Raw genomic sequence first — 72,089 nt, forward strand, 5'->3', positions numbered from 1 at the left:
TTACTTCGGTTGTGAGTAAAATCTTGGAAAAGGTTAGAAGAGACAGGATTTATCATCATCTTGAAAAGAATAAGTTCATTAGCGATAGTCAGCACGGTTTTGTGACGGGTAGGTCGTGCCTCACAATTCTTATTGAGTTTTTCGAGAAGGTGACCAAACAGGTGGATGAGGGTAAAGCAGTGGATGTGGTGTATATGGATTTCAGTAAGGCGTTTGATAAGGTTCCCCATGGTAGGCTATTGCAGAAAATACAGAAGTATGGGGTTGAAGGTGATTTAGAGCTTTGGATCAGAAATTGGCTAGCTGAAAGAAGACAGAGGGTGGTGGTTGATGGCAAATGTTCATCCTGGAGTTCAGTTACTAGTGGTGTACCGCAAGGATCTGTTTTGGGGATACTGCTGTTTGTCATTTTTATAAATGACCTGGAAGAGGGTGTAGAAGGGTGAGTTAGTAAATTTGCGGAAGACACGAAGGTCGGTGGAGTTGTGGATAGTGCCGAAGGATGTTGTAGGGTACAGTGGGACACAGATAGGCTGCAGAGCTGGGCTGAGAGATGGCAAATGGAGTTTAATGCGGAAAAGTGCGAGGTGATTCACTTTGGAAGGAGTAACAGGAATGCAGAGTACTGGGCTAATGGGAAGATTCTTGGTAGTGTCGATGAACAGAGAGATCTTGGTGTCCAGGTGCATAAATCCCTGAAAGTTGCCACCCAGGTTAATAGGGCAGTTAAGAAGGCATATGGTGTGTTAGCTTTTATTAGTAGGGGGATCGAGTTTCGGAGCCACGATGTCATGCTGCAGCTGTACAAAACTCTGGTGAGACCGCACCTGGAGTATTGTGTGCAGTTCTGGTCACCGCATTATAGGAAGGATGTGGAAGTTATGGAAAGGGTGCAGAGGCGATTTACTAGGATGTTGCCTGATATGGAGGGAAGGTCTTACGAGGAAAGGCTGAGGGACTTGAGGTTGTTTTCGTTGGAGAGAAGGAGGAGGAGGGGTGACTTAATAGAGACATATAAGATAATCAGAGGGTTCGATAGGGTGGATAGTGAGAGTCTTTTTCCTCAGATGGTGATGGCAAACACGAGGGGACATAGCTTTAAGTTGAGGGGTGATAGATATAGGACAGATGTTGGAGGTAGTTTCTTTACTCAGAGAGTAGTAGGGGCGTGGAACGCCCTGCCTGCAACAGTAGTAGACTCGCCAACTTTCAGGGCATTTAATTGGTCATTTGATAGACATATGGATGAAAATGGAATAGTGTAGGTCAGATGGTTTCACAGGTCGGCGCAACATCGAGGGCCGAAGGGCCTGCACTGCGCTGAAATGTTCTAATTCTAATTCTAAAGTATGTTTATATCCCTTTATATGCAAGTAGACTTCCTTTAGAGTGCTTGGAATAGCAACACATATTAGTTTATTTATTATTGATTCAAATGTCATAAACAATTATTTCCATGTTTCATGGTTTCAGATGAATTGATCAGAGACATTAATGTCGACAGTTGTTATGCAAGCTGGCTACAAACAATTACAAAGACTTTCTCTAGAAATATAACAAATAGAAACAGATGTATGAATGAATTAATGCCAATTCCTGACTTTTTGAAAAAGAAGGCCAAGACTTCAGATCAATAATTTACATGCTGTCATAAATGTTGCTGAATTCTTAAGCTGCTTGAGTTGATTGATCTCTGTGACCATATGGTCCACTTATTTAGAGAAACAAAGAACACAAGGTCCATTCGGCTTGGAGCCAGATGAGTTCCTTCTGTCCAGATATATGTGGTAATTTAGAAACAGTAATGATCACAAAATCCTCGGTGGATACAAAATTGACTTTGTGGCAGGAAACAAAGGGTAATTGTTGTTGGGTGTCTGAATGACAGGAGGGCTATTTCCGGTGGTATTCTGGTGAGCTCAGAACTGGGTCCCCTGCTTTTTGTGGTATAACAATGATTTGGACGTAAAGGTAGGGGGCATGATCAAGAAGTTTGCAGACCAGACGAAGATTGGCTTTTTTGGTAGATAGCAAGGGGGATAGCTGTAGGCTGCAAGAAGATATTGATGGTCTGCTCGATGGGCACAAAAGTGACAAATGGTATTCCAGCCAGAGAAATGCGAGGTGGTGCATTTTAGGAGGTCAAACAAGACAAAGGAGGACACGATAAATGAGAAAATACTGAGAAGTGAGGGACCTTGGAGTCAATGTCCACAGACCCCTGAAGGTAGCAGGTGAGGTCAATAAGGTGGTTCAGAAGGCATATGGAATCCTTTATTTTATTTGCTGCAGTATAGAATATAAGAGCAGGGGGGTTCCGCTGGAACTGTATAACTCATTGGTTCGGTCACAACTTGAGTACTGTGTGCAGTTCTGGTCACCTCATTACATAAAGGATGTAATTGCACGATAGAGGGTACAGAGGAGATTTACGAGGATGTTGCCAGGACTGGAAAAATGCAGGCACGAGGAAAGATTGCACAGGTGTGATTATTCTCCTTGGAACAGAGAAGGCTGAGAGGAGATCTGATTGAAATGTACTAAATCTGAGGAGCCTGGATAGAGTGGATGTGAAGGATTTATTCGCCTTATCAGAGAGGTCAGTGATGAGGGGGGCACAGCTTTAAACTGATTGCTGGAAAAATAGAGGGGAGATGAGGACAACATTTTTTCACCCAGAGGATGGGAGGGATCTGAACCTCACTGCCTGAAAGGGTAGCTGAGGCAGAGACTCTCTGCTCATTGAAAAGGAGTCTCGATATGCACCTCAGCTCCCATAATCTGAAGGGTTATGAACCAAATGCTAGAAGGTGGGAGTGGAATAGGTGGATCCTTTTTCGGCTTGCTCAGCCAGAATGGGTCAAAGTGGCCTCTTTCTGTGCCTTCGACATTTTATGCTTCTATGATTCTATGGTTCTTGGATGCTTCAAATACTAAATTATTCCTCTTCTCCATTGATATTCGTTCTATGCTTTTGACCAATATTTAATATGGTAATTCCAATGGCATCTTATTCACAGGTCTTGCGGATCTAGGTCTGGTTTTTCCCCTTCTGTATTCCTTTTCTTGAATGGAAACAGCTGGTCAGACTAATCAGAGCAAGATGCCACTCAACTTCACAACCAGTCATTTCGTTTTAGCCTTTTTCAACGTCTGGCCCCAAGTTGCAACATTGTATGTTTTGGGGTTTTGAGGCTTTGACACTTTCAGTTAAAAATTCTCAGTTCTGAATTTTCAATTGATTACAATGGGGTTCTCAGTTGTGCCTGACCTAGCATGTTACAAATAATGGCTAGTTATGAACCCAGTATAATTTATTAAGCTAGATGTTATAAATACTTAACCAAAAGGCACTGACGACAACATGGACGTGTCTTATCCTTCAAGACCAGGATTCCTTGAATGTTGCCGGCACAGGCGATGCCTTTCTTCTCCTGTCACTGAATTGACATTACGTTGACCTGTGTTTCAGAATAATTACACAACAGACACCATTATAAACTGTACCAGCAAATACTCTGAGTTTCCATCTTTTGGGTTTCCGATTCCTTATTATGATATCCTTTGAATCAACTCTTCCATTAGTTTACCGTGTAGTTCAAATGCCGTCACTGCACTTCTGTAATTCGAGAGGAGTCCGCTAAAAGCATGTCCATCTCTTATTTACTAGCCTCCTAGAGTTAACATTTCATTGTGTGAACAAATAACACATCCTTGCAGATACAAAGCAGTTGGACAATCAATGTTTCATCTTCTTATCAACAATGTCAACGATCATAAACAATTCACCTCAACATTCCCAAGATGCCAAAGCAATTAAGAATAAATGTGCCTCGTGGAATATCAGGAAGCAATGTTGTTTTTAAATATAAATGTTTTCTTCGACAGATATATTTAATTGATCAAGTTAGTTTAACATACTTATTAAACAGCATGGTTCTTGTTTAATGACAGGTGTCATAACCAGGTCAAGCTTCTTTCACATCAGTTCCTTTAGGGAGCGCAATCACTCTCCTCCTGACCCCTTTACGAAGGTCATCTCTTTCCCTTTGCTCACTGCTCGTTATCTTTTTTGATTCCTGCTAATTTACTTCCCACTCTCTTGCTCTCGACCCCCTCTTCCCGTCACTAACAGCTCGAGTGTTTGTCTTTACTCCTGAAAGCCATTTTCTTCTGGACGTCCAGCAGTCACCTCTTGTCCATTAACCACTGGATCCTTAAGGTGGTGTCAGTTGCTTTGTTTATTAATTAATTTAATAATTGATGTAACTGGATATTTCACCGCGCTCTTTAACTGCTCTCTGAACTCGGACTGAATGGCCACATATATAAATGTGTTTGTGCAGCAACTTAAATTCCGCAGCATGTATGTGACATTTTCAAAGATATAATAAGAATCATCATCTGAGAAATGACCAATGCCAAAAATATATAACACATACACCAACCACAGAAATATGAAGCTGCCAGATATGGTGAAGAGTGAAATCATAGACTTCCTTCTTCTCTCCATTTCAGAGTCATTGTGATTATCTTTCTTGCTTTGAACCCTCAGTCTCTGACGAAATCGACTGGCCACTAAAATGTGTCTGAACGTCAGAGCGTTCAGCAACAGAATTAAAATGAATAGCAATAATGGTGTTAAAGCTTTTTCAAACATTCTAAATCCAATCCATCGAGGGTCAGTAAAATAGCTTCGCTTATTAAAGCAACGCCATTCGACATTGTCGATTACCTGTATAGGTTTAAATCTAAAGTAGACGGGAATATTTTTTAGACAGAGCAGAATGCCGGTTGTTGCATCGAACCACAGTTGCAGTTTTCCTGGTGCAATATTTCGATTTCAGCTTCTGGCAACAAATGGCGACAAATCGATCAAATGTGAAAGCAATGGTTAACCAAACCGAACAGTCGATGGCTGCACGCATCAAGACATGGAGAGGGCGACACACAAAGGTTAGATCCAGGAAATTTAATGGGAAATAATAATCATTGATTCTCCAGAGTATGATCTCAGTGATAATGACCAGCAGATCCGCCATTGACATGGCCACCAGGTAACGGGTGGTGCAGCTGGAAAGTCCGCAATTTCCCTTGGACAGGATCACAATTGAGACTCAATTAACTGTGAAGGAGAGAAGGGAAAAGTGGCTGGAAATTACAGAAAAACATTCTCCGCTCCTCAACCCTGGCAGGAAGGATTTTAGCACCAAAACCGTGTGGATTGGGATCAGGTCAGATCGGGTCCATGACCCCAACCTGCCTCTAACCCCAGCACTTCCAGATTTAACAAATCCTGGACGGGCAGGTACAGCACACCGCTCATTGGACGCTGGTAAACTAGTTAAATATAACAACGTGGAGCCCAAGAATGGGTAGACTGGAGAACTGCACCCGGTCTCCAACCACTCCCAGTGTAGGAACCCATCCTGGACTCGAATCACTCCCTGTGTTCGAAGAAATTCCTCCCTGATTCGAACCAGTCCCTCGGATAGGAGACACTCATACGTCTTGGACCACTCCCTCTGATGTATAAATGAGTTAAATTGAAAAGGGAATTTACTGAGTCAATGCAAGTGTGATCACAGCACAGGCTTTCATTTCTACAGGAATATCGTCAGAAGAAAAGTGTTATAATAACATATTAGAATGGTGGTGATTGAACACGTGAATAATGTGTACTCCTCTGGAATACACATGATAAAAATATCCAGGGTAACCAGCAGGTGCACGTATTCTTCACAAAAATAATAACATAGCGGAGAGATTATAGTTATTGGGATATGTGTTGTGGCTCCTTTATGTCGATAAGAGAAGGATGATTGTTGAACTAATAGAGGCCTTTAAAATTTTTAAAAAAAGGTTTAGAGAGGGAAAACGTGGACCTGATATTCCCACTTTGCTGGTGACCAGTTCTGTATTTCCTCAAAATAAGATGGTCATCAATAAATACGCGATGGAATTCAAGAGAGACCTATTTACTTGTTTTGCTGAGAAGGTGGAATTGAGACCTCTTGGAGAAGTTGCAATGGAAGAAAAAATAAGAAGAAGTGAGGTTAGTACATGATGGAGACAGGATTGGACGGATATGCTGATAGGATTAGATGAGCTGGAATGAAGAGAGGCTCGTGCAGAGCAGGAAGACTGTCCTAATCCAGTTGTACCGAATGCCCAGATTCTGTGTTGTAAAATCAACAAGTTGTCTATTAACATGTCATAGTCATCAGTGTTTTTCGTAATATTGAAGAGGATTATTTATTATTGCATTGCACTTGTGAGCAAACGCTTCTCAGGACTGTGCTCGGGAAGGCTATTAATGATCACCTGATGGTGCTGTCAACAAATCTAATTAGAATTAGAATAAAATGGGGACCCGCACTGAATACAATGACAGATACTCCAGGAAATACATGTTCCCTGGAGTTACATTGTCCACACCACTTAGTCAGCCACAATCAGTACAATTCTAGAGTGTCAGAGACTCCCAGTTATACATGATCGCTGAGGTCAGGTGCTCCACTCCAGTTAGTGCACACACACAGTATAATTCTACACTAACAGATAATTCCAGTAATCCTTCCACTCTGAGATTTTCCTGCTTTGAGCTGTGATTCTACAGAACACAACATTCCACATAATTCAATAACTTTACAATACAGAGTGTCTTAACCAGAAACAGTTGAGACAACAGATTAAAACTGCACAGCTAATTCAGGAAATTAATGCAATTATATTATTGAGTGTGTGTCTGTGTAACTGTAACCATTCAATCGCATGTAATATTATTATTGCCATGGTAATGGAAGAAACCAGCTCAGACACAGATTTACAAAACTTCATTGGTTAGAGATACTTACCAGGAACGCCAATTACAACAAGGATCACATAGCATATTTTCCTGACCCATTGAATTGGTCCGTACATTTTCTGCTTGGAGTGATCGGTCTTTTCGTGCTGCAGGTAATATCTCTGAAATAAATTCTGAGGTGACACATTCCCAGTGCATTAACTTTATACCCTCCCGGATCTCTATGGGGATACACAGGTTGCAAAATTGTTCAAACAGTTTTTCTTAATCTTTGAACAAACAGATTACGACAGCTGTGCTTATTCCCTGTTGATGGAATATATTTTCCACTAAAATTGAATTGGACCCATCCCCATCCCCACCCCCAAGTCTGGACAAATCTGATCACAATAAGCAACTAATCATAACTGGAAGCTGTGTTAAACAGAAATAAAGGAAGTCCGAGAAAAATCATGAGTCCCATCTGTGGATGTCATGTTGTTTTAGTGATGGCCTGCACTCTGCATGACTATTCAGAAATTAAATTCCGAACGTCGGAGAAGCCTGTAACGGATGTTCGTCTATACTTTGGATGCTCTCTTTCTCTGTGCAATTCCGTTCAACAATTCATATATTCAAACAAAAAGGAGTATGGAATGGTTGCAACACAGCAGTTGGCCATTCGTCTGTCTTGACCATGTCAGCTCTCTGCACGGGCAGCTCAGCTAATCTCACTCCTACATCTCCTCCTCACTGACCTGCATTGTTTTTTTCTTCAGTTGTTCATTCAGTTCGCTTCTGATTGATTCTGTCTTCACCACTCTCTCAGGCGTTCATTTCATACCCTCAACACGTGCTTTGGAAACATACATTTTCCCTCATGTCGCCATTGATTCTTTTGTCACTCCCTTAAACCTGCGGCCTTTACTTTTCGCCAGGTTTGCCAATGCGAGCAGTTTCTCTCTATCTACTCTGTTTAAACAACCCATGGTTTGGAACAACTCTGTCAAACTCTCTCTCAATTTCCTCTTTAAGGAGAAAAACCTCGATTCTCTAATCTGTCGGCATAAAACATCTGTCACCCCTGAAATTTTCACTTGAACATTTTCTACACCTGCTGTAAAGCCTCAAAGTGTGGTGCCTCGAACTTGACACAATGGCAGGATTTTCTATATTGTTCTCTCCCTCACACGGTCCGAGCTACTCCGTTTCCCTTTTCAACCTCTTAACCCGATACATCGATAATTGTGGCTGTGTCAAACCCTTGTTCACATCGAGCTCTAAAATTAAATCAAATTTGCATTGCAATATCTGTCCCTCTCTCGCCTGAAAACGGTCCATCTGTGACCCCTTACTTCTCTTCCACGAATTTCCTCCCTCAATATAAGTGTACCGACTCTGCATCAATATTTACTGTGATCCACCAACTTTCACATTTATCTTGACAACACTTCCTCAAACTCCACTTTGCATAAATAATAACTTCCATTCTCTTAGTTTCCTCATCGCCTTTTGTTTGTTTAAACGATTACATTTTCCATACCAGTGCTTCTGTAGTCTTTTCATTTCACATTAACCATGCATTCCTCACATTAGTTTTTCAGATGCCTCAGCTTTATCTGTTTCATCACCCGAGTGACTGTCCTCAACTCCTTCCCTACCTTCCAGAACCATGTTATTAATTCACTTATTCTCACTTTCCACTCCAACCGCCTCCACCTTCAACACATCATCCTCCTCCATTTCCACCATGTCCAACTAAAATCGCGAACAAAATATATTTATTCACTCTTCCATCACATCAAAGATGAGGTTTGCCTGCCCGCAGCTCCTTTCTTTGCAAGTACAAGAGATGCAACAGATTTCCTCTCATCTAAGGTCATTAGAAATAAAAGAGGGAGTAGGCCATTCAGCCCATAGATCATGTTCTTCCATTCTATACCATAATGGCTTATCTGACCATGGCCGTAATTCCAATTTCCTGCCAGACAACAGTAAGTCTTCAGTCCCTCGTAAATGAAAAGTCAGGCTTAACCAGCCTTGAATATATTCAATGACCCAGACTCCACTGACTTCTGCATAAGTGAATTCTAAATGTGATGGAACTTCAAGGGAAGAAATTCCTCCTCATCACCATTTTAACTGGGAGACCGCCTGTTCGTAAACGGTAGAGAATGTGCTGAGCTCGGAACGGGGCAGGGCATCAATGTAACACACATCTGGGCTTAGCCTGAGGCAGCAAGGTGAAGGCTTCTTGCTCCTTGGATGTGGGCATTGCTGGCGAGGCTGCGATTTGTTATCCACCTTTAGTTTCTCTTGGGGACGTGGTGGAGAGCCACCTTCTTGAAACGCTGGACTCCATCTGCTTTAGGTACATCCGCAGTACAATGAGAAAGGAGGTTCCAGGATTTTGACCCAGCAATTGTGAAGAAATGACGATGTCGTTCCAACTCAGGATGTCTGTGGTTGGAGGGAACTTTCAGGTGTTCATGTTTCCATGCGTCTGCCACCCTTATCCTTTTAGGTGTTAGCGGTCTCGTGCTTGAAATGAGCTGTCGAAATAAATTTAGTAACTTCCTGCAGTGTGATGTTATATGTGGTGCACACGGCAGCCACTGTGTGCTGGTGGTGGAATGAATTAAGTGTTAGTATGGTGCATCGCAGGGACATCAACCAAGTCCATTTGCTTGGATCCTGCTGAGGCGATGAGTTTTGTTGGCGGCGGCACAGATCCAGGAAAGTGGAGTATATTCCATTATTCCAGACTTATGCCTTGTAGATTGTGGATGCAAAAGTCAGTGAGTTATTTATTGCATAAATCCCAGCGTCTGATCTTCTCTGGAGCAACAACATTTATTTGGCTGGCCCAGTTAAAATTCTGATGAAAGGTAACGCCTATGATATTGATAATGTGGTAATTGGGGACTGACCACGACGATTAATATCAAGGGGAGGTGGTTAGATTCTCTCCTGTTGGACAAGGCCATTTCATGGCAAATGTGTGATGTGATTTTTAGTTGCCTATTAGCTGCCCAAATCTGATGCAAACAATGCAAAAATTCCGTGTTTTTTGTGGGAGTGAAAGAAGACAGTTTCAGTTTGTCCGTCATTCATCCAGAGTAAAAGTCTTCTCATCTTGGCCTCAATCTTTGACCGAATGATTGAAAGAGGCAAATCACAGGGTAGTTGGGGGATGTATAAAATGTCGTTGGTCTATTTGTTGAAACAAGCCATGAGCTTCATGATTGGCTGTGATAATTTCGAAAAGGTGAACATGGAAAATACGCAGGTTTGTGTCATATATGGACAAGAGGAGGGGTCATTGGATCTGATACAGGCTCTTGAATTCCCCTTCAATGTTTAGTTACATGTTTAAAATGGGAGGGCACAATATGGATAGTTAAGATGCTGAGTATCGAACTTTGGGGCATTCAAGGCTTAATCTTGGGAATTATATGAACCATCACTTCCCAAAACATGGCGGGCCATCGTAGTAACAGGGGGGATTGCAGAATGGGTGTGCGAGGGTTCGGGCTAATGGGAGGGCCAACCTTGCCTTCTTGTTGATGGAACTGTAGCACGAGTGTCCAGTTGGTAGGTGATGGAGGAAGCTGTTAGCAGCACAGCTCTGACTCAGAGTTCTGGAAGTGATTGACAACAGATTGCAGAGTTCCACGGAAAGTAAGTAATACAATTCCGGCCCCCAGGATATCATTTTATCTTCTGGGTTACCTAAACACAGCAGCAAGAAGCCTTTAACCCTGAGGACTATGTCAGTTGGCTGTAAAGGCAAAGCCGCCACAGGTTTCACATTTGTAACAATAAGAATCCAAAGACGTGGATTCACTGCTGAATCAGATTCAATCCTTTGTCAGTTCAAAAATCTTCCTAGTTCAATAATTTCGTTTCCTTTCTCAAGTATGTCTATTTTCCCTCATAATTTTACATGTTGTTCCAAATATTTATGTGATTTTATGTTCGATTTCGCACAATATCAGGATGGATCAGTTTTACACTTACTAACTTGGCATTCAACAAACCCCCTGAAAATTCTTCAAGGCAAACCTCCCAGCAAAAGCATGCCCACGTCCTTCTGCGTCTCCCACACATGAATTACAATTATTGCAGATGTTTTACTTTGTGGTGAGTTGGTTCCTTGTTGTTTTGATTTACCCTGAGGGAGGGACTCAGAGCCTCATAGAATATTTAGTTCACATGCCCTGCACGGCCTGAAGTCAGGCAAATCCCACGCCCTGACAGAGATCAACAAAGGAACATAAAACATCCCAATTACAAGATCTGATCCTGGGAAGGCGCAAAATGTAAATTTCTTAAACATGTATCTGTCAAAGGATAAAGCAGGAGCCAGTCTTACTTCCACATAGGTTTATTCACAATAATACATACAGCATAAGTGCCGGCAGCATTTCTCTTCTCCAGACCGTACCCCTCCCCAGGTGGAAACTGGTTATTCCATATACACCCTGATCTTTCCACAATTAGTATCAGCCGCGCTTAGTCACAATTGGAGCATGCAGCGATACATACTCAATTGATAAATTATTTGCAACATTGGTTCATTAGCAGCATTTTGTTATCAGTCCATGAATGTGTCCATTGTACATTATCATTTTTCTTGTGATTCCTGTTCGAATATACAAGCTACATGTGAGTATTTCAGATCCTGTTTGAAGACCAGAACTGCTCTTCACATGTCCTGCATTTCATGAATTCACACCCTCTAGACTGTTCATTCAACACTCCCCACGAAATATAACACTATCTCACTCACTCACACAGCGACATACACAAACACACTTAAGGAAAGTTCAGTTGAAAAGAATAGTGCACTTTTACAGCTTATAATCAAAATAATAGTTCATAATTCACATGGCTCGCAGTCGAAAAGACAGGTTGCAGACCATATGAGAAAGACACCTTCACTCCTGAAGTGTAGCTTAGCTAAGTTCAACAGCCAGAGTCACGTTCTGAATAGCTTTCAGGATTCTCTTGACTGGATAGAATTTCTGCAGGCCACCAACTTGGTTGCTTTCAGTCTCGTTACCACGAGGCCACTTTGCAGTATTGGTGGGTTCGAAATGGAACAGGCTTGGAGACCTCACCATGCTGCAGTCTCCAATTATTTAGGCATAGATTTTTCTGCCCTTTTTGCTGTTGCTGTTGTGACTTTCTTCAGATAGCAGTTAAAGAATAAAACTAAACCAACATGGTTAACTGACCATGTGCATTATCACATTTCCCTTTCTCAAATATGGTGTTGGAATTAGGGTGATTATTCATTATCTGGCTTATTGCTTGATTACTGCCTTTGTTTCAGAAAGCCCCATTCAGTTCAGGATTGCCTCTTGGATTGTCTCAGGATACGTGCAGTTGCAACTTCTTAGTCTGGAATGTATCATTTTGTCCTTGCGAGACAGTATGGCTGTTTAGAAATTCACTGATCAGGTCAGATAACCTTTGGTGGCCATTATTTGCGGCTCGTATGGTCCATTTTGAAAGAAAAGTCAGTTACAAAATCTTACACACTCAGTGAAAATCTGTGTTAAAAGATATGAGTTTGAAATGGCTCTACTGGGCATGGCAATAATATTAAATTAATTGTGTCAAATGATATTAGTGCTAAAATATCTTCTTTGGCCTCCTTATCTGGAGCGACAATGGGTGAGCGTCTGGAGGTGGTCAGTGGTGTGTGGAGCAGCGCCTGGAGTGGCTATACAGGCCAATTCTATTTATTTATTTATATTTATTTATTTAGAGATACAGCACTGAAACAGGTCCTTCGGCCTACCGAGTCTGTGCCGACCAACAACCACCCATTTATACTAATCCTACAGTAATCCCATATCCCCTACCACCTACCTACACCAGGGGCAATTTACAATGGCCAATTTACACATCACCTGCGACTGCTGGATAGGTTTGTCCCGATGAGGCAAGGAAGGGATAGGAGGGTGAAGGAACCTTGGATGACAAGAGATGCGGAACAGCGAGTCAAGAGGAAGAAGGAAGCTTACTTAATTATTTTTTTTTTAAATTTAGAGATACAGCACTGAAACAGGACCTTCGGCCCACCGAGTCTGTGCCGACCATCAACCACCCATTTGTACAAATCCTACACCAATTTCATATTCCTACCATATCTCCACATTTCCCTACCATCTACCTATACTGGGGGCAATTTATAATGGCCAATTTACCTATCAACCTGCAAGTCTTTTGGCGTGTGGGACGAAACCGGAGCACCCGGAGAAAACCCATGCAGACACAGGCAGAACTTGCAAACTCCACACAGGTAGTACCCAGAATTGAACCCGGGTCGCTGGAGCTGTGAGGCTGCGGTGCTTACCACTGCGCTACTGTGCCGCCCCAATGTGATTTTATGTTCGATTTCGCACAATGTCAGGATGGATCAGTTCTACACATACTAACTTGCCATTCAACAAACCCCCTAAAAAATCTTCAAGGCAAACCTGCCAGCAAAAGCATGCCCACGTCCTTCTGCGTCTCCCACACATGAATTACAATTATTGCAGATGTTTTACTTTGTGGTGAGTTGGTTCCTTGTTGTTTTGAATTACCCTGAGGGAGGGCCTCATAGCCTCATAGAATATTTAGCTCACCTGTTCTGCACGGCCTGAAGTCCGGCAAATCCCACGCCCTGACAGAGATCAACAAAGGAACATGAAACATCCCAATTACAAGATCTGATCCTCGGAAGGCGCAAAATGTAAATTTCTTAAACATGTATCCGTCAAAGCATAAAGCAGGAGCCAGTCTTACTTCCACATAGTTTTATTCACAATAATCCAAACAGCATAAGTGCCAACAGCATTTCTCTTCTCCAGACCAGCTCCCCCGTACCCCTCCCCAGGTGGAAACTGGTTATTCCATATGCACCCTGATCTTTCCACAATTAGTATCAGCTGCTCTTAATCAGAATTAGAACATGCAGCTTTACATACTCAATTGACAAATTATTTGCAACATTGGTTCATTAGCAGCATTTTGTTATCAGTCCATGAATGTGTCCATTGTACATTATTATTTTTCTTGTGATTCCTGTTCGAATATACAAGCTACATGTGAGAATTTCTGCTCCTGTTTGAAGACCAGAACTGCTCTTCACATGTCCTGCATTGCATGAATTCACACGCTCTAGACTGTTCATTCAACACCCCCCACGAAATCTAACACTATCTCACTCACTCACACAGCGACATACACAAACACACTTTAGGAAAGTACAGTTGAAAAGAATAGTGCACTTTTAAAGCTATAATCAAAATAATAGTTCATAATTCACATGGCTCGCAGTCGAAAAGACAGGTTGCAGACCTTATGAAAAAGACACCTTCACTCCTGAAGTGTAGCTTAGCTAAGTTCAACAGCCAGAGTCACGTTCTGAAGTGGCTTTCAGGACGGGATAGAATTTCTGCAGGCCACAAACCTGGTTGCTTTTAGTCTCGTTCCCACGAGGCCACTTTGCAGTATTGGTGGGTTCAAAATGGAACAGGCTTGGAGACGTCACCATGCAGCAGTCTCCAATTATTTAGGCATAGATTGTTCTGCCCTTTTTGCTTTTGCTGTTGTGACTTTCTTCAGATAGCAATTAAAGAATAAAACTAAACAAACATGGTTTGCTGACCATGTGCATTATCACATTTCCCTTTCTCAAATATGGTGTTGGAATTAATGTGATTATTCATTATCTGGCTTATTGCTTGATTACTGTCTTTGTTTCAGAAAGACTCATTCAGTTCAGGATTGCCTCTTGGATTGTCTCAGGATACGTGGATTTGCCACTTCTTCGTCTGGAATGTATAGTTTTGTCCTTGCGAGACAGTATGGCTGTTTTGAAATTCACTGATCAGGTCAGATAACCTTTGGTGGCCATTATTTGCGGCTCGTATGGTCCATTTTAAAAGAAAAGTCAGTTACAAAATCTGTGTTAAAAGATATGAATTTGAAATGGCTCCACTGGGCATGGCAATAATAATTAATTAATTGTTTCAAATGTGTGAGGAAACCGGAGCACCCGGAGGAAACCCACGCAGACACAGGGAGAACCTGCTAACTCCACACAGGCAGTACCCAGAAATGAACCCGGGTCGCTGGAGCTGCGAAGTTGCGGTGCTAACCACTGGGCCAGTGTGCCGCCCGACGCTCAGGTTGAGAAAGGAAGGATCAGACAGGGCTCTGGAGGGTTACAAGTTCGCCAGGAAGGAACTGATTAATGGACTTTGGAGAGCTAGAAGGGGACATGAAAATGTCCTGGCGGGTAGGATTAAGGAAAATCCCAAGGCGTTCTACACTTATGTGAGGAACAAGAGGATGGCCAGAGTGAGGGTAGGGCCTATCAGGGATAGTGGAGGGAACTTGTGCCTGGAGTCGGAGGAGGCAGGGGAGGTCCTAAATGAATACTTTGCTTCAGTATTCACTAGTGAGAGGGACCTGGTCGTTTGTGAGTTCAACGTGAAACAGGCTGATATGCTCGAACAGGTTGATTTTAAGAGGGAAGATGTGCTGGAAATTTTGAATGATTTGAGGATGGATAGGTCAACGGGGCCAGACGGGATATAACCAAGGATATTATGGGAAGCGAGGGAATAGATTGCCGCGCCTTTGGCAATGATCTTTGCGTCCTCACTATCCACTGGAGTAGTAACAGATGATTGGAGGGTGGCAAGTGTTATTCCCTTGTTCAAGAAAGGGAATAGGGATAACCCTGGGAATTATAGACCAGCCAGTCTTACGTCGGTAGTGGACATATTATTGGAGAGGATTCTGAGAGATAGGATTTATGATTATTTGGAAAAGCATTATTTGATTAGAGACAGTCAGCATGGCTTTGTGAGGGGCAGGTCATGCCTCACAAGCCTTGTTGAATTCTTTGAAGATGTGACAAAACACATGGCCGAAGGAAGAGCAGTGGATGTGGTGCATATGGATTTTAGCAAGGCGTTTGATAAGGTTCCCCATGGTAGGCTCATTCAGAAAGTAAGGAGGCATGGGATACAGGGAAAGTTGGCTGTCTGGATACAAAATTGGCTGGCCCATTAAAGACAGAGGGTGGTAATAGATAGAAAGTATTCAGCATGGAGCTCGGTGACCAGTGGTGTTCCGCAGGGATCTGTTCTGAGAGCTCTGCTCTTTGTGATTTATATAGATGACTTGGATGAGGAAGTGGAAGGCTGGGTTAGCAAGTTTGCCCATGCCACGAAGATTTCTGGAGTTGTGGATAGTGTGGAAGGCTGTTGTAGGTTGCAACGGGATATTGACAGGATGCAGAGCTGGGCTGAGAAGTGGCAGATGGAGTTCAACCTGGAAAAGTGTGAAGTGATTCATTTTGGAAGGTCGAATTTGAATGCAGAATACAGGCTTAAAGACAGGATTCGTGGTAGTGTGGAGGAACAGAGGGACCTTGGGGTCCATGTCCATAGATCGCTCAAAGTTGCCACTCAAGTTGATAGGCTTGTTAAGAAGGCGGATGGTGTGTTGGCTTTCATTAAGAGGGGGATTGAGTTTAAGAGCCGTGAGGTTATGCTGCAGCTCTAGAAAGCCCTGGTTAGACCACACTTGGAATATTGTGTTCAGTTCTGGTCGCTCATTATAGGAAGGATGTGGAAGCTTTCGAGAGGGTGCAGAGGAGATTTACCAGGATGCTGCCTGGACTGCAGGGCATGTCTTCCGAAGAAAGCTTAGGGGAGCTGGGGCGTTTCTCATTGGAGCGAAGAAGGATGAGAGGTAACTTGACAGAGGGGTACAAGATGATGAGAGGCATAGATAGAGTGGATAGCCAGAGACGTTTTCCCAGGGCGTTAAGGGCTATCACCAGGGGGCATAATTTTAAGGTGATTGGAGGAAGGTTTCGGGGAGATGTCAGAGGTCGGTTCTTTACACAGAGAGTGGTGGGTGCGTGGAATGCGCTGCCAGCGGTGATAGTAGAAGCTGATACATTTGGGGCAATTAAGCGACCCTTGGATAGGGACATGGATGATTATAGAATGAAGGGTATGGAGGTAGTTTGATCTTAGAGTAGGTTAAAGGTTCGGCACCACATCGTGGGCCGAAGGGCCTGTACTGTGCTGCACTGTTCAATGTCGATGGACTATGGCTGTGGGAGAAAATCGGAGCACCCGGCAAAAACCCACGCGCTCACAAGGAGAATTTGCAAACTCCGCACATGCAGTACCCAGAATCACACTCGGGTCACTCGATTTGTGAGGCTGCAGTGCTAACCACTGTGCCAAAAATTCCAGAGAGACAGGCTCTTCCACAGGTGCTGCAGAAAAAAATGTTTGTCGGGGCTGTTACACAGTTGGCTCTCCCCTTTCGCTTCAGTCTTTTTTCCTGCCAACTGCTGAGTCTCTTCGACTCGCCACAATTTAGCCCCGCCTTTATGGCTGCCCGCCAGCTCTGGCGAATGCTGGCAACAGACTCCCACGACTTGTGATCAATGTCGCAGGACTTCATGTCACGTTTTCAGACGCCTTTATAGCGGAGACATGGACGGCCAGTGGATCTGATACCAGTGGCGAGCTCGCTGTACAATGTGTCTTTGGGGATCCTGCCATCTTCCATGCGGCTCACAAGGCCAAGCCATCTCAAGTGACGCTGACTCAGTAAGGTGTGTATAGGCAGGGGATGTTGGCCGCCTCGAGGACTTCTGTGTTGGAGATACGGTCCTGCCACCTGATGCCAAGTATTGTCCTGAGGCAGCGAAGATGGAATGAATTGAGACGTCGCTCTTATCTGACATACGTTGTCGAGGCCTCGCTGCCATGGAGCAAGGTACTGAAGACACAGGCTTGATACACTCGGACTTTTGTGTTCCGTGTCAGCGTGCCATTGTCCCACACTCACTTGGCCAGTCTCGACATAACAGTGGAAGCCTTTCCCATGCGCTTGTTGATTTCTGCATCCAGAGACAGGTTACTGGTGATAGTTGAGCCTAGGTAGGTGAACTCTTGAACCCCTTCCAGAGCGTGGTCGCCGATATTGATGGATGAAGCATTTCTGACATCCTGCCCCATGATGCCCGTTTTCTTGAGGTTGATGGTTAGGCCAAATTCGTTGCAGGCATTCGCAAACCTGTCAATGAGACTCTGCAGACACTCTTCAGTGTGAGATGTTAATGCAGCATCGTCAGCAAAGTTGAGTTCCCTGATGAGGACTTTCCGTAATTTGGACTTCGCTCTTAGACGGGCAAGGTTGAACAACCTACCCCCTGATCTTGTGCGGAGGAAAATTCCTTCTTCTGAAGACTTGAACGCATGTGAGAGCAGTAGGGAGAAGAAAATCCCAAAAAGTGTGGGTGCGAGAACACAGCCCTGTTTCACGCCTCTCAGGATAGGAAAGGGGTCTGATGAGGTGCCGCAATGTTGAATTGTGCCTTGAATATTGTCATGGAATGAGGTGACGATACGTAGTAGCTTTGGAGAACACCCTATCTTTTCTAGTAGTCTGAAGAGACCATGTCTGCTGACGAGGTCAAAGGCTTTGGTGAGATCAATGAATGCAATGTAGAGGGGCATCTGTTGTTCACGGCATTTCTCCTGTATCTGACGAAGGGGGAACAGCATGTCAATGGTCGGTCTCTCTGCACGAAAGCCACACTGCCTCAGGGCAGACGTGCTCGGCCAGCTTCTGGAGTCTGTTTGAAGCGACTCGAGCAAAGACTTTCGCCACGATGCTGAGCAAGGAGATTCCACGGTAGTTGTTGCGGTCACCTTTGTTTTTATAGAGGGTGATGATATTGGCATCGTGCATGTCCTGAGGGACTGCTCCCTCGTCCCAGCACAGGCAAAGCAGTTCATGTAGTGCCGAGAGTATAGCAGGCTTGGCACTCTTGATTATTTCAGGGGTAATGCCGTCCTTTCCAGGGGCTTTTCCGCTGGCTAGAGAATCAATGGCATCACTGACTTCCGATTTTGTTGGCTGTACGTCCAGACTTCCATGACTGGTAGAGGCTGCGTTCCATTGAGGGCAGTCTCACTGAAAACAATCTCCCTGGAGTACAGTTCTAGGTAGTGCTCAACCCAGCGGTCCATTTGCTTTCGTTGGCCAGTGATGATATCCCCTCATTTATATTTGAGGGTTGCGAGCTTCTTGATGGTTGTCCCAAAAGCTCTCTAAATGCCATCATACATTCCTCTGATGTTTCCGGTGTCTGAGGCCAGCTGAATATGACTGCATAGGTGTTGCCAGTCGTCATTTGCGCAGCACCTGGCTGTTCTTTGTGTAGTGCATCTGGCTGCTTTAAGTGCTCCGAATGTTAACTCGCTGGGAGCTTTCTTGTCGTTCAACAGTGCATTGCGCTTAGCAGCTATGACAGGTTCCAGCTCTTAAATATGAGATTGAAACCAGTCTGCATTCCTCTTTGCACGCCTCCCCGCGAGTGGATCTCAAGCCATCAGAAACTCCTTGCTCAGCATGATAGAGCCTATCTCAAATGGCTCGGAACGCATACCGTCCATCCGACTGCTCAGCACCTCTGGTCCAGTGCACCTACTCAGCATCTATGCTCCAACACTCTATTCCCCACTTGAAGCTAAAGACCAGTTCGACGAGGAACTCCATAATATCATTAGTAGCATCCCCAAGAGCGAACACCTGTTCCTGCTGGGGGACTTTCATGCCAGGGTTGGGGCCGACCATGACTCATGGCCCTCCTGCCTTGGGCACTATGATGTTGGAAGGATGAATGACAATGGGCAGAGACTGCTTGAGTTGTGCACCTATCATAACCTCTGCATCACCAACTCGTTCTTTCATACTGAACCCTGTCATCAGGTTTCATGGAGGCGCCCAAGATCGCGTCGTTGGCACCAGCTGGACCTCATCATCACAAGGTGAGCCTCCTTAAACAGTGTTCAAATCACATGCAGCTTCCACAGTGCGGACTGCGACACCGACCACTCCCTGGTGTGCAGCAAGGTTAGTCTCAGATCAAAGAAGTTGCATAATTCCAAGCAGAAGGGCCACACGTGCAACAACACGAGCATAATTTCTCATCCACAGTTGTTCCAAAAATTTCTAAATTCACTTGCAACAGCCCTTCAAAACATTCCCGCAGGAGATGCTGAGACCAAGTGGGCCCACATCAGAGATGTCATCTATGAGCCAGCTTTGACTGCCTACGGTAAACGTGCGAAGAGGAATGCAGACTGGTTTCAATCTCATTTTGAAGTGCGAAAATATATTGAAAAAATATGACTCAAATCGCATTGCACAGGTTCTCCAATCTAAGCAGGCTCCAGCAGTTATAGGAAAGCTGCCCAGTATCACTCGACTTCTGATGGTTCCTCTCTTCCTTTGGGTATTCACTGTGCCAACATACTTTCCACTGCAATGGGGAAAGAAGCAGGTTAAGCCAGACTGTAGAGTATGGGGTGGCAAGAAACTGGTGACCATGACAACTGGCATGAACAAAGCGCTGCACACATCCAAATAGACATCTCAGAAGAAATAATAGAGCAGGTTAAAACAGCGTGACATCACACATGAGTGGAAAAGCAAAGAGAGTGCGAGATTGATGAGCACGTAGTGAGAAATATCGAATTCCAGATGGGGTTGGAAGGCAAGAAGAGAGTTGAAATGGTATAGTGCTGGAATTTACGATGCCCTGCGTACAGTTTATTGGGGAGAAACCTGCTGACGGAGCAGCAGAATCAATGGTGCAAAACAAATACTGTTCGACAACAGATGATATGGGAGGAGCGGAGTGAAGTAAGTTCACAGCGATTTATAGCTTGGCACATTGTTGTGATTGACATGGTATCATTTGCAACAGGATTGATATGTTCGTCCACGCTTCTTCAAATTATTACAGTGGAGCAATGAGGACAAGGGGAATTTGGTGGAACGGAACTGGACAGGGATTGGGGAAGTATTCCTGGTCAGGATTTGAGCTGTGGCATTCGGCATACCTGCCGTTTAGGCTGTGCTCCTGATTTGGTCGTGGGTGGACAAAAAGTGGAGTCGGAGACAGGAGCAGAGCCTGGTCATGTGACCCTATCTGACTGGAAGTTGGGGTAATTTGTGCTGACTGCTGTTTGATTGGCTCCATGATTTCTGATCAGTTTTCCTCCCTGGTTATCATTCATGAGCTTCAGTAAACGTGGGCAGCAGCTGGTTCTGACAGCGGACACACAGAGTATGATTCCTCCATAAACATAGAATAAAAAATACGAGTGTAGAATGTGGGAGGTCGGCCAGGAGTGTGTTTGAACATTCAAATCTGGAGCTAGCAAAGACACGGATCAGATTTCAGCAGCATCTGAGGTGAAACTGGGAAGAGGAATGGGTCATTGAGATAAACAAACAGAACAAATAACAGTACAGCACAGGAACAGGCCATTTGGCCCTCCAAGCCTATGCCAATCTTGATGCCTGCCTAAACTAAAACCTTCTGCACTTCGGGGGTCCATACCCCTCTATTCCCATCCTATTCATGTATTTTCAAGATGCCTCTTAAACGTTGCAATCGTACCTGCTTCCACCATCTCCCCCGGCAGCAATTTCCAGGCACTCACCACCCTCTGTGTAAAGAACTTGCCTCGCACAACCCCTCTAATCTTTACGCCTCTCACCTTAAACCTATGTCCCCTAGTTACTGACTCTTCCACCCTGGGAAAAAGCTTCTGACTATCCATTCTGTCCATGCAGCTCATAGCTTTGTAAACCTCTATCATGTCGCCCCTCCATCTCCGTCGTTCCAACGAAAACAATCCGAGTTTTTCCAATCACTCCTCATAGCTAATGCCCTTCAGACCAGGCAACATCCTGGTAAACCTCGTCTGTACCCTCTCCAAAGCCTCCATGTCCTTCTGGTAGTGTGGCGACCGGAATTCCACACAATATTCTAAGTGTGGCCTAACTAAAGTTCTGTACAGCTGCAGCATGACTTGCCAATTTTTATACTCTAGGCCCGGAACGATGAAGGCAAGCATGCCATACGCCTTCTCGACCAACCTATCCACCTGCGCTGCCACTTTCAGTGACATGTGGACCTGTATGCCCAGATCTCTCTGCCTGTCAATACTCCTAAGGATTCTGCCATTTACTGCATACTTGCCACATGCATTAGACCTTCCAAAATGCATTACCTCACATTGGTCCGGATTAAACTCCATTTGCCATTTCTCCGCCAAAGTCTCCAACCGATCCATATCCTGCTGTATCCTTTGGCAATCCTCATCACTATCCGCAACTCCACCCACCTTTGTGTTGTCCACAAACTTACTCATCAGACCAGCTACATTTTCCTCCAAATCAATTATATATACTACAAACAGCAAAGGTCCCAGCACTGATCTCTGCAAACTACCACTAGTCACATCCCTCCATTCATAAAAGCACCCTTCCACTGCTCCTCTCTGTTTTCTATGATGCAGCCAGTTGCCCGTGAGACTTCAACTTTTAGACCAGTCTGCCATGAGGGAGCTTGTCAAAGGTGCAGGCTTGTGGTTGTAAGCTCATCCCGATGTCAATGATCTGACCAAGTTTGCAAAAAATATGGTTCAGTTTCAGCTAGTTTCCAGGAAAAGGAATTCTGGCTGGAGAGTAAAGATTGTGGCAAGGAACAAAGTAAATAGCTTCAGCCTTTCCAATATTTAATTGAAGGACATTGCTGTTCACCCAGTACCAGATTTCTGACAAGCTGTGTGACAATCCAGAGACAACAGAGAAACGAGAAATGTCAGGGTGAGGTAGAGTTTGGTGTCTTCAGCATCAATATTGAAACTGGCATTCTGTTTTTGGATGATGTCACTGGCAGACAGAATGTAAGTGAGAAATAGACCTTTCGAGATAAATAGAGACGTTGCTGCAGAAATTGAAATATAATCTACTGATGTCAATATTCTGGCGATGATTATAAAGATAAGAATGGAAGCAGATGATTGCAGTTCCAGACTCGGGGACGATGGTGGAGAGATTTGGAGGATTAACTGATCAACTCAGTCAATTGCTGCAGACAGGTCGAGAACTCGAGGAGGAAAAGGTAATGTTTATTTCAGTCACACAGGATGTTATTTGTGATTTGGGAAGAGCGGATATGGTACTGTGACAGTGACAGATTTCTGACTGGAGGACTTCAATCCTGGAGTTCTGGAAAAGATAGGCTCACATTAAGGAGACCACAAGTAAAGGCAAGGAATAAAAACAAGAAATGCTGGAACCACTCAGCAGGTCTGGCAGCATCTGCGAAAAGAGAAGCAGAGTTAACGTTGCTGTTCTCCAGCTTGCGTTGATGGTCACTGGAACAATGCAGCAAGCCCAGGTCAGAGATGTGGGAATGACAGCAGGGATGTGTGTTGAAATGGCAAGCGACAGGAAGATCTATTTTATGTTTCCGGGCTCAGTGGAGGTGTTCGGAAATGCGGTCACCTGATCCGCGTTTCGTCTCCCCAATGTAGAGGAGACCGCATTGTGAGCAACGAGTACAGTATACTAAATTGATAGATGTACAAGTAAGTGGCTGCTTCATCTGAAATGAGTGTTTAGGGCCATGGATAGTGAAGAGAGAAGAGGTAAAATGGCAGTTATTACACATCCTGCGATTGAATGGGAAGGTGCGGTGGGAAGGGGACGAGGTGTCGGGGTAATGGAGGAGTGGGCCAGGTTGTTGCGACGCAAATGATCCTCTCGGAATGCTGATAGGAGAGGGGAGGGGGGAGATGTGTCTTCTGTTGGCATTATGCTGGAGGTTGGAGAAATGGCCAAGGATAATCCTCTGAATGTGTAGGCTGGCGGGGTGCAAAGTGCGGACAAGAGAAAACCTGTCGTGGTTCTGAGAGGGAAAAGAAGGGGTGAGGGCACAAGTGCAGGAAATGAGCGAGACACAGTTGAGGACCCTGTCAACCACAGCGGGGCGGGTGGGGGGCGGGGACTTCTCGGTTGAGGAACAAGAAAAATATATTAGAGGCGCTGTTGTGGAAGGTTGCATCATCAGAGCAGATGTGTCGGAGAAGGAGAAACTGTGAGAATGAAATGGAGTTCTTGCAGGAAGCAGGATGTGAAAAAAGGGTCGCTGCTCCTAATCCCATTCTCTCTATTCTGTTTCAATGATTCTGGGAAATGCTTAAATCCTTGATGCAAACGAAACGGCAAGGAAATGGAGACTTGTGATCCCATGTACTTTGTTTCACCCTAATATTTTGTTTTTAGCCAAATTCGTTGCCTGATAAATTTCAGTTGTTCCAATTTCCTGGCAATGTTAATTTTCCTAAAATGAAGAGAAAAAAAGAATTAAACAAATAAGACAATAGCAGGAATCTTTGGATAACAAATATAAGAAAGTTTAGGAAATGAAAGACATAATTCATAAACTTAGGATAGTGGCATTTACAGCGTTTGCCAGTTTCATTGTGTGTTGAAATACGGGTCGCTTTCAAGCTCTCAGGTCTCTGCTCTTGATATTGAACCGGCTTGCAGGAATAAAATGTGGTGCATACTCCGGAAACGTCAGAGTCTGTCGAACACAGAAACCTGATGGAACCCTTGTTGTTATCCCTTAGATCACTATCATGCATGTCACAGTTAACGTATTGTTGCCTTAATGATTGGTACTAGCTGTTGTTTGGTAAACTTCGTTGGTTCTTAATAGCATCTTCCAGTTGATAACACCTGGTTTGAATCGGCAGCAATGTGTTATCCATGGAGAACAATATTTTCTTTACCCATCCAGTTTCAATATGATGCTGAGCAACTCGGTATTCATAAGCTAGACTCTGACTAGGTCATGGTGTACAGTAACTTGTCAGAGTTCAGAAAGATTTCAATTTCGTAAGAAAATGAACTTTACAGAAACTTTCAACTGAAACAGTTGTTATTCATTAATACTTTAAATAAGTAAATAGACTTTGTAATATATTTATCAATTGCAATAATGCACTCATTATAACTTAATCGTGTTTTATTACTTTTATAATCATGACTGGTTGTACTTTATGCAGAATTAATGCATGTAGATAACACAGAATACAAAATGCACAGTATAAAACGGCTGAAAAGAGAAATGTTAATCTTAAAATGGCTTCCTTGACCTTATTAGTTATTAAAGCGAATACAGTATCAAAATGCTAATTTTAAACTGAAATCTAACGCTCTGGTGCTGCTTACAGCCAACCCTCCAACCCTGGGATTTTCAAGGTTGAGCCAAACTGGAGAAGCCGTAGTCGACGGTGGACATGGGAGGGGGTACATAAACATGCAAACACTCAATCATAGAAAATAAAATTACACTTGCCACGGAAAATACCATTTAAGACAACCACAGCAAATATTTCTCACATTAGATACAACAGATGTCACTTGAGCTAATAGCAGAGTATATTAATTCAACAGTACACAGAAAATATCACTTCAATTGGTCACAGCAAATATTACTTAAAAAGACTATAGAAAATGCCACTTAAACTGGAAACAGAAAACAACAATTAAACTAGACGCTAGAAATGTCACTTAAATTTTTCACAGCAACTTTCAGTTAACATGAACACAGCAAATATCATTTAAAAGGGATACAGCAAAAATCAAATAAATTGGAAGATCCAAATATGATTGAAACGGTCACAGCAAATAATACTGAAACTGAACACAGCAAATAGCACGTAAAATGACCACAACAACCGTCATTTAAATATCATTTAATGTGGGAACAGCAAATATTGCTTGACATGATCACAGCAAATATCAGGTAAACGGCACAAGCTGAACACAGCTAATATCACTTGAACTTGACGTCACAAACTTCACTTGCACTATCACTAATGGATGAAAACCAACCGTTAGTTCCAGTATTTTTGTGCACATGCGTATTATTGTCAGCTGACATTATACTCAGCATTGTAAGGTTTATTTGCATCTATGTTCAACATGTTTAAATTGGAGCGGAGGGGGAGTTCATTTCGCCAACAGTAAGTGCGGCAGCTGGTTGAAGAGGTCCGGTCACATGACTTAGAAGCCATCCTTTTTCAACCAGTCTGCTTTTTAAGCCTTGAAGCTGCAAATCAACATCTCCGGGGCCTGCCTACAAAAGGAAGCAAAGAGGTCACAGTCTGCAAAGCAGCAAGAAAATTTCTCTGCTCACTGCCAGTTTCTATTCATAAAAAAACAGGTAATCAGAAACTAAGCTGCCTCAGCCTATCTTCGAAATTGTAAGAAGAGGATTGTTTAAGAGAGGAGATTTCCTGCGACTCATATTTCAATTGGCATTTCCAGTACGTTAGTTGCAGCTTTGGACTTTATCTTATTTAAAAAAGGACTCTAGTTTCATTGTAACCCCCGTCAGTCAGTAATTAAGGCAATCTCCACTTTGTCATAAAGAGCAACAGCACTGAAACAGGCCCTTCGAGGCTGTGCCAACCAACAACCAGCCACTTATACGCTAATCCCATATTCCTTACCACCTACTTATAGAACAAAGAACAACAAAGAACAAAGGCCAATACAGCACAGGAACAGGCCATTCGGCCCCCCAAGCCTGCGCCGATCTTGATGCCTGCCGAAATAACACCTTCTGCACTTCCGGGGCCCATTTCCCTCTATTCCCTTCCTATTCATATATTTGTCAAGATGTCTCTTAAACATCGCTATCGTATCTGCTTCCACCACCTCCCCTGGCAGCAAGTTCCAGGCACTCACCACCCTCTGTGTAAAAAACGTGCCTCGCACACCCCCTCTAAACTTTGCACCTCGCACCTTAAACATATGTCCCCTCGTAACTGACTCTTCCACCCTGGTAAAAAGCTTCTGACTATCCACTCTGGCCATGCCGCTCCTAACTTTGTAAACCTCTATCATGCCGTCCCTCCACCTCCATTGTTCCAGTGAAAACAACCCGAGTTTTTCCAACCTCTCCTCATAGCTAATGCCCTCCAGACCAGGCAACATCCTCGTAAACCTCCTATGTACCCTCTCCAAAGCCTCCACGTCCTTCTGGTTGTGTCACGAACAGAATTGCACGCAATATTCTAAGTGTGGCCTAACTAAGGTTCTGCACAGTTTAGTTTAGAGATACAGCACTTTAACAGGCCCTTCGGCCCACCGAGTCTGTGCCGACCATCAACCACCCTTATATACTAATTCTACGCTAATCCCATATTCCTACCACATCCCCACCTGTCCCTATATTTCCCTACCACCTACTTATACCAGGGGTAATTTTATAATGGCCAATTTACCGACCAACTTGCAAGTCTTTTGGCTTGTGGGAGGAAGCCGGAGTACCCGGAGAAAATCCACGCAGACACAGGGAGAACTTGCAAACTCCACACAGGCAGTACCTAGAATTGAACCCGGGTCGCTGGAGCTGTGAGGCTGCGGTGCTAACCACTCGGTGGGCCGAAGGGCCTGTTTCAGTGCTGTATCTCTAATCTCTAATCTTCATACCAGGCAACATCCTAGTAAATCTCCTCTGCAACCTTTCCAAAGCTTCCACATCCTTCCTATAATGCGGTGACCAGAACTGCACGCAATACTCCAGGTGCGGTCTCACTAGAGTTCTGTACAGCTGCAGCATGACCTCGTGGCTCCGAAAATCGATCCCCGACTAATAAAAGTTAACACACCATATGCCTTCTTAACAGCCCTATTAACCTGGGTAGCAACCTTCAGGGATTTATGTACCTGGACACCAAGATCTCTCTGTTCATCTACACTACCAAGAATCTTCCCATTAGCCCAGTACTCTGCATTCCTGTTACTCTTTCCAAAGTGAATCACCTCACACGTTTCCGCATTAAACTCCATTTGCCATCTCTCAGCCCAGCTCTGCAGCCTATCTATGTCCCTCTGTACCCTACAACATCCTTAGGCACTATCCACAACTCCACCGACCTTCCGAAGAAGGGTCACTGACCCGAAACGTTAACTCTGCTTCTCTTTCCACAGATGCTGCCAGACCTGCTGAGTGAATCCAGCATTTCTTGTGAGTTCCGAAGAAGGGTCACTGACCCGAAACGTTAACTCTGCTTCTCTTTCCACAGATGCTGCCAGACCTGCTGAGTGAATCCAGCATTTCTTGTTTTTGTTCCACCGACTTAGTGTCATCCGCAAATTTACTAACCCACCCTTCTACACCCTCTTCCAGGTCATTTATAAAAATGACAAACAGCAGTGGCCCCAAAACAGATCCTTGCGGTAAACCACTAGTAACTAAACTCCAGGATGAACATTTGCCATCAACCACCTCCCTCTGTCTTCTTTCAGCTAGCCAATTTCTGATCCAAAGCTCTAAATCACCTTCAACCCCATACTTCCGTATTTTCTGCAATAGCCTGCCGTGGGGAACTTTATCAAACGCCTGACTGAAATCTATATACACCTCATCCACTGCTTTACCCTCATCCACCTGTTTGGTCACCTTCTCGAAAAACTCAATAAGGTTTGTGAGGCACGACCTACCCTTCACAAAACCGTGCTGACTATCGCTAATGAACTTATTCTTTTCAAGATGATATTAATATGATTTAATATTACACTGGTCACAGTTTGGGTGACAGGGATCCTGCATCAGAAAATGCTGAAGGGAACGCCTCCACTATTCAGGGTGGGTATATTTTTACTTAATACCATCACTTTTTTAATTCATCACACTGTCTGCTATCTAAAATCAGCAACTAAATATATCAGAACTTAATCGCTGTGAAATGATGCTGCTGAAAACATGGAGATTTTCGGAGTGATTTTTGCTTTTAAAAATGGAGAAATAATTAGGATTTCTAAAAAATCATCCTGTTTGCACCTAGTACTATAACGGAATGAAACATTCAAATATCATGTTTTCTGACACTGTTGTCTGGGCGGTGAAATGTGAAATTTGTGTGCATGTTGGATGGGTGATTCAATGGGATCAATGTGACTTTAAAACGGGGGGCAGAATTTTGTCACACCGTGGCGACAGTCTGGGAGGCAAAATGCTGGTGGATAGCAGTGTGAAGGAATCCCAACGTTTTTAGCTGCTGGGTGATATTCCCAGAGTCGCGCGAGCTGGTGGGTCAAGGCCGCACTTTAAGACGATGGGCTGGTAACTGAGCCTATCGAACAGGAAATGCAAGGTATATTTCCAAGCTATTCACAATTTAGTGAAATTGGCGCGAATAAAATGGCGTTTCAGAGCCTGGTCATCTGTAAGGAGGGGAAAGCTCAGTGGTAGGTCAGTTTTCGATGCAAGAATCATCGTGGCAGTATAGTGAGGGTGAGAGATACTGAATCGCGGTATGGACTATCTGGAGGCTGACCAATCTTGGCGGGCACATCGTAGATATTCAGGTTGAGTTTCCACTCCGGCTTGCAACTTAAGTATAAAGAGTAAAAAGAATGGAGGACTTGAGAAATGAGGGCAACAATTTACAATAGGTCTCATCGACTCCAGTTTTGAGGCCTTCCATTGTGGAGGAAGATCCGAGATGGAGAGAGCTGCCGTCCCCAGGAATTCGGCTGCAGCAACCAGAGAGGGAAAAGGATCTTGTGGCTGGAAGAGTGTGTGGATGACCAGGGCGCATATAGCACACAGCCAGTGTCTTGAGTGACGAAGATGCTACCGACCAGAGAGGGTTTACCATTAGAGGTTCTGCTTCCTGCACATGTCAGAGCAGCAGTGTCAGTGAATGTTGTGCCTCTCCAGAGAGGCGGCCACTGAGGTGTGTCCTATGCTGGACGAGGATCTGAAACCAATGAGAAGTGGTAGGCACCCATTTCCTGCGACACTGATACTCACAGTGGCACTGAATTATTACACCTCAGGATCATCACAGAGATCCTCGAGAAACATTTGCGGGATTTCCCTGTCTGTGGCACGTCAGTGCATCAAGATGGCCACAAATGCCATGTTCAAGAAGACGAGCCAATACATGCACTTTCACACTAATCTGGACAGCCAGAGTGAAATTGTTGTGGTATTTGGGGAAATCGTTACATGCAGGGTGCCATCGACTTCATGCATGTGGCCATCAAGACTTCCATAGTCCAGGCAGCAATAGGATGAGCTTCTACTATCTGTGCGCATGGTTTGGGAACATTGTAAGTTATTCTTATGTGTCTGTGTAAAGTTCCCTGGAAGCTGTCACGATGCATTCATTCTAAGGCAGTCTGAGGTGCACGAGAATTTCAGCCCTCCCATGAGAATTCAAGGTTGGTTAATGGGTGTGAAGGGCTACCCACTGAAGACATGCCTCATATGCCTGCGCAAAGTCCCAGCGCAAATGCAAAGGAGAGTTGCAACAGCTGTCATGCAACAATTCCAATGATATTTGAGCAGTCCATAAGGCTGCCTCTGCTTCGATTTGATCTGTGAGAGAGAGAGGGCGAGAGGAATGGTGAGAGGGTGCTGCATACATTATTTGACTACTCATTCTCTGGAGCTGCTGGAGGCCAATGATGACCACATCAACGCTATGCTTATTGCTCACCAGCATTTGTTTTTTCCCTCATCCATTAGGGCACACACTACCTGGTGCTTCCGCATGTAGCTCAACATCTGTGCCATAGGCTGCTCTGCCTCCAGGCCTCCTCGCTCCACAGCCTCTTCCTCCATTGGCATCAGGACTATGAGGTATGGAACGCCACCTCCAGTCCTTCTTCTTTCGTGCACATTACGAACTCAGTTCCCCTACAAGCACACAGATTAACATTGGCATTTACTCGTCAGAGACATACATCATTCCTTTGTTAGTGGAAGCCTCACTGTCCATCATGGCACCTCAACGATGCCTGCTGCATGCAGCCATTCAGTGTTGGAGGTGCAGGGCTCAGCTGTGACTGCCCAGTGTCCTGCACATAGAGGTTAATATACCTCTGGCAGCCAATGCTGCTGCCTGGTCATTGTTGCAGACTCAGTAAGGAAAACCCCTTCTCCAGTTTCATTTTCATTTTTCTTTGGCATTTAAGGCTGCCAGCTAATGTTCAGTATCTCACTCACCGTGCCTAAGTACATCATGGCATTGATCCTGTTCCTGCACTGCAGCCTCTTACATGGGACCACCTCACGTCTGCTCACCTCCTGCTCAATCTCCTGCCATGCCCTCCCTGCCTGCCTAGCTGGTCTCCTCCACCTGTCCCAAGCGTAAAGTGCTTCCCTCCTTGCCTTTGCTGCCTGGATGAGCAGTTGCAGCGTGGCAGGAGAAAACCTGGGCACCACCCTTGATCTGGTTGCTGCCATCTACCCAATACACCAGTTGTCAATCCTCCCACCCAATATCCTTCAGAGCCCCTGCCTTTCAATCGATTGCTGGCTGTCTTTTAAATACGACACTGGCCCAGGAAGACTCATCTCCCGCCACATGACATGGTCCTACCATTCGCCCTCCTCTAATCTTGCTACAGCTGAAGGTCACAATCTACCCTGGCCGGCCCTGGTAGATTAACATTTAATAATATTATTCTAAGTATTCAGTGTTACCATTTGATATCTGTGAGAATCATTATTTCCTCTCAGATTTGGTTACGGGTGATTATGATGATATTGAGACTGGAGCCATTGACACTCAGGATGGTCACTTGTTGCTGGACAGTGATCCTGATGATCTCTTCACACTGACAAGTGCCGGCGGAGATCTCTCCACTCTCGGTGAGTTGAATTCCCACAGTCACCAGCTTTCTGGCACTACTTTGAATTTCATTCCAATCGGCGATCTCACAGACCGCTGGCTGAATTAAATTCGTGTTGTGATTGAAGGAAATTAGATTAAACAAAGCTTGACTTATTTTAGAAAATACATCCTGATGCTATTCTGTGTGTGATATTTCTCTTATTAACACTCCCACAGCAAATCCTTCAAGTGCTCAATCTGAACACCCTGATTCAAGCAAAGCAGATCCACTTCATCTGCTATCACCCAGCGGAAATATAACAACACGGTGAATGGAGCTTGAAAACATTCAAAGGCCAACAAATTCCAGTCCCCTTTACGTTACTGACACATAGATCGATGACCCGCGCTGAACCCGCTTTCAGTCCAATCATTAATCCATATTTTATTCTCTTCACAGTACACAGCTCTCAGACACGCAACTAATCCGCTTTCAGTCCAATCATTAATCCGTATTTTTGTTCTCTCCACAGTATACAGCTCTCAGACCCGCACTGAACCCACTTTCAGTACAATCATTAATCCATAATCTTTCTCTCCACATTATACAGCTCTCAGACCCGCACTGAACCCCCTTTCAGACCATTCATTAATCCATAATCTTTCTCTCCACAGTATACAGCTCTCAGACCCGCACTGATCCCGGTAAACACTGGTTCCCTCCATTCCTGAAAACAATCACTGTGACACGTTCACAACAGCAGACATTCCACCAACGATGGACAGTGACTGTGTAGGTCAATATCTTACATCTCCATCACCCCGGTAAGACCAATGCTTCATTATTTGTTACATGTATTTGTGCTGACAATGTGCAGTCCCGGCTGTTTCCGATATTAGTATGATAGTTAATGGTGTTTTCAACGGTCATTGATTCCCCAATATCAGAGAGAACATTTGCTGTATTTACTGAGGAAATAGGAGGCTTATTGAAGCAGGAATATTCTGAGGAAATCATACACTGCATTTGATGTGTTTGTTTGATGGTTAGCATTGCTCTAAAACTTTCAAGTAATTTTCTTTTTCTTTTAAGGTAAAATTCAGCCTCAAATCCTGCATGTGATGTTTGCAGGCGGTGGATCGCAGACTGGTTGAAAATATTCCGTGTTGAACCTGAGAGAATGGCATGAACTTTCCCAACAGTGTGAACATGATGAATGTGCTTTGCTTTACGAAATAAACATCACTTTGTTTTAATCAACCGTCATTTTACTTTGTGTTGAAATAACTAGATTTGTTTTTTCTCTATATTTTGTCTGACAGTGTGTGTTTTCTGATTAATTAAAATTCCAAACAGAATTGATTTCGGACCATTTCTCTGTCGATACAAATACTGAGATATATTACTCCACATGCAATTACCAACACTGTTACAGAGATTAAAACCATTGTTTATTAATGAAGAGTTTATGCAAAGGTCCTTTTGTAACGCCTCACATTTTCATCTCCTATTAAAGAAGGTTTAGAATACATCGGGTGACCAATAACAAATCTGTCTCTTTAATCTGCATTTCTTGTAACTGCTTCCGCCACTGCCATATAGTTAACGTGGACAAATTGCTGCAGTTTATAATGTATGTGTTGATGTACAATGGAAATAACGTAAAATAATAATAACACATTTATTCAATGTTTTAGCTGGAATTTGTGCCTTTGTCAATATTAATGCCTATATTGCATTTCAAGAACTAAATATACACCAATTCCTCGATACAATATATTGTTGTTTTACTGTGCCACACTATCCCTGTGGATTCCGGAGTATTTTGGGAGAGCAGGAGAATCTGAACAGAAATTAAAGTGTTTTTGCACTTTAATTCTAAATATTTCAGTTATTCATCAGCAGAGCATAATCGTTACTCAGTCGGGAGAACGACCTGGAGAGCGGACCTGCGTGAGAAGGGCAGCGGCGGTGGGAGATAAAAAGCGGCGGCAGAGAATCCCTTCTACCTCTCTCCACCTGTCAGAGCCGAGGTGTGACATCTCAGGAAAACAGGTAGGTGATTGGTGGGTATCTTGACGGTGTCTCTTTTGATTAGTCAAGTGGTTTAAATCAAGAAATTATTACAGCTGAAGAGTACAGGTAAGAAATTCACTTTTATAATATTTAACATCCAAATTAATTAACAAAATAGAATATAAATGGCTGGGAAGGCAATGTGTTGCTGTTGCAGCTGTAGTATGTGGGAGTTGGTGGACGCTGGTGCGATCCACGGTGACCACATCTGCAGCAAGTGTTAGCTGCTCGAGGTACTTCCGACTCAGATTTGATGAACTGGAGTCCGAGCTGCGGACTGTGCGACCCATCAGGGAGGGGCAGAGTTACCTGGACACAGTATTTCAGCTGCACCCATCCAGGCAAGTGGAGAGTATTCCATCACACTCCTGACTTGTGCATTGTCAATGGTGGAAAGGCTTTGGGGAGTCAGGAGGTGAGTTACTCGCCTGATGATTCCAAGCCTCTGACCTGTTCTTGTAGCCACGGTATTTATATGGCTACTCCAGTTCAGTTTCTGGTCAATGATAGCCCCTTGGATGTTGATAGTGGGGTATTCAGCGATGGTAATGCAATTGAATGTCAAGGGGAGATGGTTATATTCTCTCTTGTTGGAGATGGTCCTTGCCTGGCACTTGTGTGGCGCGAATGTTACTTGCTACATATCAGCCCAAGACTGGATATTGTCCCGGTCTTGCTGCATTTCTACACGGACTGCTTCAGTATCTGAGGAGTCACGAATGGTGCTGAACATTGTGCAATCATCAGCGAACATCCCCACTTCTGACCTTATGATTGAAGGAAGGTCATTGATGAAGCAGCTGAAGATGGTTGGGCCGAGGCCACTACCCTGAGGAACTCTGCAGTCATCTCCTGGAGGTGAGATGATTGACCTCCAACAACCACAACCATCTTCCTTTGCACTCGGTATGACTCCAGCCACCGGAGGGATTTCCCCCTGATTCCCAATTCACCGCAGTTTTGCTCGGGATCCTTGATGCCATAATCGCTCAAATGCTGTCTTGATGTCAAGGGCAGTCACTCCCGCCTCACCTCTTGAGTTCAGCTCTTTTGTCTATGTTTGAGCAAAGGCTGTCATGAGGTAAGGAGCTGAGTGACCTTGGCGGAACCCATACTGAGCGTCACTGACCAGGTTATTGCCTAGCACGTGCTGTTGATGACACCTTCCATCACTTTACTGATGATTGAGAGTAGGCTGATGGGGCGGTAATTGGCCGGGTTGGACTTGTCATGCTGTTTGTGTACAGGGCAGATCTGGGCAGTTTTCCACATTGCAGGGTAGATGCCTGTGTTGTAGCTGTACTGGAACAGCTTGGCTAGGTGTGCGGCAAGTTCTGAAGCACAGGTTTTCAGTCCTGTTGCCGGAATATTGTCAGGGCCCATAGATTTTGCAATATCCAGTGCCTTCAGTCATTTCTTGATATCACGCAGAGTGAATAGAATAGGCTGAAATTTGGAATCTGTGATGTTGGGGACTTCAGGAGGAGGCCGAGATAGATCATCAGCTCGGCACTTCTGGCTGAAGATTGTTGCAAATGCTTCAGCCTTATCTTTCACACTGATGTACTGGGCTCCCCCATCACTGAGCATGGGGATATTTGTGGAGCCACCTCCTCAAGTTAGTTGTTTAATTGTCCAACTCCATTCACGGCTGGATGTGACAGAACTGCAAATCTTAGATCTAATCCATTGGTTATGGGATCGCTTAGCTCTGTCTATCACATGCTGCGTATGCAGTTTGGCATGCAGATAGTCCTTTGTTGTAACTTCACCAGTATGACACCTCATTTTGAAGTGTGCCTGGTGCTGCTCCTGGCATGCCCTCCTGCACGCTTCATTGATCCAGGGTTGGTCTCCTGGCTTGATGGTAATGGTAGAGTGGGGGCTCTGCAGGGCCATGAGGTTACAGATTGTGCTGCTGCTGATGGCCCACAGCGCCTCATTGATGCCCAGTTTTGCATTGTTAGATCTGTTGGAAATCTATCCCATTTAGCACGGTGATAGTGCCACACAACACGATGGACGGTCTCCTCAATGTGAAGGCGTGACTTCGTCTCCATAAGGACTGTGCTGTGGTCACTCCGACCAATACAAACATGGACAGAAGCATCTGCCGCAGGCAGATTGGTGAGGACAAGGTCAAGCATGTATTTCCCTCGTGTTGGTTCCCCCACCACCTGCCGCAGATCCAGTCTAGCAGTTATGTCCTTTACGACTCGTCCAGATCTGTCAGTAGTGGTGCTGCAGAGCCACGCTTGGTGATGGACATTGAAATCCCCCACCCAGAGTACATTTTCTGCCCTTGCCACCTTCAGTGCTACCTCCAACTGGTGTCCAACATGGTGGAGTGCTGAGCCATCAGCTGAGGGAGGGCGGTACGTGGTAATCAGTAGGAGGTTACCTTGCCCAGGTTTGATCTGATGCCATGAGAATTCATGGTGTCCGCAGTCGATGTTGAGGACTCCCAGGGAAACTCCCTCCCAACTGTATATCACTGTCCCGCCACCTCTGGTTCAGTGCGCCATTCAAGTGGGAGGAGAACAGAGAAATGTAGCTGTAATCGGGGATAACATAGTTAGGGGAGTAGATGCAATTCTCTGCAGCAAAATAGAAAATTCCAAAGGCTGTGTTACCTGCCTGGTGCCAAGGTTAAGGACATCTCTTCTGGGCTAGAGAAGAACTTGGAGTGCAAGTGAAGGATCCAGGTGTCATGGTCCACATAGCTATCAACAACACGGGAAGGAGGTTCACCTGAGGGACTATGAGCAGCTCAGGGCTAAATTAGAAAGCAGAACCACAAAGGTTCCAGATTACTACTTGAGCCACGTGCAATTTGGCATTGGGGAAATAAGATTAGAGAGGTAGATGTATGGCTCAAAGATTGGTGTGGGAGAAATGGGCCCCGATTATGGGACACTGGCACCATTACTGGGGAAAGAGAGAGCTGTTCCATTTGGATGGGCTTCACTTGAACCATGCTGGGACCAGTATCCTGGAGAATCGTATAAGTAGGTTTCCAGAAAAGACTTCAAAGTAAATAGTGGGGGGAGGGTCCAATAGAAGGGAAGTTTAAAATGTCGAAACGTAACGAGACAGCAGAGGTGCAGGGTAGTGAAAGGGCAGACATTAATCGGAATGTGACAGGAAGGGACACAGAATTACAAGCATAAGAGTACAGCAGAAATTAGAACCAGAGTACGTAAAAATGGTTTAAAAAAAGGTCAAAGCTTAAGGCTCTTTATCTGAATGCATGTAACATTTGTAACAAGATAGATGAGCTGATGGCACAAATAGAAATAAATGAATATGATTTGATAGAGATGTGGTGGCAGGATAACCAAGACCGGAACCTCAATGTTCAAGGATATTCGGCGTTCTGGAAGAATACGCAGAAAGTAAAAGTAGGTGGGGTAGCTTTGCTATTAAAGGAAGTGATCAGTGCAGTTTTGAGTAAGGATATAGCTGCAGTAGATCGTGATGTAGAAACAGTTTGGGTAGAAATAAGGAATAGCAAGCGAAAGAAATCACGGGTGGCAGTGGTCTGTAGGTCTCCAAGGAGTTGCCTCTCTGTAGGACAAAGTATTAATCAGGAAATGATGGAGGCGTGTGAGAAAAGCACTACAATTATCATGGTTGATTTTAATCTGCATTTCGACTGGACAAATCAAATTGGCGAGGAAGACGAATTTGCAGAATGCATCAGGGATTGTTTCTTAGAACTATACATTGTAGAATCTACCCGGGAACAGACTATTTTAGATTTAGTAATGTGCAATGAGGTAGGATTAAGAAGATGTCTCGTAGCTAAAAATCGTCTCGGGGGATGTGTTCATAACATGGTACAATTTCAAATGCAGTTGGAGGGTGAGCAACTCGGGTCTCAAACCAGTGTCTTCAACTTAAACAAGGACATTTACAGAGGTATGAAGAAAGAGTTTTCTAATGCGGACTGGTAACATAGACCAAAAGGAAAGACAGCAGATGAACAGTGGCAGACTTTTAAGCAGATATTTCATAACACTCAGCAAACATTTATTCTGGTCAGAAGGAAGGACCCAATGAAAACGATGGACCACCCGTGGATAACAAAAAGGACGTTAAGGAGAGTATCAATTCAAAAACAAAGGCGTACAATGTGGCGAAAGTTAGTGGCAGGGCAGAGGATTGGGATTTTTTTTTATAAATCAGCGGATGACATAAAGACTAATGAAGAGGGAGAAAATTGATTAAGAGTAAATTGGCAAGAAATATAAAAACAAGCACAAAGAGCTTCTACGATGATCTAAAAAGAAAGAGAGTAGCTAAAGTAAGTGTGGGACCCTTAGTGGATGAAACTGGGGAATTAATAACAGGGAACAGGGAAATGGCTGCTAATTTAAATCAATATTTTGTATTGGCCTTTACGGTGGAGGACACTATAAACATCCCAACAATAATAGATGAGCAACGTGTAAATGCGAGGGAGGAACTTGTAACAATCTCTATCACGAGGGAAAAGGTTCTTGACAAACTTATGGGAATAAAGGCAGACACGTCGCCAGCACTTGATGGCCTGTATCCAAAGGTTTTAAAAGAAGTGGCTGCAGAGATAGTAAATGCATTGGTCATAACATACCAAAACTCATTGGATTGCGTAGGGTACCAGCGGTTTGGAAAACCGCTAATGTGACGCCCCGAATCAATAAAGGAGGGATACAGAAAGTACAAATATATAGACCAGTTAGCTTAACATGGGAAAATGCTCGAGTCCATTATTAAGAAAGAAATAGCAGGTCATTTAGAAAAACATAATGCAATCACACACAGTCAAAATAGTTTGATGAAAGGCAATTCATGTTCGACTAATTTGTTAAAGTTCTTTGAGGATAGAACCAGCAGAGTGGATAAAGGGGAACTGGTAGATGTTGTGTATTTGGATTTTAAGAAGGCTTTCAATAAGGTGCCGCATAAAAGTGTACTGCTGAGGGTATTGGGGGTAATGTGTTGGCACGGATCGAGGATTGTCTAGCACATGGAATACAGAGAGTCAGGATTAATGTGTCTTCTTCTGGTTGCAAAGCCATAACTGGTGGGATGCACCAAGCATCGGTCCTGGGGCCTCAAATATTGACTATCTATATTAATAACTTGGAGGAAGGGACAGGGTGTAGTGTAGCCAAATTTGCTGACGATACAAATTTAGGTGAGAAGGCATGCTGTGATGATAACAGAAATAAGCTGCAAAGGGATATAGATATGTTCAGTTAGTGGACAAAAATATTGGCAGATGGTGTTCATTGTGGGAAAGTGTGAGGTCATCCAATTTGGTAGGAGGAGTAAAAAGGCAGATTATTATTTAGATGGAGAAAACTACAAAATACTGCAGTACAGAAGGATCTGGGTGTTCTTGTACATTAAACACAAAACAGTTATCATGCAGGTTATCAGCGAGTAATTAGGAAGGTAAGTGGAATTTTGGCCTTTATTGCTAGGGGGTTAGAGTTTAAAAGTACGGAAGTCTTGTTACAACTGTGCAGGAGGTTGGTAAGGCCACACATGGAGTACTGCATACAGTGTTGGTCCTCATATTTAAGGAATGGTATGCCAGCATTAGAGGCAGTTCATAAAATAATTACTAGGCTGTTTCCTGGGATGAAGCCTTGTCTTTATCAAGAACAACTAAACAGATTAGCCCTTTTTTCATTGGAATTAGAATAATTCTTCACCTCCAGGGTTCTGTTCATTTGCCTTCCAATTGATTCAAGGCCACGTTATAAATGAGTTTTTATGATAAAGGAGGAACACTTTGGATCTTGTTGCGCTGAACCAACTTGCCAAAACGGCACATTTCAATCGTCATTCGCAACTCTGTCGTCCGTCGTCCATACACATCAAAATATTATACAGGAGCGCCAATTATCAGCAATTCATTTCTTTAGCTTAGCATCACCTGTGGCAGAAGGTTCCTCAGGAACATTTCGTGAACAATCCATTCGCTGTCATTTCGCACGTAGGCCTATCTTTGCTTGTGTATCACACAGCACAGAAGGCAGTGCATCGTGATCAATGGGCCTTTTTTCAGATTGGAGGAAGGGACAGAGTGTTGTGTATCTAAATTTCCTGATGATTCAAAAATAGGTGGGAAGGCATGTTGCGATGAGGACACAGAATCTGCAAAGGGATATAGATAGGTCAAGTGAGTGGGGGGAGAAAAGAAAACTTGGCAGATGGAGTTCAATGTGGGAAAGTGTCAGGTCATCCACTTTGGTGGGATGAAAATAAGACAGATTATTATTTAGATGGTGAAGGCTACAAAATACTGCAGTACAGAGGGATCTGGGTGCTCTTGTACATTAAACACAAAATGTTTGCATGCAGCTGCAGCAAGTAATTCGAAAGGCAAATGGAATGTTGGCCTTTATTGCCTGGGGCTTAGAGTTTAAAATAGGGAAGTCTTGTTACAAGGTTTTGGTGTGGCCACATCTGGAGTACTGTGTACTATTTTGGTCCCCATATTTAATGAAGGATATACTAGCATTGGAGACTGTTCAGAAAAGGTTCACCAGGCTCATTCCTGGGATGAAGTGATTGTCTTATCATGAACGGCTAAACAGGTTCGGGCTTCATTTATTGGAGTTTAGAAGAATAAGAGGTGACCTTTTTGAAACATATAAGATTTTGAGGGGGCTTTACAGGATAGATGTTAAGACTATATCTCCACTTGTGGGGGAATCTCGAACTCCGGGTCATAATTATAGAATAAGGTGGCACAAATTTAAAACTGAGATGCAAAGGAATTTCTTCTTTTAGAGGGTTGTGATTTTCTGGGATTCTGCACCTCAGAGAGTTGTGGAGGCTAGGCCAATTAATATATTTAAGGAGGATGTAGATAGATTTTTGAAATCTCGTGGAGTGGAGGGGTATGGGGAGCTGACTGAAAAGAAGAGTTGGGACCTGGAAGCTCATCCATAATCTTATTGAATGGCCGGCAGGCTTGAGGTGATGAATGGCCTGATACTGCTCCTATTTCTTATGTTCTGATGTAAACCGTCTGGCAGATCTAAATTTCTCAACTGAAATCACAGCAAAAATGTGTATTGGTGTGAATGGGAGGTATGCTCCATCACCCCCTGGAATAGCGGGCAAGCAGAGTAAATTTAATGGAGTATGTATTGCAAATGAATATTATATAAGGCAATGTTGCAGGCAAGAAATGGAATGAGGAAAGCAAAAGGTGAACATTGATTGTGGAAGGAAGAGCAAAACCGACATACCACGAAACACAATACGCCTACCAAAAGCAGCAAGAACGAGAACACGTAATATCCGATTAGCAAAATCGTCCTGCGCACATTTCCATGCTCCACCAGATATAAAGCTATTTCTTCTATCTGGGCGAGTCATTTCTCCTGACGACGGGCAGTGTACGCTACCCATTCTTCTCAGAAGTTCTCTCTTTTAAAGTCACACATGTTCCTTTCCGAATCCAAAATGTGCATTGAGGAGCTACATGGGGAAACAATTTTTATCAGCGTGTTGTTGTGGCTTGATGGCACCAGATAAAGGCTGTTAATTTCAGATTTAATATTAACATTCAAAAGAGAATTGCATAAATACCGTAAGGGAAATAAAATTCAGGGTAACAGTAAAGAACGGAGCATGGATATTAATTGAGTTCATTTTCCAAAGAGTCGGAACAGGATCCAAGTATTCAATACGTATTGTACTCAATACTTCTTTGAGTCCCTCCCATCGTTTTTGACTAGTTCTTGCATAGCTAATTTTTCTCACTGCTTGGGGAGATGGTGGCGGAGTCGTGATGGCACTGAGCTAGTAATCCAGATTTCCAGGATAATCCCTTGGGGACACAAGTTCAAAATCCACCACGACAGCTGGTGGAATTTACATTCAATTAATCAATACAAAAATCCAAGCTAAAAGTAAAATCTGGAATTGAAAGCTGGTGTCAGTAATGGTGCCATGAAACTATCATTAATTGTAGTAATAACCCATCTAATGTCCTTTAGGGAAGGAAATCTGCCGTCCTTACAAGGTCTGGCATACATGTCACTCCAGACCCACAGAAACGTGGTTGACTCTTAACTTCCCTGTGGAACAACCTAGTAAACCCTTGGTTGTTAAGGGAAATTATGCTTGGGCAACAAATGCTGGTCCTGCCAGTGATGCCCAAATCCCATGAAAGAATAATCTCGGCTTTAAATACCCAACTTTAAACTCATTCAAACATGCCCACCTCAATTAAGTATTTAATTAAATTGTTAGATGAGGTAAAAGAGAATGTTGATGATGAGAATGCAATGGAGGTGCTGCTATGGATTTCAAGAAAGTGTTTAGCAAAGTCTTAGGCAGTCTCTCGGGAATGAGGATGACTGTCTTCCACTCCAGCTGGGACAGGTTGTGTTTGGTGAGGTGAGTGAATGAGTTGCTCGAATTTCCAAATGTTCCTTCTTCTGTTTGCACCTGGTCAGTGTCTGAGTATTTCAACGTTGTTCGAACTGGCTGGCACCTTCACGGATGCTTCTTCTTCATTTTGGGCAGGCTGGGGCAAGATATTTCCACGTGCAGATGTAATATTTTGTCACGGAGGTTTTAAAGACATTGTTGCATTTCCTCTGCTCTCCTGATAGCCTCTTGCCGTGCCGAAGCACAGAGTACAAAGCTTATTTTGGGAGTCCTGTGTCAGGCCTATGAAATTTGTGGCCCTCCCAACATAACTGAGTGACTATGAACAGTGTCTGGATACTGGGGATGTTGGTCTGAGAGAGGACACTGATATTGGAGCGGCTGTCCTACCACTGAATTGGCAGGATCTTGTGCTGGCAAACTGGTGATATCTCTCCCAAGCTGACTCCTGACAACGCGGGAATCTGCTAAGGTCATCAGATCCTCCAAGCTGCGCAAATGCGCAACAAAAGTCTGACCAGGGTAAGGACCAAGTGGTGCATGCGTATGACATCATTTCGGATCCACTGATGAAGGGTCACTGATCTGAGATGTTAACTGTGCTGCTCCCTCCACAGATGCTGCCAGACCTGCTGAGTACTTCCAGCATTTATTGGTTTATATCAGATTTCAAGAATCTGAAGTATTTTTCTTTTATTTAATTTATTATCATCAGATATCGGCACCTGGGTTATTCTTGAGCATGTGCCTGGCATTCGCGCATGCGTAGTAAAGCGTCATTGTTCTCCAGCATCCCCAATCTTTACCTCAGTTTGGAGACATGAGGAGAGACTGTTTACACCAGCAGAGGGGTGAAACAAATAGGCAGGGAGTTGTTCTGCTCTGGAATTCATGGTTTCTGAAAGCATATTCCATGTTAAATTACAAAAGACAATCGGATCAAAACTTCAATTACTCTGAGTTATAGTACAGAAGATACCAGCATAGAAAGAGTTTAGTTTAGTTTAGAGATGCAGCACTGAAACAGGCCCTTCGGCCCACCGAGACTGCGCCGACTACAACCACCCATTTATACTAATCCGACTCCAATTCCATATTCCTACCACATCCCTACCTGTCCCTATATTTCCCGACCACCTACCTATACTAGGGGCAATTTATAATGGCCAATTCACCTATCAACCTGCAAGTCTTTGGCATGTGGGAGGAAACCAGAGCACCCGGAGGAAACCCACGCAGACACAGGGAGAACTTGCAAACTCCACACAGGCAGGACCCAGAATTGAACCCGGGTCGCTGGAGCTGTGAGCCTGCGGTGCTAACCACTGCGCCCTGTTAAACAGAAGTGAGAGTAAAAGAGAGATGTCATAACGTAAGTGATGACGAATTCATCACAACTTATTTAGAGAGTTTTTATTTGTAAATGGTTGTTGAGTTTTATTTGATGCTGTTGTTTTGTTTATGAATTATCTTTAATCACTCAAAATAATTTTCCAAATAGGAAGCAGTTTAATGTTACAAGTGTTTACATAGCAGGAAAATAGCCATTTAAGATCAATTGCATTGAAATTATTTTATTCAGCATCTCCTGTTTACAGAAAGTAAACCTCTCAAACATTTTGAAACTTTCAGACTCTCATTTGCACTGAATCTCCCATCAGCAATGGCTCATCATCGCCATCTGCTGGTGTCCCTCTCTCACTACAGTTACTGTCCACCCCTCCCCATCTCCATCTGCTGGTGTCCCTCTCTCACTGCAGTTACTGTCCCTCTCTCACCATCTCCATCAGTTGGTGTCCCTGTCTCACTGGAGTTACTGTCCCTCTCTCACCATCTCCATCTGCTGGTGTCCCTGTCTCACTGCCATTGCAGTCCCTCCTCTCACCACCTCCATCTGCTGGTGTCCCTGTCTCACTGCAGTTACCGTCCCCTCTCAGCATCTCCATCTGCTGATGTCCCCTTCTCACTGCAGTTACTGTCCCCTCTCAGCATCTCCATCTGCTGGTGTATCTTTCTCACTGCAATTACTGTCCCTCCTCTCACCATCTCCAACTGCTGGCGTCCCTCTCTCACTGCAGTTACTGTCCCTCTCTCACCATCTCGATCTACTGGTGTCCCTGTCTCACAGCAGCTACTGTCGCCCCTCTCATCATCTCCATCTGCTGGTGTCCCTGTCCCATTGCAGTTACTGTCCCTCTCTCACCATCACCATCTGCTGGTGTCCCTCTCTCTTTGCAGTTCTGTCCCTCTCTCAACATCTCCATCAGTTGGTGTCCCTGTCTCACTGCAGTTACTGACCCTTTCTCACCATCTCCATCTGCTGGTGTCCCTGTCTCACTGCAGTTACTGTCCCTCTCTCACCATCTCCATCTTTTGGTGTCCCTGTCTCACTGCAGTTACTGTCCCTCTCTCACCATCTCCATCTGCTGGTGTCCCTGTCTCACTGCCATTGCAGTCCCTCCTCTCACCACCTCCATCTGCTGGTATCCCTATCATGAGGGTGTGATGGCTCCCACAGTGGCATAGCATTTTGGATGTTCAAAATGGAGGATATTGTTTCTGAATGCTTCCAGTTGCATGGACGGCCACATGTTCAGGAAGTGTCACCAGCTACAGAAAGCTGATCTCCTGGGTTTTGAGCATGTGCGATGGCAGGAGACACTATGCCGCATCCGTGAGACTGAGAACTATATAGATAGCATGTTTAAAGATGCCTTCACACTGTAGGTGAAGGGAGTGCAGGCAGAGAGGGGATGGGTAACCACCAGCGAGGCTACGAGGACCAGGCAGGTAGTCCAGGTGTCCGCTGAGTCGATCTCGCTCACTGATAGATTTCCCTCTTTGCATACAGGTGAAGATGATGGTTCCTCATGGTTGTGCAACCACAGCTAAGTCCGTGAAACCACGGACAGCTCAGCTGCGCAGGACAGGAGGAAGAGGAGTGGAAAAGTGGAAGTGGTAGGGGATTCAATAATTGGGGGAAAAGACAGGCATGTCTGCGATCATAGATGTGACTCCAGGATGGTATGTTGTCTCCCTGTTGACAGGGTCAAGGATATCACTGTGCAACTGCAGGGTGGGTGAACAGCCAGAGCTCATGGACCACAGCTCAACTAAAGACAGGTCGAAAGAGGAATGAAGACCTGGAAACAGATTTTAGGGAGATAGGAAAGAAATTAAAAAGCAAGACTTCAAATGGAGTAAGTTAATGATTACTCCCAGTGCTCCATGCTAGTGAGTATAGAAATAGGAGTGTGAAGCACATGAAGGTGTGGCTGGAAAGATGGTGCAGGTGGGAGGACTTTAGATTCTTGAGGCATTAGTACTTGTTCTGGGCAGGTGGAAACTCGACAAGAAGGATGGATTATACTTTAGCAGGACCAAGAGCAATAACCTCGCAGGACGATTTGCTGGTGATGCTGGCGAGGTTTGAAACTAGCTTGGCAGAGGATGGGAACATGAGAGGGATTTCAGATAGGAGAAATACAAAGCTGGTAATGATAGTAACAAAGGAAGTAAGCGAAAGTGGAAGGCAGCAGAAACAAAGGCCACCATCAAATCGGGTCAAAATACGGGAAAATAAGTTATAAAAGGCCAAATTTAAGGCACTCTATCGACTGCATGTAGCATTCGCATTCAGGTAGAATCGATGAATTGATGGAACATTAGTAAACAAGAATGATCTTTAACGGACACGTGACTACAGCTGACCAAAGCTGGGAACGAAAATTTCAAGGGTATTCACCATTTAGGAAGGATAGGAAAAAGGAAAAGGATGTCAGGTTGTAATGGTAATGAAGGATGAGATGCTGTATTAGTTCAAGTCTGCAATGCATAGTCCCAAATATCTATTTTAATCACTTAATTGAAAGTCCACAGTTAAAGAAGCAGCCATATCCCACAATGAAGAAGAGCAGCCGTGAGAGAGATATTCCACACTTGGTATTTAATTACTGAATTACCAAAGCTAAAGGGGACAGCCACAATTCACTGTGAAGTAGAGCAGCCCTGAAGGAAACATCCACACATTTGGAGTTAAATTGCTGAATTGTCACAGTCGAGTGAAGGACATCACTGAAACAACATGAAAACAAGAGATATGATAGATGATGTTTGAAAGAACAACCTCATTACCAGAAGAAGAAGGCTTCTAATTTCCATGAGTTAATTGATGTGATTAGAATAGTCCAGTCTTAACAGTTTTCCTGTTCAACTTCAGAAACATATTTATTTTATTACAATAGGGACTGAACTCGATGTCGTAATCTGTTTGTTCAAATTATTAAAAATGTTGCAATTTCTATTTCCCCGTGGAGATCCCACAGGGTATAAATTATTGGCTCTGGGAATATATCACCTCAGAGTTTAATATAGAGAGATTGCCTGCAGTACAAAGGGGCAGATCACTTCATGCAGAAAATGCTTGAAACACTGAGCAGTATCTGGAAAATATATTACCTGATCCTTGCCAGCATTGGTGTTCCTGGTAAGTGGTTATAACCATTGAAGTTGTGTAAAACTGTGTGTGAGCTGGTCTATATTTCTTCTCTGATAAAGAATGTTACTTGGTGATTTAGTGGACAGCGATATGCAGACAACTGATCACTGACATCATTTTCTTAGGTCAAATATCCTGCATTATCGCTGCGGTTTTATTGCATTCCATTTACTGATAATAAACCTCTGATTGTAACTGATTGGCTCTCTGAATTGTCAAGCTATTGCATTTAGTGGAAAATCGTGTAATGTTAACTTAGATATCATTGATGCCAAATCTTTAAAATAAGGTATTATTGGGACTATCTGTCAATGTAGAATTGTACTGAGTGTGGGTCACTAACTGGAGCGAAACATCTGACTCCAGTGTCATGTACTATTGGGAGTATCTGTCATTGTGGAATTGTGCAGAGTGATGGTCATCAACTGGAGTGGAACACCTGATCCCAGTGAGCAAATTTTACTGTAATGACTGCAATTGTCCAATCCGTTTCTATTTTGAAATCTTTGTTTCAGATGATAGATCTCTCTATTGAGATGCCTTTGGGTCTTACGAATTGATTGCCAAGCGGAAGATTTTTACTGAGGTCTTCTAATCCATGTATAAATTTAAATGTATTGATAGTTCTATGTTTCCTTTTGAACTGTTCCGACTGAAACAGATGCTAACTATTTACCGACAATTAAACCACAGGACAGAACTGATACAGTATTCTAATACTGTAATAATGAATTATTCATAAACTGAGTATAGTTACTGTAAACACTATTTATTTTAATGCTGATTAATCCCTTCACCCAACATCGTCCTGCGAAGCTGTGGGTCACGTGTGCTGAAACCAATTACCTATTAATGGCACAGGATAAATATTGGGCTGTGTTTGTTGAATCGCCCACTGATGTAACAGATTAAGATTTGACGGATCAGTTCATGTCTCAGGTTCAGAATCTCAAAAGATGTAACCTGTGCCAATCTCTGTCCTGGGCTCAGTGAGTTGTGTCCCTGTGAGGAGACGCCTATAGCTAATGAAATATATATACGGTTTTCATATTACAGAGATCAGAGCACGGGAGAGAAATAAATAACTTTTTTTTTATTCATTCACGGGATGTGGGCGCCGCTGGCCAGGCCAGCATTTATTGCCCATCCCTAATTGCCCTTGAGAAGGTGGTGGTGAGCTGCCTTCTTGAACCGCTGTAGTCCAAGTAGGGTAGGTACACCTACAGTGCTGTTAGGAAGGGGGTTCCAGGATTTTGACCCAGCGACAGTGAAGGAACGGCGATATAGTTCCAAGTCAGGATGGTGTGTGACTTGGACGGAAACTTGCAGATGGTGGTGTTCCCATGTATTTGCCGACCTTGTCCTTCTAGTTGGAAGAGGTCACGGGTTTGGAAGGTGCTGTCTAAGGAGCCTTGGTGCATTGCTGCAGTGCATCTAGTATATGGTAGACACTGCTGCCAATGTGCGTCGGTGGTGGAGGGAGTGAATGTTTGTAGATGGGGTGCCAATCAAGCGGGCTGCCTTGTCCTGGATGGTGTCGAGCTTCTTGAGTGTTGTTGGAGCTGCACCCACCCAAGCAAGTGGAGAGTATTCCATCACACTCCTGACTTGTGCCTTGTAGATTGTGGACAGGCTTTGGGGAGTCAGGAGGTCAGTTACTCGCCTAAGGATTCCGAGCCTCTGACCTGCTCTTGGAGCCACGGTATTGATATGGCTACTCCAGTTCAGTTTTCGGTCAATGGTAGCCCCTAGGATGTTGATAGTGGGGGATTCCGCGATGGTAATGCCGTTGAATGTCAAGGGTAATGGTTAGATTCTCTCTTGTTGGAGATGGTCATTGCCTGGCACTTGTGTGACGCGAATGTTACTTGCCACTTATCAGCCCAAGCCTGGATATTGTCCAGTATTTGCTGCATTTCTACACAGACTGCTTCAGTATCTGAGGAGTTGCGAATGGTGCTGAACATTGTGCAATCATCAGCGAACATCCCCACTTCTGACCTTATGATTGAAGGAAGGTCATTGATGAAGCAGCTGAAGATGGTTGGCCCTAGGACACTACCCTGAGGTACTCCTGCAGCAATGTCCTGGAGCTCAGATTATTGACCTCCAACAACCACAACCATCTTCCTTTGCGCCAGGTATGACTTTAGCCAGCAGAGGGTTTTCTCCCTGATTCCCATTGACCTCAGTTTTGCTAGGGCTCCTTGATGCCACACTCGGTCAAATGCTGCATTGATTTCAAGGGCAGTCACTCTCACCTCACCTCTTGAGTTCAGCTCTTTTGTCCATGTTTGAACCAAGGCTTCAATGAGGTCAGGAGCTGAATGGCCCTGGCGGAACACAAATTGAGCATCACTGAGCAGGTTGTTGCTAAGCTAGTGCCGCTTGATGGCACTGTTGATGACACATTCCATCACTTTACTGATGATTGAGAGGAGGCTAATGGGGCGGTAGTTCTCCGGGATGGATTTGTCCTGCTTTCTGTGTACAAAACATACCTGGGCAATTTTCCACATTGCAGCGTAGATGCCAGTGTTGTAGCTCTACTGGAAGGGCTTGGCTAGGGGCTGCGGCAAGTTCTGGAGTACAGGTCCTCAGTATTATTGCCGGAATGTTGTCAGGCCCCATAGCTTTTGCAGCATCCAGTGCCTTCAATCGTTTCTTGATATTACGTGGAGTGAATCGAATTGGCTGAAGTTTGGCATCTGTGATGCTGGGGACTTCAGGAGGAGGCCTAGATGGATCATCAACTCGGCACTTCTGGCTGAAGATTGTTGCAAATGCTTCAGCCTTATCTTTCGCACTAAGGTGCTGGGCTCCCCCATCATTGAGGATGGGGTTATTTGTGGAGCCGCATCCTCCAGTTCGTTGTTTAATTGTCCACCACCATTCACGGCTGGATGCGACAGGACTGCAGAGCTTAGATCTGATCCGTTGGTTATCGGATCGCTTAGCTCTGTCTATCACATGCTGCGTACGCAGTTTGGCATGCAAGTAGTCCTGGGTTGCAGCTTCACCAGGTTGACACCTCCTGGTGCTGCTCCTGGCATGCCCTCCTGCACTCTTCATTGAACCAGGGTTGGTCTCCTGGCTTGATGGTAATGGTAGAGTGGGGGATATGCCACACCATGACGTTACAGGTTGTGGTTGAGTACAATTCTGCTGCTGCTAATGACCCACAGCGTCTCATGGATGCCCAGTTTTGCATTGCTAGATCCGATCGAAATCGATCCCATTCAGCACGGTGATAGTGCCACACAACACGATGGATGGTATCCTCAATGTAAAGGCGGGACTTCGTCTCCATAAGGACTGTGCGGTGGTCACTCCTATCAATACTGTCATGGACTTAGTAAAACATGAATGGTGAAATAAAGAGTACACTTATCTCAGCTCTGGTATCATCCTGTTAATAATAATTGCACCATCTCGAGTGCATCAGTATCCTTTTTTTAACATGGGGACGAGAACTACACACAGTACGCCAAGTCTTGTAAAACCATGGTTCTATTTTAGTATAAAATCAGCTCTTTGTTTTTTTTTCAATTCCTATCCTCTGGCATTGAACTCCTGTGATTGTTTTGTATTTTACGGGCCCGTTAACATGTGCTGCTACTTTAAATGATTTGAGAATCTGTCCCCTGAACCAATTTTCCCCTTTGACCCCATTCAGTCTCTTGTCGTCCAAGGATTATTTGAGATGCTTATTTTTCAGAAAAAAAATAAGCAGCGCACACTTAGCAATCCTCAAAATAATTTGCCATTTAAATGCCCTTTGTGCAACTTTATCAAGTCTTATTAATATTGTTTTCACGTATTTGGTTGCATTCTTACTCGATATTAACTGTACTCTGAATTTGCACTTGGCTGCATAGTGTGAAATTGTGCTTCTACTTCCCACATCCAGATGGTTTATTTAAATGGTGACGGACAGTATTCACAGCGCTGACCTTTGTGGATAACCACTTCGAAACTTCTGCCAATCTGACAAAATATCTTTAACCCTTATTCCCTGTTTTCTGGTTTTGTAGTCGGATTGTTGTCCATTCTGCTACTTGTGCCCTAAATTCACTTGCTCTGTGATTAGTCATCAGTCTGATACATGGTCCCTTATTGAAGTCATTACATCAACTGTATTACATGTATCTAAGCTATCTGGCATTATTCAAAAATCCAATAAGGTTGCTCAAGTATGACCTTCATTTTGGAATATGTGCTGAATACTCTTCATTATTCGGGTTTTAACAGGTGTTTATCCGTTACATCTCAGAAAAGGGATTCCAGTAATATCTGTGCCGCTGACGCTAACTGACATATCGCTATTTGGACATGTTCTGCCTTACGTGCAAAATACAACAACCACATTAACTGTCCATCAGTCCTCTGCGACTATTTCCTTACCTGATGATTATTGACGAACCGATAACAATGCCTCTTGTTCTTCTTCCCTATCTTTTTAGTATGTGCGGTCACAATGAATCCGAACCATAGACTTTACCCACTCTTAGTTAATTTATCAAATATTTACCACTTTCTACCTTAAATGTTGCGGGATTTATTTTATTGGAATTTATTCATTATTATTGGACAGTAATTTCTTCCCCTCAGCGACCTCTCTTCCCCTTCTTCAGGCTCTGAATCCTCATTCCCTGGCTCATGTTGCCCTGACTGTCCCAAAACACATGGCACTTTCTATCTTCTAAGCTCGCAGATGTGTTTCAGAAACCCATTTACATGTTTGTCCATGTCGGTTTGTCCTCTCTGCTCCAAAGCCCAGTAAATGCGAGCTATCTTTAAGCTCAGTGGATGGGATCATTCTGACAGATGCGATGGGCTGGGTCATGTGCAGGAGGCAGGATTCCCGGAGTTGGCCTGAAATGTCATCCCCTCCCCTCTCCCCACCGCCACCCTCAGGACAGACCCACCTGTCTTTTCGGGTGAAAGTTTAACGAGACGGGATCCCCATCCCATTAAAGACTTTATTGGGCCGTTGGTTGCACAATCACAGGGCCAGCAGCTCAGCAATAACGGCAGTACCACTGGGAGCGGTGGCCACTGCCGGTACGAGGAACAGAAGAGAAGCAGTAGGCCATTCAGCCCTTCAAGCTTTCTCCACCATTCAGGACGATCATGGCTGATCAGTCACTTCAATGCATTTTTACACACTATCCCGATATCTCCTTATGTCATTCGTATTTAGAAATCCCGCAATTTCTGCTTTAAATATACTCAATGACTAAGTTTCCACAGCCCTCTGAGGCAGGGAATTCGAAAGATTAACAACCTTCTGAGTAAAGGAATTGCTCCTCAACTCTCTTCTAAATGGTTTCCTTCTTATTTTAAAATTGGGTCTCCTGGTTCTAGACTCCCCACCCAAGGGAACAATCTTACTTGCAACTACCCTGTCTGTCTCTTTATGTATTTTTTAGGTTTAAATGAGATCACCTCTCATTCTTCGAAACTCGAGAGAATACTCGCCCAGGTTCTGCAATTACTCATCATAGGACACTCCCGCCATCCTGGGAACAAGTCTGATGAACATTCGTTGCACTCCCTCTGTGGCAATAAGATCCATCCTGGGGAAAGGGGACCAAAACTGCACACAATAATCTTGTTGCGGTCTAACCAAGGTTCTGTACAATTGAAGCAAGACTTCACAATTCCTGCACTCAAATCCTCTTGTGATAAAGGCTAACATACCATTCGCCTTCTTAATTGCGTGCTGCACCTGCATGTTAGCTTACAGTGACTTATTGGCAAAGATATGGAGGTCCCTTTGTACGTCTACACTTTCTAATCTCTTGCCATTTAAGATATACTTTGCACATCTGCTGCTCTTGCCAAAATGGATAACCTCACAATTTTCCACGTTATATTCTATCTGACACTTCCTTGACCAGGTTTTGTAAACTCAGTCGGTCTGATCAAATCCCCTTGAAGCCAATTTGCATATTCCTCACAACACACATTTACACCTAGTTTTGTGTCATCCGCCAACTTGAAAATATTACATTTGGCCCCCACATCCAAATCATTAATGTATCTTGTGAACAGCTAAGGCCCTTGTACTGATCCCTGTGGTACCTCACTATTTGCAGCCTGCCAATGGGAGCCTGCCAATGCCAATGACACGTTTATTCCTACTCTCTGTTTTCAGCCTGTTAACCAATCCTTAATCCATGTCAGTATATTGCCTCCTATCCCACGTGCTTTAATTTTGCTATCAATCTGCTGTGGGTGACGTTTTCAAAAGCCTTCGGAAAATCCAAGTACAACAGGTCCACCGACTCCCCTTTCTCAATATTGCTGGTAAAATGCTCAAAAAGCTCCAACAGGTTCGTCAAATATGAATTCCCATTCATGAAACCATGTTGACTGTGCCCAAGCAGATCATTATTATCCAAGTATCCATTTATCACATCCTGTACAATAGATCTTTATATTTTCCCTACTACTGATGTAAGGCTAACAGGTCTGCAGTTCCCTGTTTTCTGTCTCCCTCCCTTCGAAAATAGTGGTGTGACATTTGCTACCTTCAAATTTGCAGGAACCTTCAGCCCCATTCATTTATCCAATACAGCCATCATCATCGCACTGATGTCCATCACATCCCCTTTTTCCCGAGTCCCTTGGATCTCTAATTTTGGGAGATTTCTTGTATCTTCCTCAGTGAAGAAAGGCACAAAGAAATCATTTAGCTTCTCTGCAATGTCTTTGTTCCAATTATAAATTTTGTTGACACTGCCTGTAATGGACCCACATTTGACTGAGACAAACATTTCCTTTTTATGGACATACAGAAGCTTTTGAAGTGCGTTATTTTGCCTGTTTTCTGGTTATTACATTCCTATTCTGTTCTCTCTTTCTTTATCATGTTTCGGTGCTGCTTTAATGTATTCTCAAATCTTCCCATTCCACTGGTTTACTACTATTTCAGGCAACTTTATTGGCATTTCATTTTAATCATCTGCAATCCTTAACTTCCTTTGTTAGCCACTGTTGACTTCCTTTACTTTTAGTTTGTTTGTACCTTGAAGGAATGTACAGTTGCTGTAAATTATGAAATTATTTTTTGAAGACTTTCCATTGCGTCTGTACCGTCAGACCTTTTAATGTATTTTCCCAATCCACCGCAGCCAATTTGCCCCTCATACCTTCATAATTTCCTTTGTTCAAAATTAACACCCTGGCTTCAGGTTGAACTACCTCACTTTCAAACATAACGTAAAATGCTATCAGAAATGGTCACTCATCCTGGAAGCATCTTTGCCAACAAGATTATTAATTATCCCTTTCTCATTACCTAATACTGGATCTAAAATAGCCTGTTATCTAGTCTGTTCCCCAACATATTGCTCTAGAAAACCGTTCCTAACAGTCCAACGACTCCTCCTCTACAGCATCAGTGTTCATTAGATTATTCCTGTCTATCTGCAGATTGAAGTCAACTATAATCACTGTATTACCCATGCTACATGTTTATAATCTCCTGATTAATGCCATGCCCCACACTGTCACTACTGCTTGTTGGCCTATAAGCAACTGCTACCAATGTTTGCAGCCCCTTGCTGTTTCGTAGCTCCACCCAAGCATCACATTTTCTTTTTATGATATGAGATCATCCCTTAGTAATATACTAATCCCATCCCACATTATCAGCGCTAAACCATCTCCTTTTCCTGCGTTCCTTTCCTTTCCAAATGTTCCTGGTCTTGGTCACCCTATAGCCACGTTTAAGTAATGACAATTAGATCATACCCATTTACCTCTATCTGTGCCTTTAAATAACCTAACTTGTTTCGAATGTTGCGTGCATTCAGGTAGAGTACCCTTAACCTTGTCTTCTTAATATTATTCTGCATTCTAAACCAAGTTGAGGCTTGCCTTTGTGTCGCCTACCTTCTACTGTTGCTGTCTACATTTCTCCCTCCTGTTTTGAGCTCGACTTCCTTCCAATTTGAGCTATGCCTCCGCTTCCCATCCCACTGACAAGATAGTTTAAACCCTCCCCAGCAGCACTGTCCAATCTCCCTGTGAGGATATTAATTCCAGTCCTGTGAAGCTATAGCCCCGTTAATAGGCCACTCAAGGACCTCAGTTGGCCTCTGGGCGTGAAGGCATCATTTGGCCTCTCCAGCTCCTGGGAGAATCAAAACCTGCAATCCTGATGTCAGACTCTGTGGGAAATGATTCTGCCTCGATTATCCAAGCCCCAACAACAAAACCCGACTTCGGGAGGAGAACAGGCCCCAGCACAATGAGCCCGATTCCCACCTAGTTTCCTTCCACCATCTTTTGCTGGTCGATACCGAGGGACCCATTTGAAATTGATTGGTTTTGTGTCATTCGCTCACCATTTCCACTGGAATTTCACTCGTTGTCAGTGACTCTGGCCTGGGAATCAAAACCAGCCCCGTTTTGTGATCCTGACCCCTGTGCAGGAACCCTGTTGTAAATTATAGGTGTAATGACCTCGGGTGTAAACAATGGGATATTACACACTCACATAATGTCTCTGGAAGACTGTATCGTTCAGCTGTTCTTCATTTGCTTTGAATACGGGGACCATTCTTTGTTCACTTCCTTCACATTTTTTCCCGATAGTTTGCTGACTGTGCTGCTGACCTTTACTTCTTTTGCCTTGAACTGGAAAATTTCATCAACATTTTCTCTCAATCCCATCCGTCCCTGAGCTTCGCATGGCCGTCTCTGACAGTTCCCTTTCCTTCCTCGACCATACTGCCTCTATTTCATGGATGGACTATCCACGAATATCTACTATAATCCCACTAACTCCCACAGCTACCTTGATTATCTTTCTGCCCACCCCACTTCCTAGAAAGACTCTGTGCCATTCTGCCAGTTTCTCCATCTCTATTTCATCTGTTCTGATGATGTTACCTTTCACACCAATGCTTCAGAAATGTCGTCATTATTCATCATCCAAGAATTACCCTCCACTGTGGTTAACAGGACCTTTCATTGGGTCTGTCATGTTTTTCGTGTTCCTGCCTTCAGCCAGTCCCCTTCCAGCCAAAACAGTCATAATGTTCCCCTTGTCCTCACTTTCCAGCCCACTCGCCTCCACAATGAACACACCATCCTCCAACATTTCCACCATGTCCAGTTAAGTCCAGCACTAAACATATATTTGTCTCCTTTTCTACTGCCCTGTTCCCTGCACCCTGGTCCACTCCTCAATTACCCACAATATCGGATAATTTTCCCTGTCACATTCCCATGCAACGGCAGGAGAGGCAACACTCCATTTTACCTTAATAAAAGCAAAATACTGCGGATGCTGGAAATCTGAAACAAAAACAAGAAATGCTGGAATCACTCAGCAGGTCTGGCAGCATCTGTGGAAAGAGAAGCAGAGTTAACGTTTGGGGTCAGCGACCCTTCTTTGGAACTCCATTTTACCTACTTCCTTCCCTGTATCCAAGGCCCCAAACAATCCTTCCAGGTGAAACAATTTGCTCTACTCGTTCCCATTTGGTAATAGTATTCAGTGCACATGGTGAAATATTCCGGACATTGGGACAGGAGCAAATGCAGATTGGGTGATTGCATTGCTTGACTCCTCCATTCATTCTGCAAGCATAACCCTGAGCTACCATTCACTTATCATTTTAATTCTAAATTCTACTCCACTCTGACATCTCTGTCGCTGACCCCCTATCCTCTTCCATTGCAGCTTAATTTCTAATAGGTGTTTTATTGCATCTCGGGTTCATCACGGAGATTAAAATATTCAGATAATAAACATTTATTTCACTTTCACGGACAGCCTGTGCTGTTACTGGGGAATGGTTAGACCAGAGTCAGTCAGGATGGAGGTGGTGTAGGGATTCCCTATTAATACACAGCTCTCCTTTTTCTTTGGCACATTCGCCATAATTTTGTTTATCTTTGTATCATTCCTGCCCTCCAAATCATCATAGACCTTCCCCGTTGTTATTTCCTCTCCCATACCCGGCTTTTCACAGAATCTATCATTGTTTTAAAACTGTTAATCTCGAATATCGCCCAGTACTGGAGAAAGCCTATCAGATTGAATCGTTAACTCCCTTGCTATATCCACAGATGTTGTCTGCCCTGCTGAGTGTTTTCTTTAATTCTTCCACGGGATGTGTGTGCTGCTAGAAAGGCCAGCATTGGTTGGTCATCCCTTATTTCCCTCGAAAACTGAGTTATTTGCCAGACCAGTTCAGAGGGCAGCTAAGAGTCAACCACATTGCGCTTGGACTGGAGTCATATGTAGTCCAGACCAAGTAAGGATGGCATATTTCCTTCCCTAAAGGACATTAGTGAAGCAGATAATTTTTGACAATAAAAATGCTAGTATCACCATTACTGAGACTAACTTTCAATTCCTGCTTTTTGTTGATGTGCTGACTTTATGAATTAAATTGAATTTGAATTCCACCAACTGCCATGGTGGAATTTGAATCCGTGTCCCCGAGACATTAGCCTGGTCCTCTTGATTACTAGCTTAGTAATTTTCCTCTTCAACATTGTCCTATTTTCAATCAGATTTACAGAAGTGTCAATATTTTGTTTTTACTTTGGTCTGTATATTAACGGGTGAGTGACATAGGTGAGGATAGCTGTTCCAGAGTTTTAACTGCATACACTAACTTTATAATCGTTGACAGATTGCCGCCTGATGTCACACTAACAGGCTTTGCTTCTAATTGCGCAGGAAGGAGTGTCGACTAGATCTTAGGACCAGGTTTGTCCAAATACTGACCCCGGGGTATGAGAGGAGGTGCCTGACATTGGGGTCTCCAAAGGCTAACTCGAGAGAGGGAGAGAGTCTTGAAATGTCCGATCACTGGGTTGCAAATCCTGAAAACAGGGGAGGGGACTCCTATCCTGAAGTGTGATCTCAGGCCAGGGAAGGATGTGTCCTGGAGAGTACATTATCCAAGAGACGACGGATGGTCTGATCAAGGGGGAGTGGTCCAATCCTGGAGGGAAGTCTGATCCTGGAAGGGCGGGTCTAATTCCGGGGGTGGGATCTAATCTCACCGTTCGGGGTCTAGTTCTGGTGGGGGATGGTTAGAATGGCCAAACCCAGCTTTCTTTGTACATGGCGTTCCACGTGCAAACGTTCCCTAAGATAACAGGGAAAGTGGGTAGGCCAGAGTTAAACCTGTCAAACACATAAAATCAGAAATTTCCAGCATCAGTAAAATATTCCAATTGCCAACCTGCCTCCTTGGATCGTAAGTCTGCCCGTCCCCTGTCACAGCTCCATTAAAACCAGAAATGGACGGGTCAGAGGTGGGTTGTGCTCGGAATTGAGATTTTTAAAATGTTAAGCTCTGGCACGCCAGCAACTCACCTATTTGCACCGAGAAAACTGCGGCTGTGATTCTAGCAACAACCTGCATTCTGCTCTGTTCACAAAACATCCCCTTCTACTTTATGCTTGGAAGTATATGGATAATGGACAACGTGCCATAGTCTTGTGTTATAAAAGCAAGCTATTATAAAATCCTGTCCTTACTGTCTGTGCAATGTTGATCATTAATTTCCAATCATTATTCCCCTTTCTCTCTTCCAGTTAATTTAGTGGCGATTGTAATCCTGGCTCGGGGAAAATGCGGCCTCTCCACCTGCACAACTCGTTACCTGGTGGCTATGGCAATGGCAGATCTACTGGTCATTATCACTGAGGTCATACTGTTGAGGATCAGTACTTATTATTTCCCAGGTTCTTTCCTGAAAATCACCCCTATCTGTAGTGTTAACATTGTTCTGGTCTGTGCAGCCACAGACTGTTCTGTCTGGTTCACCGTCACTTTCACCTTTGATCGATTTGTGGCCATTTGTTGCCAGAAGCTGAAAACAAAATATTGCACCGAGAAAACTGCGGCTGTGGTTCTAGCAACAACTTGCATTCTGCTCTGTTTAAAAAACATTCCCTATTACTTTATGTTTGGACCTATATGGATAATGGACAACGTACCGTGGTTTTGTATTATAAAAGTAAGCTATTATACTGATAATGGATGGGTTGGATTTGACTGGTTTAATAAGCTTTTAACCCCATTGCTCCCATTCGCTTTAATTCTGTTGCTCAACGCTCTGACAGTCAGACACATTTTAGTGGCCAGTCGAGTCCGCCAGGGTCTGAGGGGTCAAAACAAGAGAGAGAATCGCAGTGACCCAAAGATGGAGAACAGAAGGAAGTCTGTGATTTTACTCTTCTCCATATCAGGCAGCTTCATACTTCTATGGTTGGTGCATGTTATACATTTCTTATATTATAACATCACAGTATCTGACCCCAGGGATTACAACAGTTCTGAATCTATATTCCGACAAGTCGGATGGATGTTGCGGATTTTAAGTTGCTGCACAAACACATTTATTTATGGGGTGACACAGTCCAAGTTCAGAGAGCAGTTCAAGAGCGCGGTGAAATATCCAGTTACATCAATTATTCAACTAATGAATAAACAATACAACTGAGAGCTGCCCAGAGGCGGGTCCCAGTATTTCCAGTACATGAATGTAATATTTATCCACATTGGGAAAGAGGTGACTGACAACGGGTTGACCCCCAATACATTGGTGGGTTGGGGTCATGAAGAGACACACGCCAAAGAGCAGTGCAGCAGCAGAGAAGAGATGACAGAGAGCTCGATGACTGAAAAACCACTGGTGTTGGGGTTGTCACACGCACCAAAGAGCAGCTGGGCAGCGTGCCAGAAGTGAACAGTTAGATACCGGAAATACACTGACCGGGTTTGGCAAGGTGGATGGTTGCACATGGCAAACAACAGTGTGCTGGTGTGCAAGAATTGACCTTTGGAGGACCGGACAGAAAAGGGGTAAGCTGGAGAGTCAGAGTTCTCTCTGTAGAATATGAAGAGAAATAGCAATCACAGTCACCCCTCAACCGTCACGAGTTCTATTCTCAGTTCTCTCTCTCTCTCTCTCTCTCTCTCTCTCTCTCTCTCTCTCTATCTCTCTCTCTCTCTCTTTTTATAGATAGGAAGGGTGCAGGTCTCGAGTAGGAAACAGAAATAGGTATGGTTGTAGGGTTTGTAAATATTAAAGGAAAAGGAAGATTTGTAGGGTCTTGAGGAAGTTAGATAGATTGGGCGAGTGGGAGGTTTGGAGGATTTGACCGAGGTAAGGAGGGTTGTACTGGGTTGAGGTGGTTGCGGAGATAGGGTGAGTTGCAGGGCTGGAGGAGGATACAGGGATAGGGCGGGTTGTAGGGCTGGAGGAGGTTTCAACAATAGCGACTGAAATAGGGGTTGCAGGAGGTGATACAGTTGGGGAGTATTGCTGGGGCTTGTGTAGGATACAGACATAGGGAGGGGTGTGGAGCCTGAGGCGTTTACAGAGATGGGGATGAGGTCATGGAAGGATCTGAACTCAAGGATGTATTTTTTTTAAATCATGTTGTTGGACCAGGGTCGAATGTCGGTCAGCAAACACGGGGTAGATGGGTGAACGGAACCTAATCCGAGTTAATAGATGGGACAGCAGGTAGTTGGATGAACTGTACTTTATGGAGAGAGGAAAAAGGGAGGCCAGTAAAGAGAGTATTTGATTTATCAAGTTTTAGATAACAAAGGCATGGCTGGTGGTTTCCACCGCAGATGAGCTGATCAATGGAGAATATGGACATTATTCACCTACCCGCTCACATTCAGTGGCAATATTAGATTGAGATCGCACATTAACTCATTCATAAACCACACTTACTTACTCACAGATCATAAGTACATACTGCAGTGTCATTCGCCACTCTATGAAAGAATAAATCTGTTTCCAAAATGTTTTCTGTGGAGATTGATTCACAGCATGTGCTTCCCATTAGCAACACAAGAATTAATTGCCGATCCTTAATTGCCCCTTGAGAAGATGATTCCCGGCCTTCTGTCTCGAACTAGCTGCTCTTCCCCCGGCAATGGAGCTCCCACAGTTGCTACTATTGAGTGAGTTACAGGATCTGGCTCAGTTGTGCAGCCTTCCATGGTAAAACAGCCTGCCAACAAACTCTGCCTTTTTTTTCTCAGGTGAAGACTGGGCCACTTGGATGAGGGAATCTAAGGAATTGCCAGAAAGAAACGTAACATAATTTCTTTCATAACTATTTTAAACAAATAAAACAATCTGCTTGCTGCAGCTAGAAAGCCACAAATTCCTCCTGGCGCTGTTGGAGATGACGGATAACTTTGGCCCATCCCTGTCTCTTCCCGGATTATCTTTGCCAGCAATAAAGGCCGTGGCCTGCCTTGCTGTCCGTCAGCGGCCGCCATTTTTGTGTGAGGCAAAGACAAAAAAAAACAACAAATGAACTTCAAATGGGCCAGATTAAAATATTGACCATTCCCAATGAATGAAAGAAAACTGAAAGTTTTTAAACGAATAATATTTTTAGGAGTCACATGGGTTAAAACATTTACCCCCAAGCCCCGCTCAATATGACATACACACAAGTACAAACACGCAGCCACATTCATCAACTAAAAGCAAAATACTGCGTATGCTTGAAATCTGAAATAAAAACAAGAAATGCTGGAACCACTCAGCAGGTCTGGCAGCATCTGTGGAAAGAGAAGCAGAGTTAACGTTACGGGTCAGTGACCCTACATTCATAAACAACATCTCAAACACCATACACACACTGATTAAAACTCACCATGTCATTCTCACGAGCAATTAGACACGGGCAATAAATGCTGGCCTAGCTAGCCACGCCCACAGCCAATTGAGGAATAAAATCAAAGCACACTCACATTCACACACAAACACTCACATATAAACACGGACACAACCAAATGCACATGCACGCACCCACCAAGCCCCCACCCCCCGGCCACCCCCGCCCCGCACCCGCCCCCGCCCCCGCTCCCCCACACACACACAATCCAGTGTGAGTCTTGTGGCAGTCGGAACTGACTTCTCTTGGAAAAAATGTTGCTGAGAAGAGAATGAGGGGAAATGAGGAGGAGAGGATGTTGGCGTTAATGTGAAAATCGGAGGTTGCAGAAAAATCTACTGTGAGGCTGAAAGTACATCCAAAAATAAATGATTGTTCATCATTCCTTATACATAATGACGGGATCTAATCTGCCCAGATTAGTGTTCTTACAACTGGTATACATAGAATTAACTGGAAGCCATTCAGCCCACAAGTTTGAACTGCCATTCAGTGACATCAGAGCAGATCTGAATCTGAACTGCATAACCCACCTCAGAGTTCATATTCCTCAATCCACTTGGCGAGAAAAAAAATCTGTCCACTCAAGGTTTAAAATTATTCATTAAGCTCCAGCATTTCCTGATTTTTTTTTCATGGTAGAGAGTACCACACAAGCAATATTCTCAATGTGATGCACTGTTTCCTACCTTCCATCATCAATGGCCTGCCTTGGACTTTAAAGGTCTGCCCTTGAATCTAACAACTGCACGAAAAGGCTAATGTACACACAATTCTTATTTATTCCTTTCATATATGAAAAATCTTTAATCAAAACCTACGCTACAGCCCTTCCTATCTCTGTAAACTCCTTCACTCCTACGACCATCCCTATGTCTGTAATCTCTTCCACCTCCACAGCGCTCCATATGTATGTAATCTCCTCCAAGCCTGAAACGCTCCCCATCTCTGTAAGTTGCTGAGGCCCTGACGTCTGTAATTCCCTCCAGATCCTACAACTCTCCATATCTCTGAAAACTCCTCCGGCCCCGACGCTCTCCATATCTCTGAAAACTCCTCCAACCCCTACACTCTCCATATCTCTGCAACTTCCTGAAGCCCCTACAATTCTACCAATTTCTGTCAGAACCTCCAGCCCCCTAAAGCCCTCCCTATCTCTGCAACCTTCTAGAGACAGTACATCAATCGCGATTTCTGTAATCTCATCAGCTCTGAAAAAATAATCCTACCTCTGTCATCTGTGCCAGCCTCTACAACCCTCCCTATCGCTGCAATAACGTCTGAAACAGCTAACCCTGTCTATGTCTCTGACCTCCTCTAGTCCCTACAGCTGATCCCTTTCTTGGTAACATCCTTTAGATAATACAGTCCTCCCTTTTACTGGAACATCCTGTAATCCCTACAAGGCTTCTCCGTCTCTGTAACCTCCTCAAGATTCCACAAACCTTCCGATCCCTGTAATCTCCAGTAGCCCCGACAACACTCACTGCTTCTGAAAACTCCTCCAGGCCCTACAAACCTCCCTATCTCTGTCGGCTCCACCAGCCCCTGAACCCTAATGAATCTCTACCTACTCCAAGCCCTATAACCATCATAACTCTGTAACCTCCACCAGACACTTAAGCTCTCTGAATTTCTGTAACCTCTTCCAACGCTTACCCAGCTCTTCAAAATCCTCCAGCCCCAGAAAGCCTCAATATCTCTGTAACCTCCTGCTGCCACTCAACCATCCCTGTCTCTGTAACCTGTCCAGCCACAAAAATCTTCCCTATCTCTGTAGCATCCTCCAGCCTTCAAAAGTAGTCAACCATTTTAATGGCCGCATCAGGGCAAATAAATAAATAAACGATGCAGACATTTGAAAGGTATTACAGGGTATGTTGGCAGGGAAGCTTAAGAAAGGAATTTCAGAGCTCAGGGCGTCAGCAACTGAAGACAAGGCCGCCAATTGTGGAGCGACGTAAATCAGGGACGAAAATGGTCAGAACTAGATGGTCACAGAGATCTTGAAGGAATTGTAGGGCTGCAGGAAAGTCTACAGAGAGAGGGCTGAATTCGATTGCAGAGATAGGGTCAGTTTACTTCTGGTCGAGGTTTCAGAGATATTGATGCTTGCAGGACTAGGTGAGGTTACAGAGATAAGGAGGGCTGTAGATTCTGCAGGAGGTTACAGAGATAGTGTGCAGTGTGGGACTGGAGGCTGTTACAGAAATAGAGAGGGTTGTATGTGCTGAAGCAGGTCACAGAGATAGGGAAAGGAGTGAGGGACAGGGAGGGATTTGAAGAAAGAGGACGTTTTTTAATACCAGAGCTCCTGGACCAGCAGCTAATGTAAATCATCAAGCATAAGAAGTGACAGGTGAACAGGACGTGGTACGAGTTAGGATTCGGGACAGCTTGAATATTACATTGTACGTTAGATAACGTTCCTGTCCACAATACCAGTGAACAGCCTGAATATGATTATCACAGTAGGCGTCCTCGTGTTTTATGTTGTATTAATACCTTTTATACCCGGCCCAATGAAAGCATTTATCACATGGTATAGTATTGCATAGGGGAACAATCAGAGAATAAAATGAACGCAGAGCTTGCTCGATTGCTGCTCACGCTGGCCAACATAAGCTCCCACTCATTCCCGTGGTTTAGAGAACTGTCTTCTCTCCGCAATTTTCACAGGGTACTATCCGGCTTCAAGAAAGTTGTTTAGAAACAAAGGAAAGTGAAAATATTTACAGAATAGAAGGAGGCCATACGCCTCCATCATCCTTGTGCTGGATCTATCCAGTCTAATCCCGATTTTCAGTGTTTGGGTGTTGCTGAGAGAGTCTTTGCGTCACCGAGGGCAATTCATGGGCTTTTGCTGTGCTATGTTGTTTTACAATGCCTTTTAATCAATTTTCTCTCTGTCCCTCTTGCCTTAACGAATTTTCATTCTGAAAACTGCATCGTGAAGATGAAAAGAGGGTAAGTTTGGGACGAGAAATCCTTGGACAGGAGCTTTCTCCAGAGGGGACGGAATAAGGCCTTGTCCACAGGCTGCACCCAAAGGGTCCACGTGAGTTGTGTCTGTTTATTAGCCCGAGGTTTAATTTCAGATCTGGGGCCCTGCGTTAACGAGTTCCTGCTTAATTGGGGCCCCGGAGTTTTAGATAGGTTGAAAATCTGGGGTTGAAGCAGCAGCCCCAGGAGGGAGTCCCATTTGCCACTTGCTCCTTCCAGCCCTGTCTGTGAGGTTTTGTGGTGCCCATTTTAATTCACTTTACAGTACTTCTGAGGTTCGCGTTCCCTCCATCTCGGCATTCTTTCCCTATGTCCCTATCTTCCCCATGCTTTCTCTTCTCTGTCTCCGTTTCACACTCCCGTTCCCCACTTAAACCTTTAATAAATTAATAAAAAACACAAACAGCAATGTCGTTATTTGAAATGGTGAGACTGAATCAGCAGCTTGTTCCCAGTTTAAAGAGAGGGGTTTGCCCTTTTTGGGGATTGAAATGTGGCTACTATCACTTTGCTGCTTGTGGGATCTTGCTGTGCATCTGGTGTCCTGCAGCATTTCCTACATGACAACAATGAGGACACTTTAAAATTCAGCTTCCTGAGGGTCTGAGTGTGGATTTCTCTGCATTTTCTCTCCATCTTCCTCTGCTTTTCTCTCCCTTGCACTATCTCTATTTTAACCATTAATCAATAGGTGCCACAATGTGAGGTGTGGTTATTTTAAAAGACAATAGAAATATTTCAGAGGATGGTTCAATCCAGATTAAATCCCAGATCGAAAGAAGAAGAAACAGATGTGGATGGGGAGTGGGGGAGGGGAGCAGGAGAAAGACAGGGCGAGGGATGTTTGAGATTTTCGAACAGCAGGAATGTTCCTCCCTTTGGGATCTCCAAACTTACATCACGAAAAACAGATTATCTCCATCTGATCATATTGCTGCCAGTGGGATCTTGCTGTGCACACCTTGCTTGCAGGTTTCCTGCATTGCAACAATAACGGCCATTTAAAAAAATAATTAATTGAGTGTAAACTGCCACTGAGGACCAATAATTACAAGAGCTGAAAGTGAAGCTGCATGAAGGCTTGTTCTAAGTTTAAAGATGGAGGTCAGCATTTACTGAGGACTGTGATGGGATATCTTGCTGTAATCACATTGTGGGACCCTGCTGAGAGAGAGAGAGAGAGAGAGAGAGAGAGAGAGAGAGACAGAGAGAGAGAGAGAGAGAGAGGAATCCACAATCAAAACCTTGCTAAGCTGAATACTGTTGCGTCACCATTGCTGGGATATTAGTGTGCACAGCTTGCCTGCAGAATTCCCTGCATTTTAACTGTGACTGAATTTTGGAACTGAATTCATTGTGTGTAAAGCTTTCCAGAAGGCCTGGAAGTAAAGTCCTGAGCTTGAAGCCGGTATATTTCCCGAACAATGCTGGTGCATTGGGCAGTGCCATGGATTTGAGGGTTAAATGAAATGTGCAGCAGCCATTTGAATTGAGAGTGAGGTTCTGAGAGTGGATTTGTCAGTCTCTTTCTCTGCCTCTCCATCTGTCTCTCTGAATGAGAGTAACAAGAGGGAGAGAGATGCAGGGAAGTGTGGGAAGCATGGAGAGAGTCAGAGAGGGAGAGGTGGGGTAGAGGAGAGGCAGAAACAGATGTCGACAGACACACAGCGAAATGGAGGGAGAACGAGAGAGAGACAGAGAGAGAGAGAGCAGGAAATGACAGGGTAAACACATCCACATTTCCCAGTCTCTGGCTCTATGTCGTGGGATGAAAGAATTGTTTAATGTTAATGTCAGTGAGTGCGGGAAAGAGTCCTGGGCTCTTGTTGTGTTTTATTTCTGTTCAAAAATGCTTTGCTTTGTTTGAATCAATTTCATTTCTCTTATTCCCAGGGAGAATCTTTTTGGCAGCTGCAGTTTTGATGATGCAGAGGGAGAATCTTCTGGCCACGTGGAATCGTCAGACAAGAGCTCCAATCAGAGAAGTAAGTAATAATAAACATATATGTGTCATTGTCAAATTCATTTCTAGGTACAGGAAAAAAGATTGTGTTTGCGGGGCTGATAGAAAAAAAAAGCAAGTGCTGGAATTGCTCAGTATTTGCAGCACGGTATTTATTTCAGAATTCCAGCATCCGCAGTATCTTGATTTTGTGTTTTCCGGGGTGTGTGGACTTTTTACCACAAGGGAGGGGGCTGGAGGGCGCTCTGAAGCAAATAATTTTGGAAGCGCTGCTCCAGACCAGTCAATGTAATCCCGCATATATCCCTCTCACCATCTCTTGCTGCAACCTGTTCGCTGCACCTTCCGGCTTGCTCTGTTTCCTCACATCTTTAAATCCATATCACTGTATCTCTCAACATCCTTTCTATCTCTGCACCTCTCTAGACTCTCACACGTTTGTATTTTCATTCTCTTTTTGCGACTCTCTGCATTTTTATCTGTCTCTCTCTCTCAGTCCATTTCTTCACTCACTCACTTCCAAATACCTGAATCCTTCCATCTCTGCTCCTCGTTTCCTGCAAGATTATCTCTGCATTTCCCCCCGCCGCCCCAGGACACCCCACGCTATTCTGTAAAGACATCTTACTTTGTATCTCTGCCCCTCCACGACTTTCCGTCTCTGCGTCTCTCAATATCTACATTGCTGCTGTATTCACTCTCTACACCTCCAGCTTTCTCTCTGTCTCTCTCTCTACCTCAGTATGTCTCCATTTATCTCTCGCTCTCTCCGCCCTTCTCGGTATTTCGGACCCTCTGTTGTCAGTCTCTCTCTCACTGGTTTCTGACTCCCTGCATGTCATTCTCCATCTCCCTTTCCATTTATTTTTTTCTCTCTGTCTTCTGTCCGATCTCCGGATTCTGTTTTGTGTGTCTCTGTTCCTCTGTTTGGGGGTGGATGTGACCTCTCTGCCTTGGTGTTGTACAGGGTGTTTGTGAACCGGGATCCTGCTTTTCATCTCTCCCCAGTTTTGCTCCCATTAATGTAAAAACAGGGGAAAGATGCTGAACGGGCAGCCGATTCACAACCACTCTCCTCCCCTCCACCCTGGTTTACAACATTGGCACCAAGTCAGAGGCCAACCCAGAGTTTCTTTGTCTCTCTGTGTACCTTCTCCCCTACTGTCTCTGCCTGTCTTCTTGTGGCTTCATGAGGGAATGGACAGATCAGCCATGATTTAACATGGGTGGGACAGGCTCAAAGGGCGGAATAGCCCCCTCCCGTCCTTGTGCCAGACAGTGTGTGTGTCTTTGTGTGTCGTCCTCTGTTTCGTTCCCTGAATCCGACGGGGAGAACAGGTGAAACGCCTTTCTGCAGAGAGGGATATTTCTGGGCTGGGATCTTCCTGTGCGTTAAAGGCTCAGAATGCCGTTAGCCTCTGGGGTGTTGGTCATTGCTCTATGCCAGGCCCTGCCGTTGACTGTACATGAGTTAAAGGTGCCGGGGGTCTGGGAGGCAGTTGATAGAATTCTAGTGGCTTACCCAGACCTGGAACTAAAGTGAATTAAAGATTGTCGGGAGACGGAGCCACACCCAGGAAAGTGATGGAGGTTGGAATTACACGGGGTGGGGGTGGGGGCGGCGTGGCGGGGCGGGCTGTTGACACGGAAGGAAGTTACACGGGGTGGGGATGCTCACGGGAGAGATGGCACAGGATGGGAATTAGTAGAGTGGGGCTTTTACAGGACAGGGAGGGTATTTAGAAAGGAGCGTGTTTACAGTTGGAGCAGAGGGGAGAAGTAGAGGGCAATATTCACACAGGGAATTAGTTATGCTAAAAATGGGAGGGGGAGAATTCTCCAGGTTAAAAATTGGAGGGGGAGGATTCTCCAGGTTTAAAATGGGAGGGGGAGCGCTGATTCTCCAGTCTGTTCATGGGGTGTTTAGATGTGGGATTTCTGACGGGGAGGGTAGGGATTAATTACATGCGGGGCCTGTTCACATGAGGGGCATTAGATGGGGGTCTGTTCACAGGGGGTTTTAGATGGGAGTTTGTTCCTGGGGGTATTTAAATGGGAGTCTGTTTATTGGAGTGTTTAGATGGGAGTCTGTTCATAGGAGAGGTATTTATATGGGAGTCTGTTCCTGAGGGGACTTAGTTTGCAGTCTGTTCTGGGGGTATTTAGATGGGTGTTCTGTTCACAGGAGAGGTATTTATATGGAAGTCTGTTCCTGGGGGGACTTAGTTTGCAGTCTGTTCTGGGGGTATTTAGATGGGGGAACTGTTCACAGGAAGGGTATTTAGATGTGAGTCTGTTCCTGGGGGTATTTAGATAGAAGTCTGTTCCTCAGGGTATTGAGATGGAGGATCTTTTCACAGGACGGGTATTTAGATGTGAGTCGGTTCCTTGGGGTACTTAGACGGGAGTCTGTTCACAGGAGAGATATCAGATAGGGGTCTGTAGACGAGGGGTAACTAAATGGTGGTGTCTGTTCACGGGATGGGGGGGGGATTTGCAGTGCGGGAATTTTTCAGGGGGTGAATGTTGCGTGGTTAAACTTTGAGTAGGGAGAGGAGGAAACTTGCGGTGGTGGGGGGAGAAATAATTTGCGAATGGGGAAAAGAATTGCGGGGAGGGGGGATAAATTAGCAGGGGGGAAATTGTGACGGGGGTATCATTTGCTATGCGGAATTTTCAGCATTCTGAATGCACATCGTGAATGACTCTTCCATCAGTAAAATCACCCACTCCCCTCCTAATGGCACCTTCCCGTGCAAACACTGAAGATGCATCACCTGCCCTTTCACGTCCTATCTTTCAATCGTCAGGGGTGCAAGCACTCTTTCCAGGTGAAACAGTGATTTACTTGTACTTGCCCAGTGGTGCAGTGGTTAGCACCGCAGCCTCACAGCTCCAGCGACCCGGGTTTAGTTCTGGGTACTACCTGTGTGGAGTTTGCAAGTTCTCCCTGTGACTGCGTGGGTTTCCACTGGGTGCTCTGGTTTCCTCCCACAGCCAAAGACTTGCAGGTTGATAGGTAAATTGGCCATTGTAAATTGCCCCTAGTGTAGGTAGGTGGCAGGAGAATGTTAGGGAATATGGCATTAATGTAGGATTAGTATAAATGTGTGGTTGTTGGTTGGCACAGACTCGGTGAGCCGAAGGGCTTCTTTCAGTGCTGTATCTCTAAATAAATAACAATTGTATTAACAATCATTGTCCTTTACACTGAGGAAACCAAACACATGTTCTGTTACTGTTTTGTTGAGCACTTCCAATAAGTCTGCAAACGTGATGCTTAGCTTCCGGTCACTTGCTATTATAATTCCCTGCCCCATTCCCATGCTGACCTCTCTGTCCACGGCCTGCAACACTGTTTCAATCTTCCGGAATCAGCAACAACTTCAAAAACTCACGTGATAACTGCTTCTTCATTTGTTTTTGACAGCGGGCGTTGGGAATGATTCTGCTCTCTATTTAATCATTACTGCCTTCCACCCTATCACAGTTATTCTCTTTAGTTCTTTCATTCCTTTGCTCTGTTCCCCTTTTCCCAGCCTCTGTTCTTACTTAAATACTGCTGCAACAGAACACTTTATAGTTCGGAGGAAAATTCTCCAGATGGGAATTTTAATTCTGTTCCTCTTTCTAAAAATGCTACGTTGCCGACAAGGTAGTTCCAGAACTTGTTGTTAATTTCTCAGCTTCCCAGCCTCCACAGGATTTTGCCTTTTTACAGAAGGAAATATCATGGATAAATGAAGAAGTGAGGTTGCATAGAACATAGAACATAGAACATTACATCGCAGTACAGGCCCTTCAGCCCTCGATGTTGCGCCGATCTGTGAAACCATCTGACCTACACTATTCCATTTTCATCCATATGTCTATCCAATGACCACTTAAATGCCCTTAAAGTTGGCGAGTCTACTACTGTTGCAGGCAGGGTGTTCCACGCCCCTACTACTCTCTGAGTAAAGAAACTACCTCTGACATCTGTCCTATATCTATCACCCCTCAACTTAAAGCTATGTCCCCTCGTGTTTGCCATCACCATCCGAGGAAAAAGGCTATCACTATCCACCCTGTCCAACCCTCTGATTATCTTATATGTCTCTATTAAGTCACCTCTTCTCCTCCTTCTCTCAACGAAAACAACCTCAAGTACCTAAGCTTTTCCTCGTAAGACCTTCCTCCATACCAGGCAACATCCCAGTAAATCTCCTCTGCACCTTTTCCAAAGCTTCCACATCCTTCCTATAATGCGGTGACCAGAACTGCACACAATACTCCAGGTGCGGCCGCACCAGAGTTCTGTACAGCTGCAGCATGACCTCGTGGCTCCTAAACTCGACCCCCTACTAATAAAAGCTAACACACCATATGCCTTCTTAACAGCTCTATTAACCTGGGTGGCAACTTTCAGGGATTTATGTACCTGGACACCAAGATCTCTCTGTTCATCAACACTACCAAGAATCTTCCCATTAGCCCAGTATTCTGCAATCCTGTTACTCCTTCCGAAGTGAATCACCTCACACTTTTCCGCATTAAACTCCATTTGCCATCTCTCAGCCCAGCTCTGCAGCCTATCTATGTCCCTCTGTAACCTACAACATCCTTCGGCACTATCCACAACTCCACCGACCTTCGTGTCATTCGCAAATTTACTAACCCACCCTTCTACACCCTCATCCAGGTCATTTATAAAAATGACAAACAGCAGTGGCCCCAAAACAGATCCTTGCGGTACACCACTAGTAACTAAACTCCAGGATGAACATTTACCATCAACCACCACCCTCTGTCTTCTTTCAGCTAGCCAATTTCTGATCCAAAGCACTAATTCACCTTCAATCCCATACTTCTGTATTTTCTGCAATAGCCTACCGTGGGGAACTTTATCAAACACCTTACTGAAATCCATATGGACCACATCCACGGCTTTACCCTCATCCACCTGTTTGGTCACCTTCTCGAAAAACTCAATAAGGTTTGTGAGGCACGACCTATCCTTCACAAAACCGTGCTGACTATCTCTAATGAACTTATTCTTTTCAAGATGATTATAAATCCTATCTCTTATAACCTTTTCCAACTTTTTACCCACAACCGAAGTAAGGCTCACAGATCTATAATTACCAGGGCTGTCTCTACTCCCCTTCTTGAACAAGGGGACAACATTTGCTATCCTCCAGTCTTCCGGCACTATTCCTGTCGACAATGACGACATAAAAATCAAGGACAAAGGCTTTGCAATCTCCTCCCTGGCTTCCCAGAGAATCCTAGGATAAATCCCATCTGGCCCAGGGGACTTATCTATTTTCACACTTTCCAAAATTGATAACACCTCCTCCTTGTGAACCTCAATCCCATCTAGCCTAGTCGTCTGTATTTCAGTATTCTCCTCGATAACATTTTCTTTCTCCACTGTAAATACTGACGAAAAATATTCATTTAACACTTCCCCTATCTCCTCCGATTCCGCACACAACTTCCCACTACTATCCTTGATTGGCCCTAACCAATCTCTAGTCATTCTTGTATTCCTGATATACCTATAGAAAGCCTTAGGGTTTTCTTTGATTTTGAATGTAATTTTGCATTTTGATTGATTTTGCAATTGAATGTAAAGAGAAATAAATACATGCAATAGAAACATGACTTTGGAGAGGCTGGCAAAAAGGGGCTATGAGGGGATGAGGAAAGTGATCTCATATAGAAATACATTTTGTAACTTGCTGCCTTGATGTCGAGGGCAGCCACCTCGATTACCATTACCACCATTACCAGCAATAGAGCCATCACTGTTTTTCTTGCCCAATTTTGCTGTAAAAGCCCACTGTAGAGCGGCAATGTGTTTCTGAATCGTTCCTCTCAGAAATGCCGCACAATTATACTCCATATAAGGACTGTGTAGCTTTAGAGGGTAACTTGCCAAATCATTGAGGAAACGTAATCACTCAGTGAGACTGTCTGGAGAATCAGAACACAAAGACACACTGACTGGTAGTCAGAAGTTCCAAACATTCACCATCGTTGAACTGTGCAGGGAGGGATGTGATGTGTTCCTTGTAAGCATTACAGAATGTGTTTTATAAAAGGTGATCACTTGGAATCAACAAAG

The 72,089-nt window shown here is 44.2% G+C and overlaps 1 protein-coding gene across 1 annotated transcript; it reads left to right on the top strand.

Annotated features, from left to right (window-relative positions):
- Positions 1–45,499: 45,499 nt before the first annotated feature.
- LOC137360266 (probable G-protein coupled receptor 139) lies at positions 45,500–58,805 on the top strand. Its single transcript, XM_068025767.1, has 5 exons — positions 45,500–45,598; positions 50,354–50,512; positions 51,331–51,406; positions 51,752–51,883; positions 57,895–58,805. Exons 1-5 carry the CDS (start codon positions 45,500–45,502, stop codon positions 58,803–58,805), a joined length of 1,377 nt encoding a protein of 458 aa, XP_067881868.1.
- Positions 58,806–72,089: the final 13,284 nt, after the last annotated feature.

The sequence above is a fragment of the Heterodontus francisci genome, unplaced genomic scaffold (genome assembly GCF_036365525.1).
Source record: "Heterodontus francisci isolate sHetFra1 unplaced genomic scaffold, sHetFra1.hap1 HAP1_SCAFFOLD_883, whole genome shotgun sequence".
NCBI lineage: Eukaryota > Metazoa > Chordata > Chondrichthyes > Heterodontiformes > Heterodontidae > Heterodontus > Heterodontus francisci.

What these genes read in the sequence shown, in the direction of transcription:
- LOC137360266 (XM_068025767.1), top strand. Translation starts at nt 45,500, where the DNA reads ATGATCTTTAACGGACACGTGACTACAGCTGACCAAAGCTGGGAACGA. An exon ending in AATCCAATAAGGTTGCTCAA is followed by an intron (nt 50,513 to 51,330) that starts GTATGACCTTCA and finishes GCACAATCACAG; the next exon opens with GGCCAGCAGCTCAGCAATAA. An exon ending in TTCGTTGCACTCCCTCTGTG is followed by an intron (nt 51,884 to 57,894) that starts GCAATAAGATCC and finishes TCTCTCTTCCAG; the next exon opens with TTAATTTAGTGGCGATTGTA.